Source organism: Lactuca sativa, chromosome 8, assembly GCF_002870075.4.
Source record: "Lactuca sativa cultivar Salinas chromosome 8, Lsat_Salinas_v11, whole genome shotgun sequence".
Taxonomy (NCBI): domain Eukaryota; kingdom Viridiplantae; phylum Streptophyta; class Magnoliopsida; order Asterales; family Asteraceae; genus Lactuca; species Lactuca sativa.
In genome coordinates this window covers 209,006,065-209,078,153 of record NC_056630.2, presented here as the reverse complement: position 1 = coordinate 209,078,153, position 72,089 = coordinate 209,006,065, and the positions used below count along the sequence as shown (strand labels likewise).

Below are 72,089 nucleotides of genomic sequence, written 5' to 3'. Positions count from 1 at the left end.
AAAGAGCCGACCTTGGTGCCTTAGACCCTGTTGATATAGTGAGGATAACTCACCTCGCAACGCTGATCTGATCTGATCTGAAAAAACGAACTCCCGAACCGCTATCTCACTGGAAATCCTGAACTATCACACAATAAATACCAATTCATTACACAACATAACAAACTTGGCAAAAAGGTTCCACTCAATCCATCATGTCCATTCCCTTTTATCGGGCCAAGGTCCAATTCCAAGTCCATAACCTTGATAGACCTTATGCAAGGCCCATTATTGGCCCAATTTACTAAATTGGGCCCAACTTCCTTATTGGGCTTAACTCCATGATCCTCTATCACTAAAACTGCCCCAACACTATCTACTCAGAAATTCTAGCAAGGCCCAAACCTTACTAGCCCAAAAGTAGCCCAAACCCAAGGCCCAAATCACCAAAAGTCCACAGAAGACGTACGATGGGCGTACCCCAAGGCTACGCGGGGCATACGCAAGTCTCGCCTTAACTGGGAAACGGGCAATTGACTTAGTACGCTAGGCGTACACAAGGTTTTCACCAAAACCTTAATAAGTGCTTCATGTCTTAAGCACTTAAGCCCAAACTCCAGATCCAGTGACCAAATGTGCCTAGGACTCATAAAGTCTCGAACTTTATCACTTTGGACATCCAAAAATCTCTTAATCCAAGGTCTTAATCCATTAAGACCCTTTTACATAATGTATGGAACGTCTTAAGCCATTGGGACCTCATTTTTATCACTTGAGACCTCTTCAAGGTCCAGAAAGGACAACTTATCTCGTCCAAAATGCATCATGCACCATATTGGGGTTTTTGGGACAATAAATGGTTCCATAATGCTAGAAAGGCTAGCTTTATGACCTACAAGCATAAAGTTTGAAGCTTTTTTTTTACCTCCTGGAGCTTCTAGGGCACAACACAACCTCAAATCTACAAGCCAATCTCCTTCTTCAACTATTTGTTGCAATGGCTTCACCTTTAAGAGCTCAAAATACCCACCAACTCACTCTCACACACAAGAACTAGGGTTTGGGGACGTTTCTGGAAGATGGAGGCTGAGAAGGAGGAGAGAAAATGAGCCATAAGGATGTTTATATAGCCCGCAACCCGAGATATTAGGGTTTTCATCCTTTATGAGTACGCCCAGCGCACTGGGGTGCGCCCTAGTACGCTCAGCGTACCCTTATGTACGCGCATCGTACTCCTCCTAGTCCCAAAATTACAATTTGGCCCTTAGGCTCTTCATGGCTTTACCCTTGCATCCCCAGGGACTTCAATGACAAAATTGGGATGTTACAACTCTCCCCCACTTAAATTCGATTTCGTCCTCGAAATCATTCCTTACCATCCTTGGAACCCGACACCCTGAAGGGCACCTCCGCAATCATAACCTCCGACGACTTTCGAAGGAGACTAAACCTACAGGGGGATCTTTCCATTCCAAAAAGAAAAAAAACGATTCTACAATCCCTTGCGGCACCCAATCCTTTACCACCTAAAACCTGCAATCTGGAAACCTGGATTCGGTCTGACCCCCTGGCCGACCACTCGAACTATCTATCGCTAGCTCTCTTTCCATAACTGCTAGCAGACTATGTCGCCCTAAGAACCTGAGGTCCCTACCCGAAATAGAACCATGGGTCACATTCTCCTGAATCCCTGCCCCTACGACTCACCGTTGGCCCGCACCGGGTATCTTGGCCTATTGCATAGAGCAAGACCGCCTCAGCCCGATCAAGCACAACATGCCATCTAATAGACCATCATAAAAGGATGTCTACTTAATACTTACGATAATTTACCATGCCAATCCTTGCCATCCACCACCTCCATAGAAAACAGCCCCGCAAGCGTTTACCACCAACAACATGCCTACCACTACCAGCCCACCAGTACGGTACTCATATCTATTCCATACCACCCTGCAGGTGGGAAGACCAATGCCGAGTCCAAAAGATCATAGGGCTCGGTCATCCTCGGGATGGAATACCCTAGATTGGAATACCAACATGTTGAATCGATTCAATCATCGAGTTGAAACTCTTAGGGTTTGTTGGCCTACCGCCTCAACCCTATCGCTCCTCTTGAGCCTCCGTGCCCACGACGTTCAGTTGGTTCGCACCAGGTATCTTGGCCTACTGCATAGAGCAGGACCGCCCCAACCCTATCCAAACGCCATAGATAATCATGAGAAATATCTAACCCGGTTCCCAAAACCTGAAAGACAAGACATTCTAATCCCAAGCCTTCCCAAAGCTGACAAATACCCATTCAGATCCACTTCTAGTCCCAAACTGGAGTATTATCCGATCCAAGAAGATTAATCCTTTGAGACACTCCGAACTAATGAGATCACCAAGATCCTTTCACTTCATCCGATCTCCAATAAGAACTTCTGATCAAATCAAAAATACACCGGAGTCTTCAGCCTACTCCAGCAACATGCTCAATACTTGGGGACAGACCTACTGAATACTATAGCATAACAACATACTCAATACCCACACATAGATCTACAACACATATAGAGTCTGCAGCATGACTGGACCGCCTCACCAGGCCTTCAACCTATCTGGACCACTCTCAGAACCTTCAACATGTCTGGACCGCCCCTCCGGGCCTTCAGCTTGTCTGGACCATTCTCTGAGCCTTCGGCCTGACTGGTATGCCTCACCATCCTTCAGTCTATCCGGACCGCTCTAAACTATTAAACATTTCCCTGGACCGCCTCTCCTGGTGGTCCTTCCCCTGTAGATTGTTCTCACCCAATTGGGGTTCCGAACTCCCGATCTATTTCATGGACTCTAACCCTGGCCTAACTCTAGGCCTCGTGTCGATCTTCCATCCTCTCGAAAATCCATGGTCTGTTCCCTGATTCGCGTGTCTACCACTTATGCTAAATAACCCGCATACTCGTGCTGAATGTACTGCCGATCCCAGACAGCTAACAAAGTCCTCAATGACTGATGCTCCATCTGAAAATTCCTATTCTCCCCCATTTGGGACACTAACCATTACCTACTAGTGGCGAAATCAAAACACTACTTAACTGTCCTAACCAAGCATTTCCACACTTCACCATAGAACTGTGAATATTGGAATGAATAATCTCCGCAAAACAAACCTCCTGGCATGGAGCAACCGAACTTTAGAAGGAACCCAAATCCCGGTGACACTTTTACATCTCCAGTTCATAGTTTCTGACCCTGGAACGTTGATCCTATTGTAGGATTATGAGCATTCTAACACTCCTAAGTGTACATGCAACCTTAAATACCTTGAATCTATGTTTTCTCTATTATACATGCAAATATGAATATTCCAAGGTATTATCTTAACTAGCATACAAAACATTGATTCATATGGAATAATATTAGCTAGAAGACATACCTTTTGGTGTAGCTTGATTCCATGGATCTTAAGAGCCTAGTGCCCCAAGTGTGACACCTCAAATGGTTCACACAACACCAAATACACTTGGAATAACTTAAAGAGAAATGAACCACTTCATGAAATCGACTAGCCCTCACAATTCATTCATAGTCGCCGATTTTTGGGAAGAATAAGATGCTTATAGTGTGTCACAATTAGGGTTACACCATGTAAACCCTAATTGTCATGGCCTTACATTTCCATGATCCATGGGTACAAAAACACCATGGAGCATCCTATGGGTTTTAGCCCAACTTGATAATCCATGGAGCATTAGCCCACTATACAAGTATGGATGATTTACACAAACAACCCATATATTTAATTACTCTCCTTTTAAAAACTTAATTAATTCTAAATTAATTATTGATCAATACTAATTAAATAATCTTATTAATATATTAGAACTTATAATATATTAATAAACCTTAAGTGTTATTTCTCTCATTTAGTCTATCCAAATGCATGATGCCATGCAACCCAAATGGACCATGCCAATCGGTTCAAGTACATACCAAATATAGTTATGGACTTAGACACTAATCCAACAGCCTCCCACTTGGAAAAGTCTAAAACTATTATTGTGTATGACTTCAAAACTCGATTAGCAATCGTAGCTCTTAAAAGTTGTTGCCGTCGAACTCTGAACAAATCAATGACGCGTCCATCAGATAAGGGATCATATATTCCTCCATTCTAGATATCATATGGACTGAGACATGGATTAAAATCATTCTCTCTGTCCATTTGTTGTTTCCCGATTTTCGATTTATGACAACTGACTAATTGAACAAATCACATTAGTCCTGGCTTGGCCAAGCACTTCGGAGTCTCATCACTAAATCATCGAGGGGCCCACAGATATCGCTTTTATCCCTTCAAGGGTAAAAGGAATGGATAAACTTCAACTCATATTCTTGTTCTACTACTTGTTGAATCATACATAAAGGCACGTTTTATAACATCGACTTACCAACGCGTTTTTGTACAATCAATGTATAACCAACTCACAGGCAACAACTCATATCTCTAGATTTGAAGAATATAAGATATTATCGTCTCATGATCACTCGTGATAAATTCCATGAAGCGAGTCAAATGAGTGTGGGTTGAATCTAATACTCAGAACGTATGAGCACTCATGAATGTTGCAGCAACTCTTGCTATGTCCACTACCTTGGACATCTACAATCCAGCTTCATGACAGTCATGATTCATATCTACTTCCAACATATGACCGACTGTGGATAGTTTGAATAACTTAGTCATTCAGGAAGAACGACCTAGTTATCCTGGAAGTCAAAATATGCAAAGTGAAACACAAGAATAATCAAATCCAATATGGTCTCAGAACTTATGATTATAAATAAAACACCTTTTATTTATCACCATATTGATTACCCATCATTCATTGTATAATGTTTCAAGTTATAAACTTTATACTTGAATTAAAAACAACAGTTGTCCATGCTCTAAGCATGTACACTATGTTTTTTCTAAACACTAGCCATGCCATACACCAAGTATGCACACTATGTTTTTCCAAACATTAGTTATGCCATACACCAACTATGCACACTAAGTTTGTCTATGATCTTTAATCTGTGAAATAGATCGATTGAATATAATTCCAATGATTCTCATTTCACAATCCCAAATCCTTACTGCAAATGCAAGATTTCCAATTCATGCCATTTACCGAAATATTGTTAGATTTTAAAATTATATGCATTGATCCTCTTGTAATGATTATGCACAAAGTCACAAAGACTTATCAACAGACATTACAGAGTATTCAAATGGAGATCAACTCCATGGAGACATCCTTCTTGCATTAATTTTTCTAATCTTACACAAATTTATTAACTTCCACCTATGGAAACATTTCCATATTCCCATTTTGACTATCACTTCTGAAAAAGAGTTGCCTCTTTTCAGAATATGTCAATATGTCCTTCCAAAATTAACATTATACTTCCAACTGTCCTGAGCAACCAATATTTGGTAAACCTTAGATTGTCCTCGACAATTGCTTAATCATTTTAGTCATATCCAATTCTAGACCTTTTCCCTTCTTAATGCCCCAGGCATTTGGAAAATTTTGGAAAGGATAAATATTATAGCACTTGCAATCGATCCTCTTTTCAGAATATGTCAATATGGCCCCGCCCACACTCAACTAACTAGGAGATATGGGCCCCGCCCACACTCCGCTGACTATGAGATACGTGCCCCGCCCACACTTAGCTAACTACGAGATACGGGCCCCGCCCACACTCAACTACTATGAGATACGGGCCCCGCCTACACTCAGCTACTAAACATACATACAAGTATCACACAGACAACAAGTATAACTAAATCTATCAAATCAGTCCTATATCCATACTCAAATAATGTTATGAGATACGGGCCTCGCCCACACTTAGCTATCTATGAGATATGGGCCCCGCTCACACTCAACTACTAATCAATACACGTAACATATATGGGCCAGCCTTGGTGCCTTCGACCCGTTCAAACCAGGAGGAAACTCACCTCACTATCGGATGATAGCTGAAACGTCTCTGCCCGGAATCAGCTCTACTCACTCCCTAAACCAAAACAACCCCTTAGGTACCATTCATACTCATAACCCTTAAGGTCAACTCTGGTGAAGTCAAAGTCAAATTCAAGTCAAAGTCAACGCTCCGAGTTGACTCAACTCGTCGAGTTTACCCTTAAACTCGCCAAGTTCTCATGAATCAAAGAATCGTGAAATCGCGATCTAACTCGTCGAGTTCCTCCTTCTCAACAAAAACGGGACTTCTTAGTACAACTCCTCAAGTTCCCTTGTGGACTCGCCGAGTTCCATGAACAGAATCGGGAATGTTCGACCAAACTCGCGGAGTTTCTCTATGAACTCGCCGAGTCCCTTGCATTTCTAGTCTATTAATCCCTTTCCTCATATCAAAGGTTCCAGAATACAGATCCATATTGTTTCCATAACCTATTTCTGTAAAGTTGACAACTTGATGGTTTACATGCCTCAAATGGACCCAAACTCGAGATATAGCAGCCTACTTCCATGGACATGGTCTTTTCTTGAACAAAAACGGGGTTAAGACCCTTTTTATGATTCTAAGGGTCAAATATCACGGGAAAATGGGAATCCTTAGCATATGATCTATGAAGGGTATCATGTTTCCCACAATGGGGTCAAAAAGACCCATAATGCAAAACTAAAAGAGTTCTAACCTATGAAACACCAAGTTAAAGATTTTTTACCTTAGGAAGCTGCCAAAGATGGACAAAATCCCAAATCTAATGCTTATCCTCAAGCTTGATGGCTTCTAGTTCTTCCAACTCCTTTTCCAAGCACAAAACACACATAAATCCACTCAAAACCCTGGAATAGGATGCAAAACATTGGAAATTAGGGTTTCATCCCAGTCAATCTACTCGTCGAGTTGAGGCCTCTCAACTCGTCTAGTAGATCACTTAAATCACGCGGTTTTGATAATCTCTACTCGACCAGTTTGGGGCTTCCAACACGTCGAGTTGCTCTATAAAAATGAATAATTTATAATTTAAATGTGTACCATGAATCAGGTGTTACAGAGGGATCCAGGTTCCGGTACCCGAAGTGTGCGGGAAGGATTGTTGGTGAGAAATAGGGATCTCTATTAGTTGTGTTGCAATAGTCTGTGGAGTTGTGGTTACGATTGCTACTTGCAGAGCTGGGTTAGCTGTTGGGAGCCATAGACTAGCTATGTAATTTGCCTCCATTTCAGCTGCAAAGCTAGACGGTGTCTCTGAGACTGGTGTGCGGTTTGAAGCGTGTTCTTCCTAAACGGAAGTTTTCCCTTCATCTAATGGCTAAATTGGATGCAACAGACTTCTCTCTGTTGTTCCTGATGCCACTGGGATTTCGCCTGTCATTGTTGCTCTTTGGGTTTGCTTCGTGGATGTATCGTTCTAGAGATACGTCTGGATGGCGCCAAATGTTGTGATATGTTGGATATGGTTGGATTAAGATAGATGATGGGTTCTGTGCAAGTTCCTTCTCCTGATATCACAATGCAAAAGAGAAAGATGATCGTTAGTCGACGTCCGGGAGGAATTCTTGAGACGAAGCTCCGACGATCAAGTTAGAATGAGGGATGAGAGAAGTAAGAGTAAATCACATGATAAAGAGTGTAACATCCGGATTCCCAGGTATTATTTTGTTCCTTTTATTTTTGGGTGTTGTAGGAGACTCGGCGAGTTGGGGTCTAAACTCGCCGAGTAGGATCGCGGATGTTCACGCGGGTTTGCGTCTGGACTCGGCGAGTCCATGCTGTTTAATGCAACCCTAATTTACAGGGTTTGGGACCTATTTAAAGGCCCTTATGGCCGTCATTTGCGGCCATCAACCCCCAGAGAGAAACCCTAAGAGATCTAGAGCATTTGTGAGGAAGGAAAGGCCATTCTCGATCATTTTGTGGGTGTTTTTGCAAGAAGGAAGTGGTCAAGGCAAGAGGAGGCTGAAGGAGGTGCAAAATTTTGGTGGTTTTGAGTTCATAGAGGCTGTATTGAGGTATTATTCTCGGACCTTCCTCAGTTTTGTTGTTGATTCCTTATGTTAGGGTTTTCTAACCCTTTTAGAGGTTGATTTAGTAGAGCATTTGGTCCCTCCTCGAGTTTGTGTTCTGGATCTGGACCCAAAGAGGTCCAGAGGCCTTAACCTTTGGAGCTTTATGAGTCACTTTGGGAGCCATGAACTTGGAATTTCATTTTTGGGGCTAAATCCCCATTTTGGACCATTTGCATGTTATGAGTGCCAAGGTCCAAACTTTACATGATTATCATGCTTGGGGAGGCCAGATCTATGATTATATGGAACAGATCTGACCTCAGGAGCTGTATAGAGTTTGTGCATGGCATGAACTCGCCGAGTCCGAAGAACAGACTCGGCGAGTAGTATGAAGATTGCCTGTTAATCACTCAGTGAGTGGACTTGCTGAGTTGGGGTATAACTCAGTGAGTCAGGGAGAGTCAGAGGGGACTGAGTTCAAGTGGAACTCACCGAGTTGTTCTTGAGACTCGGCGAGTTGAGTCGGGGTGGCCCCGCGATTCATGCCAGGTGGAGCTCGTCGAGTCAGTGGAAGAACTCGACGTGCCAAGAAAAGGATCAAGAGAGTCAGTGGACACGCGTGGACTCGCCGAGTCGCCCTAGCGCACTCGACGAGTCGGGCCAAAGTTTGACCGTTGACCTTGTTGGCTTTTAGGGTTGAGTACAGTTGTATTTATGAGAGTATTTACTTTGTGTGATTAGGCGGATGCTAGATCACATTTCTTCCGAGTCAGATACTTACCGAGACAGCGAGGTGAGTCTTCTCACTATACGTTACCTAGAGTGGTATATTTGTGTGGACCAGAGGGTCTTATGTGCTATGTATGAGATTATGTGCTATGTGTTATGTGTATGTTGTATGATGTTATAGACCAGACCGAAGGGTCCAACGATACAGACCGGGCCGGTGGGCCCAACGAGCTATGACCGGACCAGAGGGTCCAACGAGCTGGGGGACTGGAGGGTCCCGCTGAGACACATCGACCGAAGGGTCGTATTGTAGCCTCAAGTGGCGTATGTGTTGTATGCGGTATTTTGGGGAACTCACTAAGCATTTATGCTTACAGTTGTTGTGTGATGTGTTTCAGGTACTAGTGATGAGCGCGGGAAGGCGCCGACATGATTCGTACACACTTGAGGAGTTTATGTTTTGGATTCTCGGAAGATGTTTTTGTGATAATAACATTTGATACAATATGTTTGATGTTATTTCGTGAGTAAATGAATGTTTTAAAAATGAAAAATTGTTTTGAAAATTTACGTTGTTACAAAGAGTTCCGTCCCCTTCTTCGTGAGGAAGAAGGATCCTTTTGTACCTGTTTGAGAGGCGTGTGCCTCTCAACTGATTCTTTTGAGAATTCACTTGTGAGGTGTGACGTGGAGGACCTATATTGGAGGATCCTCCGTCATGTCTTTTTGCCTCATCTCCTCATTGGCTAGAGGGGAATCTTTTGATATTATGATGACAGTGGCTATCGTTAGATGGGCAAGTGGAACTCTCTAATTGGTCCCACGTTTGTCGGGGTGTTATTCCTTAGAGAAGAGGTTATGGCACGGTTCTGCATCTTTACTGCCATGCCAGTGATCTTTGCATAGGTGAAGGCTTGGCCTTGGCCTCAGACTGGGTTTAATCGGGCTCTGACTAGGCCAAGCTTGGTGTTAGTTAGACTTCTCCTTTTTTGACGTTCTCCCTGAGGAATACGTTAACACTTATCTACTACTATACTCAAATGATTATGTCTAACTTTGACCTGAAAAAGGATTTCAAGAAGACTGTTCCTAAGCCATGTACGATAATGGAAAGGATTGCAGGTTTTTATGATGGCGAAGCACTTCAAGCTCCTAAGTGAATTGTTTTCTTTGAAAAACAACAGAACAAAATGCAGAAGAACACATGTTCTATACTAATTTAAATGAGATATTTTTGACTTTGCAAATCAATAATGCTTTAATAAGAATATAGAATTGCATGACGAACACTGAGGATGTAAAGCAAGAGATACACTCTATACTTAGATGGTATCTAGAAGTTAGCAGAGCCCTTCTTGGAGTCATCAGTTCTTTATAGAAGAAGTGAAGATAGATGCATTCAACACAAATGGGGAGAATGTAAAGTTTATATTGTGTTAAATGTCGAAGACTTTGATGTGAGCTTACTTTATAAATCTTAGCGAAGTTTATAGTCTATATCGAAGGATACACTCCTTCGATATATCTATGTATTTCAATGTGGTGCTTATGTAGGTGCTCTTTGATGTTGAGGGCACATTGTATATTTTGTAGTCTGTGATAGCACTATAAATAGTGTTGTAATCTAGGGTATTTGGGACGCATTTTACCACATCTATTGAACTTGTACTCTTGACTACATCCAAACTGAATATGAGTTGAAAAAAGGTATTTACATCTTGTGTTCTTTCTTTTTATTGAATTCGATACTTGACTGAATCCTTAACTCATCACAGAGTTTTCTTTGTCTCAAAAGTCACAGTTGGAGATGTACTTAGATGAGCCAAGAAATGACATATGTAGGGATTTAGATGTTCATTCTTTTTAGAAAGCACATCTATACCGTTATCTGGAGCTTTCTTCTATAACTTGAGATATTTTAAGCATCACAATCTCCACTATAGCATCCAATCTGCCATTAGTAATGGTGGTCGTATTATTAATCAATATCAAAGTTATTTGAAACACGACATTGCTGAGGCTATAATCTGTACCAACGATTGGTTGCTTGGAATTAGAGGTATTTGTTTTTTTTACTTGCTGAAAATTTGAATTCAATGTATTAATTTTTTTTTATTAAGTTTACATTATGTTTTTTGTTTTGTAGGTGAAAAAGAGTTAAATTATCTTTACCAAAACTTACCAATGATATCATGAAATTGGATAACAATGATATACGCGAGTAGATGAACACATTTCTATTTTATCTTATAAATTTGAGGACATTCGGTACCATTTTATGTTTTTTGTCGGGTTTGTCGTTTTTAAACATTAATTAAGTTAAAATTTTGATGTTTTTTTTTGTTATTTTGTCGTGTCGTTATGTTTGTCATTTTTTAAGCATGAATTAATTAAACAAAAGAAAATTTTATGTTACTTTTGACGTGTATGACGTGTTTGTTAGTTTTTTATTTGGATCGTGTTCGTGCTAGAGAAAAAAACACGAAGTCGTGTCGTATTGTATTTGGGTTATTCAAAAATAATGTGTGTCCTATCGTGTTAGGCATATACACGAAATGACTATCCGAATTAACAAGCCTAGTGGATTATGGCCAAGGTTGGTGGTGGTGGTTGTAGTTAAGGTTTTTTTTTTTTTTTTTTTTTTTTTTTTTTTTTTTTTTTTTGAGAGAGAGAGAGAGAGAATGGTGGTGGATGGTATCCAAGGTTGGCTTATCATATAATGAGAACATAAGATGGATGTTGGATTGTCTACAAGATGGTTCGATTACATAAGATGAGAGCAGAGATCATGAGCAATAGTTGCGACACTATTTCTGACAACGAGAGTATTAGAGACGACAATTGCAAAACTTTAGCAACAATATGAAAAATATGGGGGGGGGGGGGGGGGGGGGGGGAATAATGCGGTCTTTTTTCATCGGCATTAGTAATGACACCAACATGGGCGACAATGACATTGTTGACGACATTCCCAGGTGTCGCCACTAATGCCTATGTTGTCCGTATTGGTATTGTCACTAATGTCCATATATTTATTGTAGTGATTTGAGAAATTTATATCTAGTTATTGATTTGTTGAAAACCCAGGTGAAAGTTTGTTGGAAACTAATATTTCATGAGAGTAGCGATCGTCTACAAAGTAACAATTATATTTTTGAAAAAATTATTGTTAAATCAACATGCATTATTCACACGAAAACTGTTCTACAATGTAAATTGTACACATTTTATTCAAATTGTTATATGTATGCATTAACTTCAATAATTTTATTTTGTTTTATGTGAATTATTATTTATAATATTGGTCATGCGTTTCATTTAAATTTAAGAAATTTGCTACCAAATAACCGACTAGTTTAATATATAACCAGTTAACCACCATATACTCCTAATTAGATAATCTCATAATTTTTATATATAAGAAAGTTCCATACACAGTAAACGTTCGCAAATAATTTATATGGTTGTTAAAAAAAACTAACAATAGATTTTTATTTCTTAATCGATGATTACTCATGTTAACGATTTGTCTCTAACATAGTTTTATTAAACTGATTATCAAACCAAGAGATAATTTTTTTTTTCGTAACGTAACATCTTCTTGGATGGGTGGGAATTGGGATTATCAAATGCCAAATGTTCTATTGGTTCCTAGGTTGGATTGGGTAATCTCTTAACACATGTCATCTAAGGATGTTAAAAAATTCTGTGGGACCCGTTTCTGTGGGGGCCCGTCTCGTTTGGGGGAATTTAAAAAAAAAATCATGGGTGGAGACGGGAGCGGAGGGAAGGTTAACCCCCATTTTAATTTTGGGGGTGGGGACAAGTGTAAGCAATCCTGTCCCGAAACCCCATGGGGACACCGTTAGTAAATTACATTTATTTACATATATTAATTATATTATATAAATATAATAAATTATAACATGATTTTGAGCTTTCAAAATTCATCACAAAACATGTTTTTAAATTGTTAGTATAATATTCTTAAAATGTTAGAACTTTTTTATTTTTAACATGTAAAATTCTACTATAAATAATTATTTGTTATCTAAAAAATAGTTTCGTTTGGCCTAAATAACAAATTTTTTAGCCCAAAATCAATCGGGGACGGGAGAACGAAGGCAAAGGCGGGGGTAATAAATGCGATTCGGGGGCGGGGACGAGGGTAGGAAAACTGAACATTTCGGGAGCGGGGGCGGGGCGGAAGATGCAAACTCCGTCCCGTTTGCCCCGGTTAACATCCATAATTATTGTCATCCTAGCTTCTAGATTGGACACCATGTAATAGACACAAATCTTCAATTTCGAACATGTTCCAGATTTTGAACATGTCACGATTTTCTAATAAGTTTGTGATTTTTATACATAAATATGTTCATGACTTTTTTTTTACCAACAATGTTGACTTTGAATCTCTAATGATCGGTTGGGTGGGGGTAAGAGTGTTAGTTATGGTTGTTCAAATTGAGAAAAGTAAAATAGTGAGACTCACATGAATATGAGTGACAATCATTGCTTTGAAAACCGGACCAGACCGGCCGGTTCAATCGTGAACCGGTGCTGGTTCCGGTTCTTAAGACTCTAAAAACCGGTAGCATATCAAACTGGAAAAAACCGTCAGTTTTCATTGAACCGTGGTTGAACCGGACCGGTTTAACCGGCTAAAAAACCAGTTTTTTTGAAAAAAATTGATTTTTTTTTTTTAATCCTTTAACAAACTCAAGGCGCGGCCCATTTGATAGCAATAATACTAGAACTGCACTCATTTGATTTTATAAAAACCGAGTTTGCTATCTAGATTGTACTTACCGTAAAATGTGGAAAATAATATCTTCGTTTTATGAATAAACTCTATAGTTTTTTATTTTTATAAACAAATTTTGTCAGCTCTACTTTTATGTATCCACCGATGTGGGATTAGTTTACATTGCTTTATATATATATATATATATATATATATATATATATATATATATATATATATGTGTATCCACCGATGTGGGATTAGTTTACATTGCTTTATATATATATATATATATATATATATATATATATATATATATATATATATATATATATATATATATATATATATACGTATATATATATATGAATAAACTCTATAGTTCTTTATTTTTATAAACAAATTTTGTCAGCTCTACTTTTATGTATCCACCGATGTGGGATTAGTTTACATTGCTTTTTATATATATATATATATATATATATATATATATATATATATATATATATATATATATATATATATATATATATATATATATATATATATAAACTCTATAGTTCTTTATTTTTATAAACAAATTTTGTCAGCTCTACTTTTATGTATCCACTGATGTGGGATTAGTTTACATTGCTTATATATATATATATATATATATATATATATATATATATATATATATATATATATATATATTCCGGTTCATCTGGTTTTTTGGGTCGGTCCAACCGGTCAGACCAGTTGAACCATCGAACCGATAAGATGACCGGTTCAATGTTCGGTTAAGTTTTCAAAACATTGGTGACAATCAGACATACGAAAGAAAACAGAAGTGGGAATGTAGATTTATCTAATAAATTTTGTTTTTTTAATATTTTTTTTGGTTAATTTTATTTTATGGCCAAAGGGTTATTACAATCAATAACTTAATACATCTTAGTTATCATAAGGCAAGACAATTAAATGGCTAGAGGGAATGTCGATTTATCTAATAAATGAAAATTCTGCTTGCAAAGTAAAATATTTTTTTTTTTGAAAAAAAAGCTCTTGGAAACTAATTATGATGTCAAACATAATCTTATAGTTAAACTAAATAATTGGCCTTTGTTAATTGTTCTTTGATTTTAAGGTAGAGCGCACGAATAAACATAAGCAAACGAAAACCACAACAAAATACAACTATGAGTGCCGCTAATAAGACATCAGACTCTTAGATACCCCATTAATTTTTTTATAAAAAGTCAACTTATAATTAACTACTTATAGTCGGTTTTTTTGAAAAATAATGCAATTTCAACTAATAAAAAAATTTCAAACTTAAATTAAGATGTTTATATAATAAAATTGGATGTTTTTTTTTAGTCCCTACAACTATACAAAAAGTAACTTAGCAATGATTATTTGACAAATGAAAAAAAATATCAGATAGGACAAAGCCTAAGGGTGTTTTTGTAAGATTTTCGTTAGGAAACGAACAAAAAAATATTCCCCTTATTTTTTTATTTAAACCAGAAACCCGGTGAACGGTGATTGATGCTAAAACATAATTAAACAAGCACCCCTATAGTTTTAAATAATTGAAAAACTATCCTCAAAATTTGAATAATTCGAAGGAACCCATATATGATAAACCTACACGTTCATGCTGTTTTGGTAGACATTGATGAAAATGAAAATAAAGAACTATATGATGAAAAAATTAAATACTAAAGTATTAAACAAACCATTTAAAAAAAATATCTTCACTTAAAGTCAGTTTCTAATAATTAGAATCGGAAAATAAGACAAATGATATCAAAACCAACATATACAATTACAACCATGTATGGATATTTAAACAACTTGGCTTTGCTATATAAATAAAATATATTAACCTATATATCGGATATAGTCTGAGAATTCCATATTATTATTTTTTTTATCTATCTCAAATAGAATAAAGTACCAAAACTCGTTTAGTCAGGTTAATCACCTATCGTTTGATGACTTGTCATAAGGAAAAAAAAAGTATCATATATATGCTATATTGCATTAATAAAATTATATGTTTCGAATAAGATATCATCCTACAATTTCTTCGTACCGTCCTCCTACCTATATCAAATATGTCATATTTAATTTTCCTTAATAATATTTTAATCCACTTGTCACCATTTAACATAAATAGGAATATTAATAGGAGAAAATTGTAGAAGGATATTTAATTTCTCTTCGAATAATATAATCATTTGTCCGTATTGCATTTATTTATACAAATTCTTTTAATTTTTTTTTGTTTTGTGATCTCATCTATATTTCTTCTCACATTATAGAAATGAGACTTACTTTCATTTTTCTATTGTCATTCATTATTTATAAATTCTGTCTTTAGTTTGGTAATTCAAATATGTTATTAGTATTTGTTTCTTCTAGAAACGAATAAATAAAACCCATAAAATCAAAACAATTAGAATATTCATAGATAATTTAGGCCTTAGTCTAATAAAGACGATAATATGGATATAAACACGTTTAAAGCCTCAAAAACGTGTTTGTCTATTATAATTTTTTTTGGACAACTTTATTTTTTTTGATTTAGATAATAAATTGAAGATCTTATGATAATCTACTATGAACCCTAGAGTTATGGAAAGAAACTTATCTTTTCCTCTTTATACATATTTTGTTTTCATTGTTAGAAAGTTTTTTCAAGACAAAACTTCAAAAATGGTCCATGTGGTTTTCGAAAATATCAAGTTTAGTCCCTAAGTTTAAAAAATCTCACAGATCGTCCCTGTGGTTTCAAAACTTTTAACATTTGGTCATTCCGACTCACTCCATTACCATTTAGCCGTTAAGTCAGGGGCATTTTTATCATTTCATTACCCAGAGACCATTTATGAGGTTTTCTATTACTTTTTTTTTTAAATAAATAAATAGATTTAATATGCAAGGGTCCTACCTCTCTCTCTCTCTCTCTCTCTCTCTCTCGTTTAATCAATCAACTACTGTTTGGATCTTGACCATCTATATATTGTTCCCCAGATGTACCATAAGCTTGGACCTCTATACATTGTTCTCCACTGTCTTTTTCGATACTAGAAAGAGGCAAGAACATTTGAAACACGAACATAAAGAAGATGCACACAGCCACAACACAAATCCATTGCAAGTAATCCAGCTTCTTGAAAACCATAAATCTTGCAAAATTCGATCTGGGTCTCTGCGCAAATGAATTGTTTCTCTTTCTCGTTTCTAGATGAAGATTTGAGTAATTGATCCCTCTTTAATGGCAACACTCCATTTTCAAGAGAACCCGTTTACATTACCACCAATCGAATTCCAACAGATCACATACCTAATCCAAATCAACAGACAAAAGGGGGCTACTTTTTTTTTGCTTTTGGCTAAGATGGGATTTAATCATCACGGAGAACCTAATAACGAAAAAGCTTTACATATTGTAATCAAGATTTCTGGAAAAGGGTAAAGACAAAACGGGATGTTTTTTTGTTTTGTTCTTGAGGTGTTTTGGTTGAAAGCTGCGACCTGCTGTGGTGGTTGGAGGTTACTCCGGCAGCCTTCAGCCCCATTTTTGGTTGGGTTCTGGTCGAAATCAACAGAGAAAACGAATGAGAATGGTGTTTGGTGGTGATTTTCAGTCGAGAGGAAGGGGTATAAGGTGGTGGTCGGAAAACTCACATCTGCAGCAAATATGATGTCAGCGGATGGCAGAGTTGCGAGTGGCGGTGATGGGTGGCGTGCTGTGGCAGCTCCGCTGCCTCTCCATTGCGTTCTGTTGGCGTTAACTCAGAGAGAGTGGGGAAAGGAAGATGGCAGGTGGTGATGAAGGTTTCTCAGTGGTGTTGGAGGTTTGGGTTGTCCTCGGGAGGGAAGAAGTTAGAGGGAGGGAGAGTGGTGGTGGTGTTGTTTATGCTCGAGTTGGTACCACCGAGATGAAGAAGAGAAGGCTTGGCCTTTGGCTGGTCAACAAGTAAAAGGGTGAAGGCACATGAAGGTGTTGGGTTTTTTTTGTTCCATTAGAGGTGGGACCCTTGCATATTAAATTTATTTATTTATTTTAAAAAAAGTAATAGAAAACCTCATAAATGGTCCCTGGGTAATGAAATGACAAAAATGCCCCTGACTTAACGGCTAAATGGTAACGGAGTGAGCCGGAAGGACCAAATGTTAAAAGTTTTGAAACCACATGGACGATCTGTGAGGTTTTTTGAACTTAGGGACTTTCGAAAACCACAGAGACCATTTTTGACGTTTTGTCTTTTTTCAATTATAAAAATAATCTAATTTTAAAATTTTCTTTGTTTTTTTGTGTGCTTGGTTGTATTTTACCATTTAATCCGATTGTTTGGACAATAGTTGAACTTAAATGGTCATGAAGATCAATCTTACTCGACATCGCTAACGAAAAGTCGAATTGAGCTCAACTCAAACTCAAAGGTGTTAGATTAAATTCAAATTCAAATACACAAATTAAAAGGGCGGAAATGGAAATATTTAAACTAAAAGGGTAGTTTATGTAATTAACCCTACTTTTTGAATGTGAAACGAGAACCTAAATGGGGTACAGAATGAGCTGGACCTCATCTACCTTCTTCTGTAGCTGGCAATGGCGTTGTAACCATATGGGTCCACTCGAAAAATTGACCCGAATATCCTCTCTCCTCAATCGGACCCACATTCGGAGACTACATACTCACCTACGGAACCTCTCCAATAATCAATCAAATTCGTTTTGCGTCAGATCCCTCTTTCTAGATTTTGAACCCATTTGGTTCGAATTTTGGCTTGTCGTATTAGGTTTCCCGATTTTGATTGGCGGGAAATCTGTTCTTACTTGTAGGCGATTTTTTTTTATTCAATTTGAGGAGAGAATTTGAGTAGCAGATCAGAGAATTCTAGTGGTTTTTGTTGAATAAAGAGATGGGTGTTTCGGATAATTCGACAGGGTTGCTACTGGCGGTTTTATCTAGTGGATTTATCGGAACAAGTTTCATATTGAAGAAGAAAGGTCTTAAGCGTGCTGCTGCTTCCACTGGTTTTGGTGCAGGTACGTAGGTGTTGGGATCTTGTAAAACTGAATTCATAGTTGTTAGAGCTTCATATAGTGATTTTGATAATTTGGCATTGCTTTTAGGGTTTGGATTATATTTGGGTATTTGTTTACTTTGGTCAGTTTGCAATCTGAATATCTGATAAGGTTAGTGTTGTAGAGGCTCTTTGAAGGTATGAATTTGAGATGGAGTTTGCATAAATCTGTGGACTTATTGTTTGTAACCCAAATGTAGGTTCTTTTTCCATATCTTTTGAGTGTGTTTCTGGATATGTTATTTACAAGTGATTATGCGGTATTAAAGATTTAGAATAAGATAATAGTTGTAATATATAGTGAGGGGAGATAGAGTTTAGAAACTAATTAAATGATACTGAATAATCTGAATCAGATAATCGTGGTTTAGGAGATAGGAGATGATGATGGTGTTTGGATTTGCTTTTGCTTCCTGAAACTGTAATAATCACTTAAAACTTTTGATGATGTTAAGTGTTTGACAAGATTTTATTATTTAAGGAACTTTATATAAAGGTACTTTACTAACATTACAACGATTTCTTTAAACTCTTTATGTTTAAATTTTTTCCAAGTTGCTATCAGTATATTTATTTAATAAGTCCAACTTTAATATTTCTAAACATTTTAAAACAATTACTTTTTATGTTTCACATGAAAAATGAACTACATGTTTCGAAGTTTCAACTACAAGCTTGTAACCACACGAAATCATTGTGGGCAACAATTTTCCACATTTTCTAATTTATGCAACTTTTCATTCTACAACCAAAATATGCAACATTTTTACCAATTGCTATTTCTTTCATTTTAATCTTTATCTCCACAATATTTTAGGACATGGAGGCTACACTTACCTACAAGAACCACTATGGTGGGCTGGAATGATTACAAGTAAGTTTTCAATAAACAAAAGAACATGATCTAATTCATAATATGGAATATATTTGATTGAATTTGGTTTTTGAATATTTGATTGAATTTGGGTTTTGAATAACATATAGTGATTGTTGGAGAGGCTGCAAATTTTGTTGCTTATGCTTATGCTCCAGCTGTTCTTGTAACCCCACTTGGTGCATTGAGTATAATTGTTAGGTAATAAATAGCAATGTACTTTCATTAATTTATTTATTGTATCTCATTTTATCATTTTACAAACCAATTATCCTTTTAAATAAATGAAAGTATGTTGCTATTTTTTTTATAAACTCTTGAAATATAATCTGTTTTAATCTTAAACAGTGCGGTTTTGGCACATTTCTTGTTGAAAGAAAGGTTGAAGAGATTGGGTGTTCTTGGATGTGTTTCATGCATAGTGGGGTCCATTGTAATTGTCATTCATGCACCCTCTGAACACACCCCAAATTCTGTTCAAGAAATATGGAATCTAGCAATTGAACCAGGTTTTTTTTTTCTTTTTTTTTTATATATAAATTTTCCCATCTGTTAAATCATGTTTATAAAGCATTGAGAAAATAATAAACAAGGGTGGTTTCCTTGACTTTGTGTGTTAAGTCGTTCTTTTTGTATTAAGTCATAAACACACAGACACATAAACAACAAATTAGTAATTTATTTTTTATTTTTATTTACAGCATTCCTGATATATGTAGCAGCTACATTGTCATTAGTAGCAGCTCTTGTGATGCATTTTGAGCCACGTCATGGGCAAACAAATATATTGATATATTTGGGGATATGTTCTTTAATGGGTTCACTAACGGTATTTTCATTGATTATTATTTATTTATATTTATATTTCCTCTCAAAAAGAAAAAACAATTTTTTTTTCTTAAGGCAAAATATAGAAAAAGCACAACCTACTTTGACTACTTTATCTATATAGATATAGGTATAGCTATTGAGCTATTATTATAATAAGAGTTCAGTGGCTAAATCAAGTGTCCTTTTTTTGATTTTGACTAAAGTACCCCTGTGTCATTTTGTAGGTTGTAAGCATAAAGGCTATTGGTATTGCAGTAAAGCTTACTCTAGAGGGAATCAGTCAGATTTCATATCCTCAAACTTGGGTGTTTGTTACTGTTGCTGTGTTATGTGTGATTACACAGTTGAATTATCTTAACAAGGTAATATTCATGTTCTTTTTTATTATTTTTCAAATAGTCAAATCTGTATAAAAGGGTATTATCGTAATTTAGAAACCTTTGAAGTTGCAAAGTGATGTGGGGCCACCTCTATTTGCAGGCTTTGGATACATTCAATACAGCAATTGTTTCCCCAATATATTATGTGATGTTCACTTCACTAACAATCATAGCAAGTGTAATAATGTTCAAGGTATCTCTTAATTAAACTGTTATTTTTTTTAATAGATTCAGCCCCTGATGTAAAATTATTATAATCATTAAAAAAAACAAAAAACAAATGCAGGATTGGAAAGATCAGAAGGCTAGTGACATAGTATCTGAAATATGTGGATTCATAACTGTTCTTTCGGGGACAATTATTCTCCATTCAACAAGAGAACAAGAACCTTCTTCACCACCAGGTATGCTTCATTCATCTTAAGCTTTTGGATTATTTTCTCATTAACAAAAGGGTATTTTAGTCATTTGACAAAAAAACGATACTTTCCTTGCTCGAAAACTATGTGTAAAGTGAAGCATTACCATTTTCGAGGTTTTGGATTCGCGTAATGGTGTTTCTAGTAATCAATCATCCTATCTCTTAAAAAGATTGATTGATATTGGATAAAGGGTACTTTAGTCATTTGACAAAAAAGAAAAAAATATACTTTTGAAAACCACCCACCAAGTTAAAAACTTCAAACTTAGCATACGGGCATATTAGGGTATTTTAGACATTTGACAAAGATTCACATTCAAGTTGTTGGACTGGGGCTGAGACTGATATAAATGATTGTGATTTTTATAGGAAATGTAACATGGTATGATCAAAATCCTATAAAATCCGTTGAGGAGGATGAACATTTAATCACAGTTCATAATTCGGATTATTTCGACTAGAAATCTCATTTCAAGATTTTAATTCATAATTTCTTGGAGATGCATTGAAATTGCAATTTTGGGGTTGGATCAACGCAAACGTTGCAAGGGTTTTATTGGCCAAAAAAGGTTTTTAAAGATTGTATCATATTTGATACAAAGTCTCCAACAAATTATCATTCGATTGGCTCAAATTGTTTGAATTCTCATCAAGATTTGTACATATATTCTTTTTTGTTTTTCTATTTGTTCTTATGATTTTAGTTTGGTGTGTTTGTTTTTTTTTTTTTAGTTTGTAAAGAACAATTATTCATCTTTTAATACACATATTAGTTTATACTTTATACATCGACGGTGAAAGATATTCAAAAATAGAAATTATGAATGGTGAAAATGAACTCTAATTAATAGTCACTATGCTAGCATGTACTAAATTACATTACTACCCTTGAGGTGGATTTAAAAAAAATTGAAAATTCAGTTATTTTCTAAAGCATGTTGGTATTACGAGCAATGGATACTAAGTATGTTGGTATTACAACCAATGGATTATAAGCATGTTGTAATTATGAGTAAAAATGTAAAATTATTTTGCATGTCAAAGGTCTAAGTATGTATGAAGAGATAAAATCACATAAGTTGTCTTTGTAGTAGGTAGAAAATACTATTGGAAGTCTTTGAAATTTTTTTAACATGGTTGATCATTTTTAGGATTAAAACGCATATAATTTGTTATTTTCTGCTAACCACAAGGACACATCATGTGCATTTTAAAAATATAATAATGACCAACCGGGTTATTCAAAATGATCCATTCTGTGTGGGTTTTAAACCTGAAAATAATCAATCATATTAAATTAAAAAAAAATACTTGTGTTATTTTCTGCCTACCACAATTACCATTTGTGTAATTGTCTGATGGAATGTATCTCTATTTTGTTATTATAAGTTAAAAAATGTTTATAAAAATCTAAATATTACAAAAAAGTTGATAGATTGTTATATCATCCAACAAAGTAGTTTTTTTAGAACTGACAAATATATTATAAAAGACCACTGTCTAGCAAGTAGCTAGACAGGGCAAGAAGAAAAACATGTAAAATAGATTACATCATAGTTTTTTGATTTCTATAGACATCTAGTTGGAGCAATACGAATGTTTTTAAAAACCACGTCACATCTTGATTTCCATATCAGCTAGATAGCACCATCGCATACACTTATAAAAAATGAGTTCTCAAATGTTGTCAAATTGTGGGGTAGGAATGTCACACCATTTAAAGATCCACTCCCATACTATTACCGCCTGTGGACATCGAATTAGAATATGCCCGACATCATCTTCCATATACTTGAGCATCATAGTTAGGTGTCGTTCACAAGTTCCATGTCTGTTGGGACATTTGTATCCGCTCATTAACTTTGCAAGATTTATGTTTCTAAAGTTGGTACAAATCTGGGAATTTGTTTTTGAGAGGCTCATTACACCACCATGTATCAATCCAAAATAGAGTGTCATCTCTTTCACATACTTGTTTTTTGAATGTCTTGAAACTCAATTCTAACCTTTTGTAATTCAGTTTTCGCCCCAACCACATTGTTCCATACCCCATAAATGGACATTTTAGACAATGAATCAGAAGGTTTGTTACTTAAATTGTGGATGCCCATTATTACCCTTGAGGTTGAGGCTTCAAGTCTTGTCTGTGACATATGTAGATTTAAAAGTAGTTTAGGAATATATTGTATTTGCCGTTAAAAAAAACAAAATAAAAACCCACTACCATTTAACGATCAAAGAGAAATTGAAGGCTCGGAGTGAACCCAATCCCAATCCTCCTTTTTCCATTTGTGCTACAACCTTTTCCCAAACAACCCAACTTATTTTTGGCTTATTGTCGCCTCGGCCCACAAAAATTGTCTTTTAATTTTTTCCATTGTATTGATAACTCCCACCAAAGTAGCTAGGTTTCATATTTGCACTTTAAATGCACGCTTTGATTGGTTAGAATAACAATAAATGTTTTGGAGACAAATGTCAAGAAGTTCACTATTTTCTTCACCAAAGTTACGTCAGAAGTTAATGTTTATGGTCAAAAGTTATATTAAATTATAATTCTACCACCAAACATTTTGGTTCAAAAACCATTTATTTTCAAATCTCACCGAAGATCTTACTACTATCTTTAATGAGACATCGAAATACTACTACCACGTTTATAGATCCGAAGTTCATAATTTGTGCATTCAATCGTTATGGATGCTACACTTAATTTACAAAAGTACAAAAAAAATATCATTTTAGTAACTAAGGCACAAATTGTTGAACATCACATAACCGCAACGATTAAATGGTATTGAATCGGTATCAATGTATTACATATGTTTTATATATTTGAAAATATATGTTTTTTTTATCAGATCTTTAAACATTGGCGGATTATAAAATATTATTGGGTTTGTATTATCGTAAAGGTTTATCTTTTATACATTTTCGTCACAAATCCCACAAAACAAGTTGATAGATTCCGTTCAAGTTTTGGCAAAAAATAGTTTTTATTTCATTTCTTTGAGCAGAAAAATATCGTTTTTCTTGTATTTTGTATACTGAAAATTACATATATTAATCCCTATCTACGGCTTCTTGTAAAGAAAGAAGGTAACCTCTCAATTCTAATTATTTCATTATTTTCTTAGTGCGTATATAAATTAACTCAAACTGGTATATACAATTTACATAACATAGTTTAGCGGTTAGACATTATCTTAGTTTTGAATGGTTTTGGAATGGAAAAGGAGTTAATATTTCATTGTTTTCAGTTATATATAAAGAAAAATTACATATTTTGTACTAATTCTCACTTTAGATGTATTTGATGCATTACATTTAACTGATAAATTAACTTATTTATCAAGTTTTTTAAAGTTGTCATATTTGTCAACGAATTTGAAAGATTTAAGAAGCTTTTACAAATAAAAAACTCTTGAATTTGTTTGAGGATACAAATTTAAAGCTTTTAGTTTGCAATAAAAAAAACTCTTAAATAAGTAGTTAATGAGAGAACCATAGTAGCTTTTACATCTAACTTTTCTGTTAATATAATTTTATATTTTTAAAACCTTCAAATCTATTTTTACAAACACTTGTGCACAAATAAATCTCTTGTTACCAACCATTTTAGGAAAAATACCTAAATGTAAAAATACGAAGTTAAGAACATATTTTGTATTGATTATACTTTAGGCATTGTATTTTCTTTGCGTCCACATTACATAATTGACCATACTTTATTTAACAATAAAATTTAAAGTACATTGTTATATAGCAGAAAATAACTTATATTACCTTAGAATATTGACAGAAATTATAGTATATTATTATTCTACATAAGAAAAACAAATTGCCCAAAATGCTAATATATATGGTTCCTAATTTGGCCGATTGCTATGGCCAAATAGGGTTTAATACTTCACGACTTTTTAAGGTTTCATAGAATTATACACTATTGTACTCTATGCAATAAAAAAGTTATACATTTTTATGATCCGACCATTTGTGCATGTGAAAAAGGATCAAGATTACATGGATTTTTCAAGATTTCATTAAATGTTAGGCAGTTGAGAAGTGTATTACTTCATTTATTAACTCCCTTCTACCCTCAAACTTCATATCCAGTATTCACAATTCTTTCTCTCTCTGATCTCTCTCCTTCCAAAGTGGGTTCATGGCTCGAAGAACCATGGATGTGGGCATGGGTCTGGTCACAACCATTTTGATTGTGGGTGCAGCCATTGGTGGAGCCAATGGAGATGCCATGGTCAGTGGCTCAGTCTTCTGTGACCAATGCAAAGATGGCCAAGTTTCCCTTTTTATGGATTACCCTCTCACTGGTCAGTTTTTACAAAGACTAAAAAATGTTTTTGCATATTGTATTTCAGTTGTTTTTTTGATTTAATCTAATTTAATTGATCAAAAACAAATTCTATCCAAAGGAGTAAAAGTAGCAATGGCTTGCCCGGGGCAGGGCGGGCAGCTCAAGGTGATTAGTGAAGAAACCACAAATTTTCTAGGGAGCTACGTAATGCGGTTTGATGGGGCACCGGATATGAGTGGCTGCCGGGCACAGGTTTCCGGCGACGGGCAAGGGTGTCGGGCAGTTGCCGGTCCTGCCCAGAGCTTGAATCTCGTGTTTCAAATGTTTGACACTTCGATTTATACCGTTGGTCATTTGATTTCCCAACCTGCCCAGCCAATGCCCAACTGCCCGCGGTCATCTTCCCCTGTGCCCACGCCGGTAACGCCAACATTGCCTCCTCCGGCCAAGTCTCCGCCTGTTCTTCAACCACCGCCACTACCACGGTTGCCGCCCATGCCGCCGGTGCCGTTCTTGGAAGCTTCAGCTTGCCCATACCGGTAAGTGTGATCATGAACCATTCAAACTTCTGTCCATGCAGTATTGACTTGTACTTTGTGCATATGAAATTCCTGCTATTATTCTCCGTTGACTGTACTTTATGAATCTGAAAACTGAAATGCACCATGCTACATTCACTTGTACATTATGCATATAAAAGTATCATGATATACTAACTTGTGTACATCTTAGAAAAAAAATTATAGGAAAAAAAACTATACTAATCAATTTTTTTAAAGGAAAAATTATATAGCGATCACTGTGACCTTGCTAGACTAACACAAATTCTCATTATCCTACATGACAATGGTATGTATTTCCTAAAATAATATCTAATTTTTTGAAATTGTATCTTACATAACTACAAAATGAGAAGAGAAGTTATTTCATGTCTTGAAGGTTAATAATGTCTTTTCACCATCTTTATTTTTAGCATGTGGACAATGCCGGAGCACGAGTGTTATTGGAGGGTGTTAGCCCCGGACCTAAAAGTGTCATTTGTATTCGGACCACTGGCAGCAAGGAAATACGGGAATGATATTACACTGCGTGGAAGCATGACTGGTCGTGGGGACCCATACAAAACCCTTTTAAGAGAAGCTACAACCGCACTTTTAAACTCTTACAATAGTATCGAATTCCCCTATCATCCACTCGATGTTGTTCAACACTTAAATATGGCCTTGATTGGAGGATCCACACGTCAAGTTCTCATCACTGCCCTTCAATTCCTTAGGGCAAATTCGGGTCGACCCGGAAATGTTACGTGCAAGTTCACAACTTGCAAGTAAAATGGATGTTTTCGTGTCAAAACTTGTTCTTATGTTTAAACGAGTATATTTTGACTGATTACTATTTTTATAATATATGATATATGTGAGGTATCACTAAAATCCTAATGTTGTTGTATTCGATAGTGTACGTAATCCAGTATTATTCTTTATTTCAATTAAAGATGTTGTTGATCGTTGCTATATAGTTTCTATATATGTAGGCTAAATAAACTTGTAATGATCTATGTAGATATTAGTTCAAATTATTTCGTACTTACTCATAAGAAATTAACCACCTCATAAAAGTTCTTAGGCTCATATTTCTTACCAATAATAATTATGTGTAACAAATAAGTTGTTATTATTAGTAAAAATATATGACGACGATGTTGATATTATAAATAAGACATATGGTTATTGTATATACTACTTTGGGTAAAAAATGTAATCCGTATATGGTTTGCAATGAGCATATGTTGGTACAAGATGCGGTTTTTGGTAGCGACATAATGCGATGTTGGGTTATATGGTACAAGTGTTTAATACGTTGCAAGACGTTTTTCAATTATACGGTACAACTATTTAATGCGTTGTAAGACTTTTTCGTCTCCTAAAAACGGCAAATTAAGTAGGATTGGCCTGCAAATTTATTTAATTTTTTCTTTTGACATTTAGCTGTTTGTAATTATGGATGAATTCTGTAATTTTAGCTTTATAAACCCATCCAAGATCCAAATAAGTTATTAATGAACTCTGTTTTCGACTCACTACCTGTGGTCAAGAGTCTTTTTTAGATAATAATTAGTTTTGTGGTTATCTTGTATGGTGTATATCCGATAGTTAGTTTTGAAGGTAGATAATTATCCTGTATTGTATACCCTATATATGTACTTATTGGTTATGTGAATAATAAGTAAAAAAAAAGCCCTTCATACGTATTCTGAGTCTATATGGTATCAGAGCATACCGTTTGAAACCCACATCAAAAACAAATCGAAGCACGAATAACCTCGAATCGCAATGACTGATAAGGATACCACCGCTCCTCAAGAACCTCGTCTCATCGTCCAAGATGCTCCTTTTCCGACGGGGATCATTCTGGACGAAACCAATTATCAGTTGTGGTCCCAACTGATGGAGATGAGGATTGGCGCTCGAAACAAACTTGGGTTCTTGACGGGAACCTCCAAGAAACCTGAATCCGGCGAGAAACAGATCGAAACCTGGCTAATGGATAATAATCGAGTCAAGAGTTGGCTCATCGATTCCATGAGTCCAACCTTGATCTCGACGTTTATCCGGTTGAAGACGGCAAAAGAAATCTGGGACGCCGTGGCGAAAACCTTCTACGATGGAACGGATGAAACGCAGTTGTTCGAGTTAAATCGGAGATCGTTCAGCACGAAGCAAAATGGACGGCCACTCGCAGCATACTATAACGAATTGGTTGGAATTTTTCAGGAGATTGATACCCGACTAATGGGTCATGAAGATGAAGTTGATAAGATCGTATCCTTGAAAAAAATCTTGGGACGACTCCGAGTGCACATCTTCCTCGCGGGATTGGACGCTGAATTCAATCAAGCGAGGGGAGAGATCTTGCGTAAGGACCCTCCAATGGACCTAGAAGCTTGCTATGCTTTCGTTCGCAAAGATCAGCAACAACGATCTACAATGGAGGACGTGAAACGCGAGACCGACAGTGTCGTGAACTTGGCTACTCGGAGTCGCACCGTGAAGGAGAAAGAAAAGGAGAAGAGTTCCAACAATAAGAAGAATAATTTTGTGTGTACCCACTGTGGTGAAGAGGGACACTCAAAACAAAGGTGCTATGAACTAGTTGGGTACCCCGAATGGTGGGACTTCTCAAAGAGGCCACGAAGGAAGGTGGGACAGACATCCATGGCTACAACAAAAGGTGATGATGGGACTCCGGTTGCGGCACATACCGAGTCATTTAGTGATCACGGTAAGCCTACTATATCCCGATTTTTTAGTCATGAATGGGTCATTGATTCCGGCGCTACGGATCACATGACAAACGATCCTTCTATATTGGAAATTAAAACCCAACCAACACAAAGTTTAATTAAAACGGCAAACGGAGGATCGGCTGACGTAATTTCCGAAGGTTCAGCAAAAATTTCGGAATCAATGAATCTTGAATCAATCCTTGTTGTCCCATCCTTATCTTCAAGTTTGTTATCTGTTAGCCAAGTTATTGACCAACTCAATTGTTATGTCTCGTTTTGGCCGAATAAATGTTTCTTTCAGGATATCGCGACAGATCAGATTCTTGGCTATGGTACTAGGAGGGGCAGGTTGTACTATCTCGAAGAAGAAAGATTAGCGGAGGCGTATAACGTAGAAGGAAGAAACGAGTTAGCGTGGTTATGGCACCGTAGATTAGGACATTTGTCGTTTGGGTATTTAAAAAGATTAAAACCTGAATTATTTTTGAATAATAAAACATTTGATTCTAGTTGTGATATTTGTGAATTGGCTAAGCATCATAGAGTCTCATATCTTCCCAGTGAAAACAAAACAACAATTCCATTCATGAAGATCCACTCGGATGTTTGGGGTCCGGCTAAAATTGCAACCCCAAGTGGGTATCGTTATTTTGTAACTTTTATCGATGAATTCTCACGTATGATTTGGGTGTCGTTATTGAAAAACAAGAGTGAAGTACCGCATGTGTTCAAGGAACTATATCAGATAATTAAATCTCAATTTAAATGTGAGATCAAAGTGCTCCAATCCGATAATGGAGGTGAGTATGTTAATCAGGAAATGGAGGCATTTTGTAAGGCAAACTCCATTCGACATCAAACATCATGCGCCAATACTCCTCAACAAAATGGGCTCGCGGAAAGACGGAATAAACAAATACTCGAGATTGTAAGAGCATCTCTTTTCGACATGAAGGTACCCCGTCAATATTGGGGAGAAGCTGTGCGGAGTGCGGCATACCTAATGAATCGGACTCCTTCCAGAGTCCTCAATTTCAAAACACCTTTACAAGTAGTACACGAAAAACTGGAATTAATCATCGGACCCAATCTCGAACCAAGAGTATTCGGGTGTTCGGCCTATGTGCATAGTAATGATGGAAAATTGGAACCACGGGCCAAAAAATGCATGTTCATTGGATATGCTGATTACAAGAAGGGGTACAGATGTGTTGATCCGAAAAGTGGGAAGGTTTATGTTACTCGTGATGTTAGCTTCCATGAAAAAATTCCATATTTTACACCTGAATATTTCCCTCAGGGGGAGAAATCTAATGAGGGAAATATACAGCCCAATGAGTTGGGTCCATCCGGAAATGCGATTTATGAAGATGGACTAAGCGAGAATGGGCCGAACGACATAAGTAATGGCGGATCCGATTCAGGGGGAGATGGGCAAAACGGTAGTGAAGCCCAAACAGATAGTACACCAACAGATAGTACAACGAGCCCGATACCAAGCGAGTCTGATCCAAGCGAGCCTGTTAACGAGCCTCATCCAAGCGAGTCTGATCCAAACACGTCGCAAGGTATGTTTTTTAATGAGAACTCTAACGTGTATGGTGAAGTTGTGGGTGAACAGGAGCATGAGACACCTGCGTCTAGGTATCCAGTTAGACGTAATAGAGGGGTACCACGTAAACAATATCAACCGGATCTAACATCGAAGTCTCGATATCCGATCAATAACTTTGTCTCGACGGCCAAGCTAGCCGACACTCAACGTTGCATGGTGGAAGAGTTATCATCCGTGGTGATTCCGAAAAACATACAAGACGCAATGAAACACCCTGAATGGAGAAAAGCGGTGTCTGAAGAGGTTGACGCTCTCAAAAGAAATCAAACGTGGGAAGAGGTGTTACTCCCAACTGGAAAGAAAACCGTAGGGTGTAGATGGGTGTTCACTGTGAAGCTCGATTCAAATGGAAAGGTGGCTCGGTACAAAGCAAGGTTAGTTGCAAAGGGTTACACGCAAAAGTTCGGTATTGATTATGAAGATACCTTTGCACCAGTGGCTAAAATTAATACTATTAGAGTCCTTGTGTCAATTGCGGCAAATCAAGACTGGCCACTTAAGCAGTTCGACGTGAAAAATGCTTTCCTCAATGGTTATCTAGAAGAGGAAGTGTTTATGGATCCTCCTCCTGGAATGAATTATGGCGGCAAGGTGTGTAAATTGAACAAAGCACTATATGGGCTGAAGCAATCCCCTAGGGCGTGGTTCGGAAGATTTTCAAAGTTCATGAGAAAGATCGGGTATAAACAATCAGACGCAGATCACACTTTGTTTGTGAAGAGTTACGGTGATAAGGTCACAGCCCTAATCGTGTATGTGGATGATATGGTTGTTACGGGCAACGATCCAGACGAGATTAACACACTACAAGGTTTGTTGAGTCGCGAGTTTGAATTGAAGGATCTCGGGGACTTACGGTATTTCTTGGGAATTGAAGTTGCTAGATCTAAGCATGGGATAGTAATGTGTCAACGAAAGTATGTTTTAGACCTTCTTGCAGAAACGGGAATGTTGGAGTGTCAACCGATTGATACTCCTATAGAAGTGAATCATAAGCTTACAGAATCGACAGGTCAAGTTCCAACCAATAGAGAGAGGTATCAAAAATTGGTCGGAAAATTAATCTATCTTGCACATACACGACCGGATATTGCATATGCGGTTAGCATTGTAAGCCGTTTTATGCATGCTCCTAGTGAGAGTCACATGAAGGCTGTTTTCCGGATTCTACGTTATTTGAAGTCGTCGCCGGGTAAGGGTTTGTTCTTTGGCAGAAATGGAAGCGTAGAAGTTAAAGGGTATACGGATTCTGATTGGGCAGGAGACAAGTCTGACGGTAAGTCCACGTCAGGTTATTTTGTATTTGTTGGTGGTAATCTTGTAACGTGGCGTAGTAAGAAACAGAAGTTTGTGTCGCGCTCGAGTGCGGAGGCAGAGTTTCGAGGTATGGTTCACGGTGTATGCGAGTTACTTTGGGTCAAACGGGTGTTAAAAGATCTGGGCATAAATGTGAAGGGTACTATGGAGTTATTTTGTGATAATCAAGCGGCTGTGAAGATAGCGAGTAATCCAGTTCAACACGATCGGACTAAACATGTTGAATTGGACCGGCATTTCATTAAAGATCATCTTGAGAAAAAGACGATTAGTTTACCGTATGTGAATTCGAATGAGCAGTTAGCTGACATGTTAACCAAGGCTGTGTGTGTGCGAATATTCAACGACTCTTTGGACAAGCTTCGAATGATCGATATACATTCATCAGCTTGAGGGGGAGTGTGGTCAAGAGTCTTTTTTAGATAATAATTAGTTTTGTGGTTATCTTGTATGGTGTATATCCGATAGTTAGTTTTGAAGGTAGATAATTATCCTGTATTGTATACCCTATATATGTACTTATTGGTTATGTGAATAATAAGTAAAAAAAAAGCCCTTCATACGTATTCTGAGTCTATACTACCGAGTTGACTAAGCCATGACCCCACCCATGCTCTTCCTAGTTCTTCTAGCATTGCTCTCGTTATCTACTTGCCATGCTCATAAAGAAGCCACGATTCGCGAACTCAGAATCGCATTTAACCAAAACCGACTCAACTCAAGGCAACTGGTCGAGTTCTATCTTGGTGAGATCAAGAAACTCAACCCGATTCTTAAAGGGGTCCTTGAAGTGAACCCTGATGCCCTATATGAAGCAGATAGAGCCGACCGAGAGCGGGGAGCTAACGTGCCTCGGTCCCTGGTCGACTTGCATGGCATTCCTGTCCTTCTCAAGGACAGTATTGCCACAAAAGATAAACTTAACACAACAAGTGGTTCCTTTGCACTGCTCGGGTCCATCGTGCCCCGAGATGCAGGGATTGTTTCAAAATTGCGGAAATCCGGAGCGATTATATTGGGGAAGGCTACCTTGAGCGAGTGGTCTAATTTTAGATCTCTGAGTACACCTAGTGGTTGGAGCCCGAGAGGTGGACAAGGAAAGGTCAGTATTAAAAATTATAGTGTCTAGAGTTTTAGTTCAAACTTGCAACTTACATGAATTGCTCAACTAAAGAATCAAGAAGCTCTTACAACACACGTTATGGTATTTGGTAAGTTGCAAAAATTAACAACTTACTTTACCACTCGTTATCACTATAAGTAACTATTTGCCATTATTGCAACATAGTTACATTTTTTCCTCGTATATCAACATATTTTCTTTTTTATCTATACGGATCGTGTTAATATGAAAAACGTAATAAATAAATTGTGCTTTATTAATTACCTATAGTAGCAATGTACTTAACTTTATTTATCCATAATTACAACCTACTTATATTTCTTTACCCATTATAGCAATATACTTTATTATTCTTTACAGAAAAATAGAATAATGTAATCTAACATCTTTAAGCATTTTACATATTTAGATCATATATACCTATTCTTTGTTACATATTGTGTTGTTACTGGTAAAGTGATGAAAATCCATTTTTATTATGGATAATGAAATGTAAATGTGTTGCTATTATGAGTAAAAGATAATTACATTGTATATATCGGTAGCGAAAGTACGTTCATTGCTATTTTCTGCAATATGTCGTATTGTTTATGAACAAAATGAACATCATCTAAATTTTTTTAATGCATCTTTGTAGAATCCTTACGTCCTATCAGCAACTCCATGTGGCTCGAGTAGCGGACCAGCAATATCAGTGGCGGCTAATATGGCGGCAGTGTCAATAGGAACCGAGACAGACGGGTCTATCTTATGTCCTGCTAGCTTCAATTCAGTGGTTGGCATCAAACCTACTGTTGGTCTCACTAGCCGAGCCGGGGTCATCCCGGTTTCTCCGTCACTAGACACCATCGGGTAAACTTTTTTTCACAATCGACTTTTTTTTTTTTGTTTTTTTTGTATTATTTTGTATGATATAATGTTTTTTGGTCCTTTATCAGGCCGATATGTAGGACCGTGTCAGATGCGGTTTATGTTCTTGAGACCATCGTGGGATTCGACTACAATGATCGCGACGCTACTAAAAAAGCGTCGCAATACATCCCGTATGGTGGATACACTCAGTTCCTAAAGGCTGATGGGCTCAAGGGGAAGCGAATCGGTGTTGTTAGAAACCCGTTTTTCGTGTTCTCTAATGGATCAAACTTACATCAAGTATTTGAAAATCATTTGCAAACGCTAAGGTATCTTTAATGGATTATACCGTTTAAATTACAAAAATATAATTAGAAAACAAGAACATAAGGTTTCACTTATTATATATTCTGAGTAGACATAACATAATCTGTTATTTTATGTTTGACATGCATTTAATTAAGGGTGTGTTTGGATTAGCTTATTACCTTATTGCTTATAGCTTATTTGTGGTGGGAATAAGCAATAAACAATAAGCTGGATTTTATCAAAACACTCAAAATTAGCTTATTATGGGAATAAGCAATAAACACCTTTTTTTTTCTTATCCAAACACCCCCTAAGACCCTAACCGATGTCAATGTTACACAAATACAACAATCTGTTTCAATGTGTATGTGCATATTTGTGTGCAACACATTGAATGTGAGAGGTTCAAAACAAAACCAAAAAGTATAAAGTCTAAAAAAACCACAACAAAACCAAAAAGTATAAAGTCTACAAAACCACAGAACCGTATAACTAAAAAATCAATGGCCAAAATTAAATATGGTTAGTAAACCTTATAGTTTAAAGTTACCAATCATGGCGTTATGAATTTCAATAACAACCAATACTGAGTTCGATGGTTATGTTTTGACTCATTCACTACCTTATGAATGTCTTTTTATTCTCATCATTATATAACGATTGCATTCTTTTACTACTTGATAAACTTTTTAGGCACGAAGGTGCGATCTTGATTGATAATTTGGAGATTAAGGGAATCACCACAATATCTAATGCCACTGCTAGTGGTGAAGCAGCAGTTGCAATAGCCGAATTTAAGATCGCGATAAACGCTTACTTGAAATCACTTGTAGGGTCTTCGGTTCGCTCGTTAACGGATATAATCGCATTCAATAACAAATTTTCCGATTTGGTAACAACCCGATTCATAAAAACTTTAAACACTCTTGTTTTCCAAGTTTTTAGTTCAAAAAGTTATGGTTGATTGCAGGAAAAGATTAAGAATTTTGGGCAAGATATATTTTTGGCAGCAGAAGGGACAAATGGGATCGGAGATTTGGAGAAGGCAGCAATTGCAAACATGGCGAGGCTTACGAGAGAGGGATACGAGAAGATGATGGTGGAGAACCGCCTAGACGCGGTGGTGAGTCCACGTGCTGATATTTCTCCGGTGTTGGCTATAGGTGGTTTTCCGGCGATCAGTGTTCCAGCTGCGTATGACAACAAGGGTGTTCCTGTAGGTATTTGTTTCAGTGGATTGAAGGGGTCTGAACCTACATTGATTGAAATCAGTTATGGATTCGAACAAGCAACAAATGTCAGAAAGATTCCGACGTTTTTGCCTTGATCAAGAATCTTTGTCGATACTTGTATGGATCTCGAAATTAGTTTACCTGTTTGCTTTTAGAACATGGAAAGGTGTTTCAGCCATTAATTTGCGAGGGGATTAGTAGTGCCGTAGTGCGTTGTTGTTTAGATGGATTTTCCTTGGGCCACTATTGGCCATTTATATAAGCAACGCCGTTCAAATGATCAATATGATCTTGTGAGATAAATATATAAGTTTTCTATACCATTTTATATAAAAAATTCCACAAATTCTATATATATATATATTAAATCCCGTGGGATGTATGAACAGTAATGTTTTAAACTTTTCATTTTTGCCACATGATTTTTAAATTGGTCATTTGTTTCATTTGTTTTTTAATTTTGCCACGTAAGTTTAATAATAGATTGTCAAATTTCACAATCATGTTTTCAACTTCTCATTTTTGCCACATGTTTTTTAAATTGGTCCCTTTGTTTCATTTGTTTTTTAATTTTGCCACATAAGTTTAATAATAGATTGTCAAATTTCTTCCATTGACCGGGTCAATATTGTTTCATGTGTGAAGCGGTCCATCACCGACTCAAATTCCTATAGAAGCTTTGCATAAAATTCCACCGTCTCTACGTTCCAATCACCACCTCCACCACCATTTCATTTATGTTCTATCGGTGGTTGGAGAATGTGTTCTACATCGTCTTCGTTCTGCACCATGAATTTTTTTTTTGGACTTGCCTTGCTTTTAAAGCCGACCGCCGTTTGTACAATTTGTAGCCCTAATTCCAGTCCCTTGCAGAGGCTGCCCCGGTGAGGTCGAAGCCTCCAACAAAAAGCATTTCCGACCCATGCGGAGCATGGGTCATTTTCCTAGTTAAAAAAAAGCGTGCAACTATAGTCCAACAAAAGTCTTATCATCTTTTCATTGTTACCATTTAGGGCTTTTACTTCTAGTCCAACAAAAGTCCTTGGGCCTTGGGCCTCGGTCCTTCTCCTTAAACGCTATATCCGCCTAGGCATGGGAAAAAAATCGTTTGTGAACCGAATCGGTCAATGAACCGAAAACCGGTTTATCCCCGAACCGGTTCACATATGAACCGAACCGCCGGACCATACCAATTCGACTTGTTTTTTGTTGGGACCAGTTTCAAATCGGTTTATTATGAACCGGTTTATAGAACCGGTTTTCGACCGGTTTTGAACCTCTAATTTTTCTGCCCGTTTTTTTGTCCTATACTAATGGCTATATAGCCGTTTAAGGCTGTTACACACTCGATTTTGGGTCCCTTTTGACCATATTCACCAATACTTGATAGTATAAATAGCTGTTAGTTGTTTTGGCTTAACCAAACCTCCAAAAGCCTCTCTTAGTTCAAAAAACGCTCGTAATTCAAACAATGGATTCGACTTCCGTTGGTGTTGGAGATTCATCAGAAAATCTTACCATTGTTAGCATCAAAGAAACAAGTAGAAACCCGACTATTTGGTGCAATTTCGATTTGTGTGTAATGTCGAGCGGTCCAAGAAAAGCGCGATGCAAGACATGTGGTGCTTTTTTCAATGAAGATGGGAATTCGACATTGAAAACTTATATGACCAAGAGATGCCCCGCGGTGAAATTTGGGCCGGGACATAATCAAACAACAATGACAAATGATACAACATTGTGGAGTTACGATTTGGCTAAAGTTCGGGATAAGATGACAAAGTTCGTGATTCAAGAATGCTTGCCTTTTGACCACTTCGACAACATACGATTGACTTCACTAATCCAAGATACTCTCCAACCATGATATTGCCATGTGAGTCGTACTTCTATTAGATGTGATTGTATTGAAATGTGGAAACTTGAAAAAAATGAATTGATTTTAGGATTTCAATCTTTAGAAACCAGTGTGAATTTAACTTGTGATGTTTGGACGGCCCCTCACGGTTCACCGGATGCGTACCTTTGTGTTACCGTTCATTGGATTAATCCAACTAATTGGGTAATGATGAAGCGTACGATTACGTTTGAATTGTTTGAGTATCCGCACACCGGTAGAATTTTATTTAAAATTTTAGATTGTGTGATCAAAACTTATAAACTTGAAGGAAAGATATTTTCTATATCTTTTGATAATGCTTCAAACAACACCGTCGCGGTTGGACAACTAAAACTAAAATATAAACCAATTTGCGATGATATTTTTTTCATAGTCAATGTGTTGCACATATCATTAATTTAGTTGTGCAAGATGGACTAACTAAACCACTTGGGTTGTGGTGACTTGGTAAGACATGTGGAAGATATGGTGGATAACCTATTGACCCATGTTCAAATCCTGACACCACTTAGCCCTTGTGGCCATGGAGGTTCGCCTGCAGTGACTCCAGGGCATGAGGCAAAGCTTTATGTTTGCAGCGGGGGATTAGTCGGTGCGCGAAAGCTGGCCCGGAAACCCTCGTTAGGGAAGTTCCCTTTCAAAAAAAAAAGATGGACTAACTAGAATTGAAACTATATAAGATGGTTTCAAAGACATGCTAAAAGATGTTTTTAGTTCTAGTAATGCTCGATATCATAATTATATGCAAATTTGTGCCGATGCGAATGCCCTTTTTTTAGGTCCGGATTGGGAAAATAATACCCGATGTGTCTTACATCAAAAAGATAGTTTAAAAATGTTTTATGACAACCTTGCAGACCGTAATAAGGTTACGGCTTATCCGGAATCAAGTTGAGATACTATCAAACTTGTTACCGACATGCTTGATGTTTTTTTAAAAAAGCAACTACTTTTTTATCAGGGGATTATTATCCTACAAGTTGTTTAGTTTTAAACCAATTTTTTTTTAATGTGTGCGAAAATAATGCGTCGAACCGGTTTTTTGCAAATCGGTTTCGATAAAACCGAACCTTTTTACATATATTCGGCTTTTTTTTTGTGGTGAACCGGTTTGGAACCGAACCGATTTCTGGGTGAATTGGTTTTGACTTGTTTGACTAGAACCGAACCGGTTTTCTGAACCGGTCCGGTTCAAAAAAAGAAACCGGTTTGTGCATGCCTATATCCGCCCTAAGACTCAATACTTCACAAAAGATGTGTTTTGTTGTAGTTGTCCTTGCTTTTATTTGTCTCTTCTGAAATACTACACTCTTTGGTTCGAAGAAGCCGAGAAAAGATGAGTTAATAGAAAATATTATTTCTCAATCGTACTTTTGTACTTTTGATTGTATAATAGAGGTGTTAAACTTAAAGAAAACTTGATTGGGTGGTTGCAAAACCCAACGATGCCAATTTCTTATTTGTAATGCTTTTTAGCTGGTTTTTAATAATAATTCAGATGTTTAATAAAATAAATTTATGACATCTGATGACAGGTCACAAAGAAAGGCAAAGAACTTGAGTTATTCGAGTTGAACAAATTCATTTTTTATTACTTCTTCATTGTTTATATGTCACCATAGCATGTTTGTCGATCAAATCTTATTGGTTTTCAATCATGCACATGACATATGATGTCATCGATGTTTATATAAAGATTATAACGGTACGAAAGTCATATATTAAAACTGTAGGAGAACAATGTTTGAAAAAAAAGATTCTTTTAGTTGGTTATTATGAATATAATTAGGGGAGTTGGTAACCAAACAACAAACCACGGTTTCCTTTTGAATGTTGAATTTTAGCGACAGGTTTTGGTTGACCCACTTTAATCATGTATTTGACTTTGAAGCAAAGGGGGTGTTTTCGGAAATATTATTGGTTAAACTCGAATAATTTGTTGATTCTGTTGTCTTTATAATAAGCGATGACGTGCATAAAAGAAACTTACAAGTTATATCATTATTTTGAATGGTTTACATTTACGAATAAAATGACACGATACAATTATTATCATAAAATCAAGGACCAATTTCTATGTAATTTATTTTTAAATACATTTGATTGATTTATTCTGATTTAGGAACGTCATTTTACACAATATTCTAGAAAGATAAGGGCTCAAGTGTCATGAACTCAAAAAATACAAGGACCAATTTCAAATGGGTTCCAAGTTGGTTCTATGACTCACTACAAGATTTCTTTATTGTAGCTGAACCACCATCCCCAAACCCCACCACCCCACCCCAACCCAACCAACACCCTAGCTGGAACACTATAAAAACTAAAAAGAAGACTAGTGGAATAGATCCAAAAAGCACACACATACACACAAGTACAATGGTCGAGTCCATGGTCACCTTTTTCCTCATCTTCCTCTTAGCCATAGGAACCCAAGGTCAAACCTCGGATGATGTGAGTTGGGCCAAACGTGTAGACACAGGTTCACAAGTAGTCACAACCATGCAATTCTACTTCCATGACACTTTAAGTGGAAGCAATCCAAGTGCAATCCAAGTGGCTCAACCGCAGTCAGGCAGCAACTCACTCGGAGGGTTTGGTAACCTAATGATGGTGGATGACCCGTTGACCGAAGGACCTGACAAGAACTCCAAGCTCATTGGACATGCTCGTGGGATGTATGGTCAAGCTGCCCGAAATGAGCTTGGGCTGATTATGGTTTTAAATTATGGTTTTACTGATGGGATATATAAAGATAGTACGTTCAGTCTTTTGAGTTTAAACCCTGCTATGCAGACAGTTCGTGAGATGACGATAGTTGGTGGTACTGGACTTTTTCGACTGGCGCGTGGGTATGCGTTGGCTCAAACGTACTCGATTAATTCTAGTGGTGATGCTGTTGTAGGGTACAATGTCACGATATCTACTTATATTTAAGTTGTAACCTTTTTGTTAATGTTTGTTTTTAGTGTCCAATGTATTTGAGATTCTTATTTAGATGTATGTTGTTCATTACATTATCAAATATTTAATAAATCGGTAATATATTAGAAAGTACAATGGTGGCCACTTAAATCTTTTGTATGCGAAAATTTTAAGATGGATATTGATTTTGTTTTGTTGGAAATGTTTGGGATATCGTTAATTATTTGATTTTAAGAAAAGAAAATATTAAGAACGACCATACTATTATTTCAAGACTCGCTTTATAGATGTTTATAGATAATAATTACATGTTGTACACAATTTTCTTCTAATGGAACTTTTAATCGTTATTTTTTGTTTTAAACAGAATTATAGAATGATGCAAATAATAAAAACTTTAAGTCGGCCACTACTATTATACGATTGTCTTGAACCAGAATCTAAAGTCGACGTCCATGATTATTATTATCAATGATGTCTCATATTATCAATTACAGACTTATTTATCTCATCTCGTCGACTCATATAAACATGTTTTAATTTTCATTAAAAATTGCATCTAAAATGCACATAATCTAAGATAATCTAAGAAACTGAAGCAATCGTAAGCAACATACCGGCATACAATCATATATGAATATAGAAACTAATCATCATGAGACCATGGGGTATGACGCTCTTTTTTATGCGTAAAGGGTGATGTGGCACACATTTTTACGCGTGAACACCGCCCCATCACCCGTAGTATAGTGTGGATTGATGCCTGTTACGCCTCCTTATGACCAATAGAATTTGATATATAGAAACGGTCAAAAATTGACCCTTTAACATTGTAAAGAAAATCTTTTCTTAAACTTTAAACTAAACCTTATAAATACCAATATTTTTACCATTTCACACCACAAAACCATTCAAATATCTTTCTATTCTCTCATTATTTTTTCTCAAAGTATGGAGCAAAATCAAAATTTCCCAACCACTTCAAACAACCCAAAATACTCCAAATGATCAATATCAAGGTTACATGCAAATGTTAACATCCACAATCCAATAACAATCTCTATTTACCAATATTCCATATCAGCCAAACTACTTCCCACAACAAAGACCACAACAATTCAATCAACCCCATTTCCAAGCTTTTCAACAATTTCAACCTCAACAATTCCAAACACAACCATCTCAACAATTCCAAATACAACCATCTCAAGTCCCTTATCTCAATCCCCATCTATAAACTTGGACAATGACGATGACGACGGGGTCGAAGAAACACAACCATCTATAAGAAGGTAACCAAAAGGAAAAACTACAAAAAATGAGGAACAACTTGAAACGAAGATGAGGAGGAAGCTTTAGCTAAAGCTTGGATTTTTATTTCATGTGACTCGAGGATGGACAATACGCAAACGGAAAACAGTTTTTGGCTTCGTGTTTTAGATCACTTTCGCTCGTTTTTGGGAAGGCAAATGGGTCGAACGTATGACACGGTCAATGAAAAATGACGTGAACTACAAGCGGCTTGCACCAAGTTTAACTACATATTTAAAAATTTGAAAAATATGCATAAAAGTGGTAGCAAAGATTTCAATATTTTATCAACCGCTTGCAAACAATACAAGGTCACCAACGACAGTAAAACATTCGACCACCAAAAAAACGTGGGAAATTTGTTGTAAGGGTCCAAAATGGGTCCTTAAACCGGAGACTTCGCATTTGGAATCGACTATCGATTCCAGCAAAATGCCAAGAACGTCCGAGTCGGATGTGGGTTTTGGTGTTGACCTCAATGAAGACTTCAACGACACCGTAGGGGAGGGTCCACCGGAAGTCCAACTTCGTCGACCACAGGGAAGGGACAAATGGAAAAAGGTGGCGTCTTCAAGCGGAAAAACGAGTAATGAAGACGTACTTGCGGAAATAATTGACAAAACTCTATGTTTTTTACAAAAAATATGACTCAAAGAAGGAAGCTCGTCGTCGAAACTAGCACTTCAAATTTTAAACACAAAGCCGCAACCGGATTTCGACCGGAAAATCTAGCCGCATTTCTGAAAATCCAACAACAAGTTCGTGACAGTTATGGAATTTAGGTTTTTAACGTTTTAATTTTTATGTTTAATTATCTATGGTTTTTAAGTCATTTAGGTTTAAATTTCTACGTTTTTTTAGTAATTTAGGTTTGAAATTTATGTTTTTATGTTTTTTTAGTAATTTAAGTTATGTAATGTGAAATATTTATTTATGTTTATTATTTAATCTAAATATAAAAAAAATGATAAACAATGTGGAGTGATAAACATTTCATAGGGCTAACGAACATGTAGTGGAAATGATGTGGCGCATAAATGACATCACTTTTCTAGTCAACATGTAGTGACCACACCTTTAGCATGAATAGTGTTAACTTAGGGTAAACTTTAGTTGGAGACTTGGAGCCTGGCTACCCCTAAAATTTAGGTTTGCTACTCTAGCATTTTGTTCTGGTCTTCTATTGATGTAAACCTTTATGATTTTTATTTTGAATGTCAAAATTAGGGCCAACATGGAATGATTGAAACTTTTAAAGACTAAAATGTCCTAATTTCTCAAATTTGGCGGTTTTAGAACTACAAAACTTATCTTGTCCTTTATGTAAACTCTCTTGAGTTCTATTAGTACTAGTGTCATACCCATCTAGTAGACATGTTGATAAATGTATAGACAATACATTGATTTTACTTTGTTTTATAGCATATTTCTTTCATTTATTCCGATACTAGCAATGTACATGACAAATTTACCCAATTATCTTTTATGTCCTAAAATAATATCTATAATTGTGTTGCATACATAACATAAAAAGAAAGAAAACAGTTAATTTAAAACTCTAAAACTTAAATATTATTCAATGTAGAGCTAGAAGACAACATTAACTTATCAATTTAGATAAAAGCACCCATAAAGACAAACTTAGTAAGATCCTTTGGCTTATGGTACCCAAACAATAATGTGTTTCCCCATAAGAACAAAAAAATGAATGTACTATGTGATTCCATAAATTTAATATACTCGAACCATAAATATGTCTAAAAACACTTATGAAGTGCTTAATTTAGTTTATACTTTCAAATAACATATACAAACAACATACGGGTACGATGACATGAAAACTGAAAATTGGAAAAGAAATGCAAACTACAAAACAATGTCAGAAAACATTTTAACACTAATTTAAAGTCAACAAATGATCTCATCTTCCGAAGACTCCTCAGACAATTATGGAAGTTGACGCTTCATTGGTGTTATTGAGGATCAGATATACGATTTTTTTGAAGAATGAACTTTAACAACAACACAAGCTTCCGAATTGTAAAAATTAAAAACCAATAATAAGAATCATAACATATAAAATAATATAACAAAATAGATGACAATAACCATTGAATTTGTTTTTTTTCCATATCATAAGAAAAATAGAAACTTTAGACAATGCATGGTAACTTATCTTGTTTTCTTCACCATCTTGTAAACCAGATGTAGAGATAGGTGTGTTAAAATATCATCTTCAACGGTAGCATAACCAACCTAATTGAATAAATCAATGATAACAATAAGAAAAATAAAAAAGTAACAAAATATAGAACAACATTAAAAATAAATAATTTAAATCATATATTGTCACGACCGGCACTATCTTCCACATCTTTTTCCTCACATACACATTTTTCAACACCATCATTTTTCTTATTTTTTATAGGGTTTAAGTCATTTTTGGTCACTTAGCTTTTGACTTTGTGTTTATTTGGTCACTTAACTTATTTTAAGTTTTAAAATGTTATCGAACTTTTGACTTTGTGCTCATTTAGTTACTTAACTTTTGGTTTGGTCACTTAACTTTTAGATTTGTGCTTATTTAGTCACCTAACTTTTAAAAGTATACTCATTTAGTCACTAAACTTCTAAAATATTTTAAAAGTTTAGTGACTAAATAAACACAATTTTAAAAGTTAGGTGATTAAATGAGCACAAATCCAAAATTTAAGTGATCAAACCAAAAGTTAAGTGACTAAATGAGCACAAAACCAAAAGTTTGATGATTTTTTAAAACTTAAAAAGAGTTAAGTGACCAAATGAGCACAATACCAAAAATTAAGTGAACAAAATTGATCCAAACCCTTTTCTATATAACAATTAATTTGATAAAACATTCCCTAAAATAGAAAAACTATCTTCTATACCTACTACATCAACCTATAGAAGAAATATACTTTTTATATTTTCTTATTAACATTAAAAGGATAGAAAATAAACATTGAAATTTAAAATTGAAATTATTATTGATTAAAAAATTGAGATTTCTAATAAAATAATATATAGTTAATCAAACAAATCAATAAAATGAAGATGTTAACATCTCCTAAACTTGGCGGCCAATGTCTTACGAAAATTAAAAAAATTTATATAAAAAGGTTTATATCATTGAACCGATATTTCCTTTTCAGCACCAAAATTTTCATGAATAACAATTTTTTTACCTCAAATTTTCATATTTGGGTGAATGGAAATAGTAATGAATCAAACGTATATAATTATTGTTAAATCATATAGGTCAATAACGAAAACATTTACAGAAGAATACTCAAAACTAATTATTGTTATCTAACAATTCATAAGATGCTATCTAGTTCCAAGATACAACAAAAATTAATCGTTATTCTCATTTGCTCGCCATTCAATCAACAATTTCTATATAACATCAATGAATTATTCCATAAAGCATAGAGAGACCATCAACATCCTAACAAAAAAGAAGATAAACTGGAAGTTGTAAATGTTGTTTTGAATTTTTGGAAGCTACAAGCGGATCATTAGTCTAGGTTGTCAAAGCATTCCTTGAGGTAGCACCTTCGGCAACAATTAGCTTGGCTACTAAATCAAGATGGTTACAAAAGCAGTATCTCGGTAACAGAAATAAAAGATTGCGAAAGCAACATATTTTTCTTAGTAGGAATCTTATAGCTACTTTATTTGATTTGTGTTGTTGATGTGGCATAATGGTTGAAATTGAAGTAGTCACCTACACAAACTTCTATTTTTCCTCATTACCATCTAATTTGAATTCGAGTAATTACATAATAAAATTAGGAATTAATATCAGTCATCATTATGTCACCAAACACAAGACTCCCAACTTCCACACAAGCTTTACTGAAAAAATAACATAAATCATTAAATACCATCTTTGTTAAGATACAATTTTTTTAAAAGTAAGTAATAAGAAATGAGTAATATACAACAGGTGATGACATTGTAAGCCGTATGATTAGGGTATAAAATTCATAATTTGGTCTAGGTGAAATTTGGGAAACGTATTCAGGAAGAGGTAGAAAATGTAAGCTAACTCTCTGATAAGCAATACATCCTGTTAGAAAAAGGGCAAAAAGGTCTCAACTTTTTATACCTAATAAACAAAAATAAACATTTTTTGGTTATAATCTAATCCAACTATACAACTATAACCAAGCATATTTGATAATATAACAGAAGTGTAATCAAACCACTATCAACATCTTCTACCAAACAGAAAGTGTAAATCTTCCCATATAATATCCAAAGTTGAAGTTTATCACTATTGTAAAATGAATATAAAGAATATCAGGTTCAGGGATACAAAACACAAATAATTTAAGCTCAATAAAAATGCACGTAGGGTTTTGACATAAAGAATGTCAAACATGAAAAGGGAAACCCAACACAAATAATATTAAACATGAACCTAAAAAAAATTATGGGGACAATGTGAAAGGGCAACCTTGTCTTTTACCAACATAGAGAATTTAGTGCTTATAAAGTTTGATAGCTTAATATTTGCTTGTTAACAAAACAATAAAACTCAAGAAAGAACTACAAAAGGAATTTAACACATTACTACTAGTTTCAATTTTATTTTCTTTAAAACCTTTCTAATTAGCCTCCGAATTAATAGTACGTTCAAGCATATATATAATATAGAAAACTGAAACCCCACCCAAAATAGCCCGTAGAATTACTTTACCTTCTTTGACCCCGCCACCTTGGCGCCCAGTTGCTTTCTTACCGCATTAAACCTTAAAATCAAAAGCATCAGGACAAAAAAAGTCAAGCATTATAAAAATAAAAAAGATTAGATAAGATTAAGTAAACCACCAGAAATCAAGAACTTGAAATAGGGTACATTCTCCCGGATGTTGTTCATGGATTTCATTAGCTACAAAACCTAAAAGTTAGTAACTTTTCTTACACATGACTGCAATTGTGACAATTAAGTGATACTGACGGTTTTGAATTTGAGGTCCATCTTGTGGAGGAGGATAGGGGACAAGATTATTTGGTATGTCAGTATAATCATGGAAAGGTGAATTCACTTGTGTTTCTTTGTCCCCATCAATGTCAAACCTGCACATAAGAATGTTAAGTGTAATTTACCCTTTAAGGTATGCCTATTTTTCTAAGTAGAAAGTTCACTTAGTAACCTACCTCTCAAAAAAATTGAAGTGACCTGCTTTAGTGCTTTAGTCTGGTGTGAATCAAATTTGTCACAGATTATGATAACATCTTTGGCAATTAAAGAATCCTGAAAGAAGAAATAAAACTTTACATGCTTATTTATTTGAAAAAAAACATAAAATTTTTACTTCTTTAGAAATCACCCTCTCCAACTGGGATTTGTAGGGCCTGAAGTCGATTATTTCAGCACTCTCAGAATCAGAATGACATAGCTACTTGGATACATATGATTGTAGATTGACTTTTCCCTCAAAATATTCACATTTATTCTTGAATATAATAGAGTACACAATCAAGTACATATGAAATCGATTATACAAACATAAATGAACATTAAAGTTGATTATACAAGGAAATTAAAGATGCAATGAAGTGCGAATGGAAGTCAGATGGTAAAAACCTAGAGTAAATTACACGAATGGTCCATATGGTTTGGGGTAATTTGCACGTTTGGGCCCTAACTTATTTTTTTAACTCAGAAAGTCCTTACTATTTCTTTTTGTTACACGCTTGATCCCCACTATTTGTTTTTGTTACGCGCTTGGTCCTTGTATTACCTAAAAAGACTATTATTTAAATAGGAAAAAATGATGGGGTAGATAAGGTAAGGTAAGGGGATAGGGTTGGGGGTGTGTTTATTTTAATAAATTTAAAAAATCAATCGCAAAATAGTCTTTTTAGGTAAGACAGAGACCATGCTCATAACAAAAAGAAACAATCGGGACCTTCCGAGTTAAAAAAATAAGTTAGAGACCAAACGTGCAAATTACCCTAAACCATAAGGACCATTCATGTAATTTACTCAAAGCCTACAAATGTAAAACACAAAAATTAACTAATTGTAAAGATTTTACCTTAGTTGAAGTATTGACGAAATTGTTCACAAAAGGAATCAACTGAAGAAACTAAATCAATATAGCAACAATTTACTCAATTGATGAGAGAGAGAGAGAGAGAGAGAGAGAGAGAGAGAGAGAGAGAGAGAGAGAGAGAGAGAGAGAGAGAGAAGATGTGAATAGGAAGATACCAATTCTATCTTTGAAAATCTTGTTATCTAAACAATGGAGAAACGCACCTGAATATAAGTTAGGATGGAGATTTCATATTGAGGTTGAGGAGGAAACCGATTACAGAGATGAGATATCGGGGAGAGGAGGTTGTGCGTTATTTTGGTTGAAGGAGAATTACCATGTCTTGGAAGGAACTGAAAACCGATTGAACGTGGGTGAAGAAACGATCGACTGTAAGGAAACGTGGGGGAGGAACTGAAAACGGTTGACAGATTAACCATAATTTCTGAGTTATTACGGCTGAGATCGAAAGATGGGAGGGTTTAAAGGGTTGATATTTGTTTGATGGTTAAATGAGTAATATGCAAGCTTCTAATGCAAATGTTAGAGCATCTCCAACCCACTCTCATTCTCTATTTTTCCCCCATTTTTTCCCTCATTCCTCTCCAACCATACCCTATTTATTCCCCATTTTGGAAGAAATGAATAATATAACCCCATATTTGGTGTTATACTATTCATTTCTCCCAAAATGAGGATAAATTTTGAGTTGTCGGATTAGTCACTCGTTTTATATATTTATACATTTCTGGTTTTTTTTTATCTACTAATTATTATTTAAATGTAATATTTAATACTTATAATATTGTGTTATGTATTAAATTGTATTAATTAATTATAAATATAAAGTTTGTTTTTTGTTTATCAAATTCATATTAAAATTTAAATACATATTGAAAATTTAAAACACAAAAACGTATTTTACAAAAGCTTATAATTACGTAATATAAATTTTAAAACACAATAACGTATTTTACAAAAGCTTATAATTACGTATTATAAATATAATCTTATTTATTTAATATTATTATAATGAAAAAATATAGATTATATATTTGTTAAAACCAAATTAATAGAATGGGTGTACTTGACAATTTATATAAGTTATAAGAATAAAATATACTTTTTGGGGGTAAAAATAGGGTAAAAAATGGAGTATGGTTGGAGATGGTTAAAGCTCCTAAATACTTGTTTTTGTGGTCAAGTCGAAATTTTTTTAATTTCATTTGTATAATTTAACCATTTAAACTTTCTTAAAAATTAGAGTTGCCAATTTGACAAGATTGTGTCATTGTCTATACTGAATATATGGAATGGAAGAATCGATGAAAGTAAAAGATCATTTTGATTACATTTATCTAGTTTTGCCAATTGGCCTTTTACTTACATTTCCTAATCCTACAAAAACAATTGTCTTGAAGATTGAAAGAATGTACTTCAGAAATTTACAAAAAATTACATGTAATGAAAAATAAAAACAATCACCTTCATCATTTACAATTTTTTTTTTTACTTAAAAAGAGTAATTTTCAAATGTTTAAATATATAAAAAACTTGATTATACAAAAGATCTCTCTCACACACATACACACACAAAAGAAAGAAAGGGAAGAGGAAATTGGGTGAATTTGGTCATCTCATGCGACTCAAATGGACTTAAAAAGGGAAATGGCTCAGCTTCATTATATGGGGTCAATCTTGATATTTTATTTCATTTTCTTGTAAATAAGCATAAGCCTCGTAGATACGTATATATAGACACGCACTAGTAAAATGCCCCGGTGCAATTAGTTTTATTTTGACAAATAATTTTCGTTTGTTGATTAAGTATGTTGTTGTTTTGGTTAAACAAGATATAATTACATTGTTGCCTTGTAAAAGGAAATGAATATTTTATATATAATAGTTTTAAAGTTATTCCTGGTGATGTGATTGCACAAAACAAAGAGTGTATACAAGGAGAATGAGGCAAAATACTTCAAGGACATACGACATGCAAAAGACTTTGATATACGATTGTGTGTTGTATACTTGCATTTTTACAGCAGCGGCAATTGGTTTTATTTCGACGAATAATTTTCATTTGATTATCAACTTTGTTGTTGTTTATGTTAAAAAGTATAAGTAAAGTGTTGTTTTGGTTTAAATAATTTTCATTTGATTATCAACTTTGTTGTTGTTTATGTTAAAAAGTATAAGTAAAGTGTTGTTTTGGTTTAAAGGAACAGCCCCCCCCCCCCCCCCCCCCCCCCCCCCCCCCCCCAATTTAATATAAAATGATGACGAATTAATTGCTTTGATAAATTTAACAACATGACGGAATTAATAAAGATTAAGAGAAGATTATACCTGAATGATGCAGAAGGTTATACCTGAATGATGCGTTGGATTAGTTTGATGATGGATTGTGTTGAATGATTAGATGATTATATGAATATGTTTGGATAGGACTCTGCTATTCAGAAATAGAACAATTATTTCAATAGAGAAGACAATTGAGATCAACTCAAGTCTTAAACACTCAAACTTGGCTTGTTTATTTCATTTGGGCAAAGGCCCTATTTATAGGCTCAAGAGAGCCGGTTACAATTATTGTTGCAATCGTTCGATTGCAATATAACATACATATTTACATTATAGCCCCCTAGACTATTGAGGGTTACACACTTTATGTTACATCACGAATAATACAATCGACACTTACCGACACTTTACATAATGATAAATATAATAATCCCTTTCTTCAATAATGTCTTCAATTATGGATTTTTTCGTCCCCCTTGATTTTTTTGTTACATATAGTCCCGCTACTTTAATTTTGTACATATTAGGCCCAAAAATATAAAATTTTGGCCATGGCCCCCCTATTCACGGATTTTTATACATATTATACTTTCGTCCCCCCCAAATAAAATGTTGAAGCTCCACCCCTGTAAAGAAAATAAATATGTTATATTGAATGGTGGTGTTGTTCTTCCTGCCAGTGTTGTACAAGTTTAGGTAGGCATTCCTAGGTATTGCAACTTTTCCCATTCAATCCCTTAACATATTTACGTGATTTATGATGGAATAAACTTGTTTTTTCCGGGTCTATTTAGTCATTTTTAAAGAAATGAAGGGGTAAGCCGGTACATTCTTTTCCACCTCATTAAAGTTCTTTGCCACTTCATTTAAGTAGTCGACGTGTAATTGCTGAATGATTTTGTTAGGGTTTTTAATGAGACATGCTGACAACACTTTCTTCGTCTACTGCATCCATTTCCTTCCTCCATTTTCTTTCTTCAACCATGGCTACCTGCATCATTGTCTATGTGTAATTCTAAGGTAGCTTTTCCAAGTACCCCATTCGATACACCAAAGAAATTAATCAAAGGTTGTAGAACATTGATTTCGTATGCATAGACAAGGACTAGTGTTATGCATTCATGAAGATTCACATGAAAAAAATGTAAGAAACTCTATTATGGTCTTCTTGATATTGATTTTCCAAAAGGTTTGAGGTTAATTAGGAATAAACTTGATTATTCTGAATTTTAGCCGTTATGTATAAATGTGGCGTTGATCTCCCAATGTATATAGACCATTTTGGTACTGCTAACATCCAGGAGTGGTTGGATTAGAAAAAAAGAGGAAGTAGTTGATAATATCCAGGAATAAATAGTTGATATCCAGGTTGATGCTGAAATAGATGAGACAAGGCATAGAGATGATAATGCCAACCCTTATTTTTTCAAAAAGAATGTAGGTCAAGTTGAACCTGTTGAAGATAACATGGCTGAGAATAAGGCTGAAGAGGTTGATGTTGTTAACGAGTTGCCAAATATTTTCAATGGAGAACAACCACGGAAGGAGCAGCAACATGTATTAGGTATGAGGTTTGAGAATCCTAAACAACTCAAATACATGATATGTAATTATGCAGTTGCAAGTGGTTATTAACTATGTTTTATAAAAAATGATAGTAGAAGGCTATTAGTTAAATGTTGTGATGGAAAATATATTTTTAAGCTATAGGGGTCATGGATGAGTGATGATAAGTCTTCCCAGATCAAGTCTCTTATAAGAGAGCATAATAGTGCTAGGAATTTCAAATTTGGCTCAGTTGTCACTTGCATATGGATAAGAAGCCATTTCATACATGAATTTGTAAACAATTAGAAGATGAGTGTTAGGATGCTTAGAGAGGAGGTGAAAAATAAATTTAGCATTGTACTGAGTATGAGTCAGTGTAGGAGAGCAAAAATATTCTTTCACTCTAGTTGAAGGCATAAGTGTAGACAATTATGCCAAGTTATGGTCATATGGTGAGGAAATTAAAAGATCAAATCCAAGTTCATCTGTAAAACTTTATGTTGATGCAATTCCTGATGGTAAAAAAAATACTTCAGTAGGATTTACATATGTTTTCATGGAGTGAAAGAGGGTTGGAAGTTAGGGTGTAGAAGCGTAATAAGCTTGATGGTTGTTTCCTGAAAAGTTATTGCCAAGGTGAGTTACTTTGTGCTGAAGTTAGAGATGCTAACAATGGAATCTTCCCAATTTCTTGGGCAGTTGTATGTGTTGAGAACAAAGATAACTGGAAATGGTTTATTGAGAATCTTATAGAAGATTTGAATTGTGCACATCAATGACTTGGTCTTGTTCTAATGTCTGATCAACACAAGGTATGGTTCATTTTGTTATTGTATTACAATAGATGTCCTATCATTCTAAGTTCATCATATGATTCTATATATGTAGGGATTGGTTGAGGCAGTGAATGAGGTCTTACCAACAACTAAACACTGGCAGTTTGCAAGGTATATCTATGTTAACTTGAGAAAGAAATTTCCTAGAGCACAATTTGAGAATATTTTGTGGAGGGGAAGTAAAGCAACTACTAAAGAACATTTCAGTGAAACCATGAAGGAGTTTAAACAAATAAACCATGATGCGTTTGTTCATCTTATGGAGAAGGATCTTTCAACTTGGTCTTTGGCCTTCTTCAGAGTTCACCATGCTTCTTGTGAATCAGTGGATAATGGATACTAAGAAAGCTCCAATATTTTATAATGGATTCTAGGAAGAAACCCATTATTAATATGTTATAGGATATATGTATTTATGTGATGAAAAGGATGGTCAAGATGCAAGTTAATGGACAAGGATGCAATCGTTACCATGTATGTCCAGACATAAGAGACAAGTTGAATCAATTAAAAACTAAGCAAAGGTATGTAAATATACTACTTAATGAATAGCTGAAAAGTTTAAGCACTAATGAATTATATTGACTAAATTTAAGTCATGGAAAGTAATTTCTTGTGGGGTGATGAAGTTTGAAAAAAGAAACATGGATTTGTCTTATGTTGTTGATGTGTAGAAGAATGAATGCACATACAGGCTATGGCAATTAAATGGGTATGAGTATGTGCATTCAGTTGCAACATTATCATTCTTAAACTCTAAGCATGATGCACCATATGTAAACCCAATATACTTGGAAGCCTTCTACCATAATTCTTACAAACACCCCATACGTGGGATGAATGGAAGCAATGTGTGGTCTCCTATAGAACTCAATTGTCTTTTAAAGAAGGATGTTTACATGCGAACCATGAATAAAAGAAGAGATGCCTCTAAAAGGACTAGAAGAAACACTGTATCAAAGGTTGGAAAACTTATATCTTGTGGTATATGCAAACAAATAGGACACACAATACTACTTGTAGTCAAGTTGAAAGGCCACCTAAAACTAGTGTTAGGAAAAGAAAAGTTGTAAGACAAATACACCAGGCAGTAAACATGGAAGGGGCTAGGCAAGATGCTATTATGGGTGATGAAGCTGCTCAAGATGTTAGGGTTAATAGAGATGAAAGTGGAGGTTAGTAATGTAGAACAACTAAGGAAAAGGAAAAAGTATGAAAGAATCCTTAAAATGAATCTAACAAAAAGAGTTTAAAGTGAAGGTAGCAGTGCAACAAAAGCTACATAGTTAGATTAGTTTGAGGCAGGGGTATTTCTGTAATTTTTACTTCTGGTGTGTTTGTTAACATTGAGAATGATGTATGTTTTTTCTGTTTCGTTTGCGCTAATTTCTCCCGAGTGTAGTTTCATTTAATGGTTGTATTTAACTTGTTTATTTGGAATATTGGTATAAATTGTACAAGCTGGTACACTGCATGTACTAGCCCTAGAGCGTGTACGTTAATCGTACGAGTTGAGTACACCCAACGTACTCATTAGCGGGATTCAAAATTTTGGACTTTTCGGTATTCGACCCATGTTGGACCTTAGGAATCTAGGGCTTTGTTGGGCCATGAAAATTCTATTTTTTAGGTTGATGATTAGACTCCTTTGGTTGAAGGCTCATGAAGGGATTTGGGCCCAATTTGAATAAATGGGCCATATTTGGGCCTTGGGTGATCATTTCGGAATTTAGGCCTTTTGGATAGTTGGCTTGGGCCAAGTTAGGTAAATGGTAAAATGGTCTTTTACCCTAGTTTGTACTCTTAGTGTGAGTCGCGATCCAATTATTAATTGGATGTTATTTTATGTTGATAGCGTGGGGATTTTAGTAGACCAACAGCTAGAGGTTTATCTGTGAGATTCAACAGTCTGAGGTGAGTTTTCTGACTGGGTTTAGCGGGTCGAAGGCACCAATGCCAACACATGATTATTATGTTAGGATGTTAGATGTCTACGTGATTCTTACATGTGTTATGTGCTGATATGTATACCAAGCGGGGCTCGATGCCAGGCGAGGCCCGATGACTGTATTGTATGCTACTGACTTTGTGATTATCGTATGTGTTAGCATGATTATATGTTTATATGTTTATACGTGTACCGCGCGGGGCCCGATGTCAGGCGAGACCTAATGAATGACAGATTTGTAACCCGAGCGGAGCTCGATGTCGGGCAGGGCCCGAGGCCAAACGGGAATCAATGTCGGGCAAGGCCCGGTGTGCGGCGGGGGCCTAGTATGTGTTTATTGTGTATGATATTTAGTAGTTTGGGAAACTCACTAAGCTTTGAGCTTATGGTATTCAATTTATGTTTTAGGTACTTCTAGTTCGAAATGGAAGACCTTGGGATGATTGCAGAGCACACACCACTCTATTTTGCATTTTGAGATGTACTATGATATTTTGTGTTATAGTGATACCTTTAGTCTTTTTGGTTAATATTTTGGTTTACCGTTTTATGAAGTTAAAAAAAATGAAATTTTTGGGTCATATTTTGGGATGTTACATATCCCTAAAAACCAACCATTTACCCATAAAATTCAAAACCCAAACAAAGAAAACTAACATACTACTGTGTCAACAATAGTAGTTGTATCATGTCATCACCACACTCACAACAACTAGCACCCCAAATAAACATGTAAATGAACTCATCTTCTTCTTCATAATCGTTAGATCAGTCGTTACCTTCACATAAGCAGGTTACAGGGAGAAAAAGTGCTCCTATGATCATCATGCATGTGTGACACATCTAGAAAGCCTACCCTAGCATCATCGACTTCACTATTTAGCACATTCATCTCCCTACACAAACTGCCCCTTAGCTCACTTAAGTCATCATTGATTTCCTACCTGATAAAAGAAACTTCTAGTTGCAGTTGGAGGAGTGTTATGTGGATGTCCTGTGGTCGGGCTCTATTTGAGCCATTCTCGTCGATGTGACGACGATCTTGAAACGATCAGCTACGACACAGAGAATTAAAAGAAGGCATTTTGACGTAGTCAGGGTAGGAAATATTGTGCGTAATTAAGGAAACAAGCTTTGTGGGATTGATCCTTTTAGGGCACAAAGAGTTTACTTAAAGGTACTAGGGTAATGAACATTCAGAAGCTTGGAGGTTAAGACTGCATACTCAAAACAACATCGTTTACTCCACATCAAAGCTGATGAGGCTTAATTTGCTAACTTGTCGCTATTAATTGGCTAAAGGAGATTCGGGTGACTAAAAGGACATGTCACTAACAAGTTTATTCCCTCAAAAAGCATGAAAGTAAGTTAAGAGATTGAATGGGAAAATTAGAAATATATTGTTGGGGTATCGTGTCAGTTTCCCTAAAAGTATCATAAGTTTATAAAAATCTACAAAAAATAGATGAATATTAATAACAATTATAATATTTTATAAATCTCGAGTTTTTCTGAGTTTCACCGAGTTTTTTCAAGTTGGCCGAGTTCGACCGATTTTCTCTGAGTTTGACAAATTCCAAGTTTAATTGATGGATTCTTAGATAACTACCTCGATATATATCCGATTTTGAGTACTCGACCAAGTTTTACAATACTGCTTCCTGCCGATGTGGTTACATAAAACAAGGAGTGTATAAAAAGAGAAACAAGCCAAATGATTCTAGGAATTACGACGCATGAAATGTTAGATATCTAACCAAATTTTGTTGTTATAAATTGTATTTAAAGCCTAAAGATATGATATTTAGCAAAAGATATTTCATAGATTCATAAACTTCATATTTTCCAAAAGAAAATATACTTAAAGATAACAAAACAATGAACATCTTCTTTCCTTCATGAGTATCATCCGATACATATTTCTTTCTTTCATCCTTTCGTCGATAAGATCGAGAATATCTAGTAAACATATAAATATATGTTATTTGATGTTGTTAGGGAAGTCCTTAAGCTATATGGTTAGGTCCATATTTTTATTGAATCTATTGCTAACTTTATTCCATACGTTTAGAACTTTCCTTTACAAATGAAAATCCAAGTACATGTCACGCCTTACTTGTTTGATCAAATCATCTATGGATAGGATGGTGGTTACCATATTTTTTGCTAAAAATGTTTTTTAGTTTGGTGATATGCTTGCAATATGACAATATCATTGCCACAATGGTAACAATGACAAAACAAAGCGCTCTAGCATTAATAAAATAAAGTTGAAAATAAATTAATCATGTACCTTGTGAAATTTAATTCCAAATATCAGTTGTAATGTAAGGGCACATATACAACTTTAAGGACTTATGTAAACGACGTAAATATGTTTAACCGGTCGAATATAGATCAAGCGATTATCAGCCATGCCCTTAGGAGAAGATGCACTAGGATTAGGATCCTGAATCATTTTATTTTGAGATACTTTTAATACTTTATTCAAAATCTATAACATCCATAAAATTTAAACTTTTTTTAAACAACCCAAAATCACCATTGTTTACAAAATTGTTTCCGAAACATGTATAATATCAGAGTTTGCCCAAAATCATAAAACAAATACAAAGAGGCACACGATCATGCCTTTGCCTTTTCGCGATCCTCTGAGGTACCTGAAACATAATCCAAAACTGTAAGCCTAAAGCTTAGTGAGGCGCACGATCATGCTTTGGGTCAGTCAACCATCGGGTTGGAATACACTGGGCCCCTCAACCATCGGGTTGGATTGCCAACATATTATGGGTCTACTCATTATCATCGGGATGGAATACCCTCGGGCCCATTCAACCATCGGGTTGGAATGCCCTGGCCTATTGTCTTATGCACAAAGCAGTGAAACCTCGGACACCGACCAAACATGTTCACATATAACAGATAATCATATAAAAGTCTATAGCTAGTCAAACAGATCTATAGATCACTAAGCATATCATTATCCTATACACCAGGATACCAATCTAACATATCACTACAGAACAATAACATACTATCACATAACAAGGTGTCCAATCCAAAGGGCGGACCTTGGTGCCGTCGACCCGTAATACAGTTAGGAAAACTCACCTCACATAATTGAATCCCACTGAAAGTATCTGACTGCTGGCTCGCTAAAATCCTCGCATTATCACAACATAATAATCATCACATTAATACTTGGATTACATTCTAAGCTAACAGTACATTATTAGGGTAAATGACCACTTTACCCTTTGCTTATTTGGGCTAAAACCAAGCCCAAATCTTGATCTAAAAGGCACAATCACTAAATAGCCATCTAAGGCCCATAATTGGCCCAATTTTCCAAAATGGGCCAAATTCTACTTGGACCTTACCCTAAAGTCCAATCCTTCACTTGGACAAAAACATCAATACTCAGATGGTCCAATAAGGACCCAAGCATTTAAGCCCAAAAAGGTGGCCCAAACTTGAAGCCCAAAATCGCAAAGCCCACAGACTGAGTACTAAGCTTGCTCGCATTGAGGCTTGTACATTGCGCGTACTGGCTTGTTCGCCCAACGTACTCCCCTGTTAAGCCATTATTCCCATTAAGCTCTTAATACTTTAAGATAAAGCCCCAAAACGTATATCTGACTTCCTTGAGCTGGAATAACACGTAAAGTTGCTAACTTTACATTCATGCATGGCTAAATGAAGCTATTAAGCTTAGAATTGACTTAATAAATGGCTTAATGAATGCATGATGACTAATACCCCATAAAGTTGGCACCTTTATGCCTAGGAAGCCTCTAACAAGTTCAAATCTAATGAAACGATCCCTTCAAATCATTCCAAACCATCAATCCATACAAAAGGGACCAAAAGTGTGCCACATCAACCCATAAAGAAAACTAGACATTGACAAGTCAAGGTTTGAACTTGATACCTTAGGAAACTTACAATGTGATGAAGGGTTCTGGATCTCAAGTCTCCTACCAAGCTATGAACTTCACTCACTTCTAGGTTCTTCAAAGATGGACTAAAACAACACAAATTTCTCTTCAAGAGCTCAAAAATGCAAAAATGGAGGCTAAGGGGACATTAAGGGTTTTTTGGAGGTTTAGGGACAAGAAATGAGGCCAACACTAAAGATTAATGATGAATATATAGGGTGTAACACCCTATTTTAGGGTTTCTAGAAGTCACGCGTACGCCCAACGTACATAAGCGTACACCCAATGTACGCACCCGGTGTCCTGATCCGTCTCAAGCTAGTACGCTAAGCGTACCAGCTTCAAGGGCTAAAAATGAAACTTTGAATTAATGAAGGGCAAAAGTGAACATACCAAGATTGGAGCGTTACAAAATCGATAAGCTTTCCTCCACAAGTTAAGAGGGGAATTTTGAAGGATTAATAGTTATCTAATGCTTTTTGAGTGGCTTAAAGGGATTTCGACCCCTCCCTTTGCCGACTGTATTTGGGACATCAGCCAAGCCATCAAAGCCCCTGAGATCAAATTCAGTTTCATGTTCCAACAAAGTATCTAAGACGCTAGTACTCATAAATTCATAAGTCGATCCCTCATCGTAAGTAACTACACCATAAATACATCCCCTCCTCAACAAAGTCAACAGTTTAACACGTTTTCCTGGACATTCCCTCCTCAACAAAGTTAGCAGTTTAAAATGTTTTTCATCAACAAGACACAACTATCGTTTCCCCTTAAACTTCCAACATAGACTCAAACCAACCATGCCTATTTATGTCTCGCTTGGGTTAGACAATTTAATGACATTAGCAGCAAGAAGAGTAGCGTAGTTATCATGCTCCTTAGAAAGGGCGATGACCGAAGTAGTAACACAACCTTTAGTAAGACCAAATTTAACCTCCACATGAAAGGCCCTATTCATGACAAAGAAAAAACTCATCTTTACAATGTTTGATCGACTCTTGGGTTCCACATCAAAGCTCTTGTCGTCCTAGACGACTATAGAAAGCAACCCAATCACCTCTAGACATGGTGCAATAAAAGTAACGAAAGAGAGTAAGGTCAGACTGAATACCTAGAGCGTTACACAACATTGCAAAGCGGACAATCTTACGAAACCAAAATTTCGGAAATATGAAGTTGATAACATCGGACAACATTGCCCAAAGATCGGAAAGTGGGAAATCATAGTCTACCAAGCATAAAATGGCAATACACGCCAACTTGGAGCGAGATGATTGACTTCATCACCAACATCAAAATTTATGGCAAAATTCACGCACTACATTAGAAGAAAACTAGAAATATATCATAAATCATAAACTTTTAATATACTAAAGGATGTTAAGTAAAAATAAGTTGGCACCAATCTCAAAGCCAAATTTTATGTTGAGTCAGTAATAAAAAATATTAAATTTTATATTGTAGACGGAAATCAACGTAGTTTCTAGATTGATTCCATCAAAAGAAGACAACAGAGTTACTAATGTTTCTCGATGAAGCAAACAATAAATAAATTATTTATATGTTTCTTTTTTATAACTGATCTCAAACATGCTTAAATCTCTAATAAACTTAAACTTCATTATTCAACAACGCAACAAGAAAAGGAAAAAAAAAAGCAAACAATATTAATTTGATCAATCTAAATATAAGCCTTCAATCCATGATCAAAAATACTAACAAAAGCCTCCATCTCAGTAGCCGAAAGACAGACGCCGATCTCCAGATCTTCGTTGGATTCTTTGCAAGCATTCACAGATATAGATCCACTATAATCTATGGAAATGGTTTCGTGCTTCTTGGGCTTCCCCCATCCGAAATCCAAATCATAAAACTTGAGCTTTGGTGTTCCAGCAACCCCCATAGCTGTTGTTGGCTTCAGCTCAGCAAACAAAGTATCCAACGGCACATAATCTTTCACGATTCCATCCTTATCAGTCAAAGTCTGATGTAGGCTTTCTCCAAGCAATTTGGTAGCAGTCACGAATCCTTCTTTTCCTGTTAAAACCTTTGCTTTCTCCATAGCCAAACAATACGTGACACAGTTTCCAAAGTAAGCCGCAGGAATCAGTGGATCCAAACGTGCTCTGCAATCAATGGTGAAACCAAATACTTCCAGTTCATCGTTTCGTGATTCTGCGACACAACTCCAGATATAACCACATGCAACAGTAAAAGATGATACATATGCTAACGTCGGAAGTTGTTTTGAAACCAATTCCTTCAACCGATTGACGACACTTCGCTTAAAGATAAACGTAGCTCGAACTTTATCAGTTGGCCCAGAAAGACTTGCAGGTTGATACTCATTGTCAAAAGTTTCAACCTTTTTGTTCTTCAGATAGTTTTCATCTAGTTTCGGGTATTTGACGACTCTCTCATAAACCGGCAAAGTTCCATTAGCTAGAAAGAACTCATCTGTGCCAGATTGAGCTATGGATGTCCACGCCTTCAAGAAACAAAACCGGGTGCTGGCATCACCAAGGCTATGGTGATTCGTCATTCCAATAGAGAATCCGGAGTTGGGAAAAAGTGTGACTTGAACGGAGAAGACTGGGATTGATATGAATTCGGAAACTTCAGCAGTGCGTCGGAGAAGAGGTATAAGATGATAAAACTTGTCACATTCTCGAGGTTGATTTCCTGTAAGATCGTTGAAATCAAGGTTACATTCTGCAAACGTAACCTCCACAGAATCGCCTTCAACATATCGGATTTCTGGGTTTTGAGCACGAGAAGGATATATGATCAAGTTACCAATGAAAGGAAAGAAATGTTGAAGGGTGATTGATAGCGAACTTTTCAGATTGGGAATGATTGTTTCAGTGAAGAGTGTTTTGGTGATTGAGAGCTCGTAGAAGAAGAGAGTGTTAATCGGAGGGGTGGTTAGCCATAAGAAGTCGAAGAAAGTTAGAGGTAGTGATCTGTTGGCTACGGTGGCTGGTGGTGGCGATACTTTGGACTCTTCAAGAATAGTCAAGATTGGAAGGGAATCCATTTCATTCAACTCCCTCCGATGATTCATTGACACAAAATTTGTGGGGATATATTCGATCTGACACAGATCTCATTTTACATTCAAGATAATAAAAAATCTATATTAAATTTAGACAAAACTTCATATAGGGTCCTTATAGTTTTATTAGAATCTTAGATATAACCCATAAAAAGGTCTCGGTGTTTTTAATTTCACTGGTGGTTCCATATTCCATCTAAAAAGACTTTTATACTTTTTTTAAATTATATTTTACTTGTTAAACAAAATTATTTAAACATGAAAAAGAAAGGAAAATATATAATCATGCTCTCTCTCTCTCTCTCTCTCTCTCTCTCTCTCTCTATATATATATATATATATATATATATATATATATATATATATATATATATATATATATATATATATATATATATATATATATATATATATAGTAAAAGTCCCAATATTTTCATCAATTTGACAAGAAAAGTCTTAAACTTTATTTTTTTGACAGTAAAGTCCAAATTACCAACAGTTTTTGACGCTTGTACTTTTTTTCCTGGTTAGCCGGTAATTAGGACTTTTTTGTCAAAAAAATAAAGTTTAGGATTTTCTTGTCAAATCGTCAATTAGGACTTTACTGTCAAAAAAAGAAAAAGTTTAAGACTTTTTTTGTCAAATCGTTGAAAATATTGGGACTTTAGTGTATATATAATTTTTTTTTTGGTTAGAAATTTAATGATATGATATTTTTTAACCATAAGAGTTATTGAAACATTCTCTAATCTGCTAGATCCTATTGAAATCCTTAACATTTGCTTCTTGTTAAATCGTTTTTTTAATCTCAACAAACCAACATTGAAAAAAATTGAGATAATCAAGAAAGAAAGAAAGAAAGAACCAGAGTTGTGTTGGCTTTTTACAGCCCCAAAAAAATGGAGAAATAAGAAACCGAAAAAAACGAAATTGCCCTACTTTCCCTTCTCCACATTTACACCCTTTTGACTTGGCATGTGTTGTTTGTGTTTGTATAAAGTTAGGGCAATTTCGTTTTTTAGGTTTCTAATTTATCCATTTTTGAGACTGTAAAAAGCCAACACAACCCTAGTTATTTCTTTCTTTTTTGATTATCTCAATTTTTTTCAATGTCGGTTTGTTGAGATTAAAAAAACGATTTAACAAGAAGCATACGTGAAGGATTTCAATAGGATCTAGCTGATTAGAGAAGGTTTCAATAACTCTTATGCTTAAAGAGTATCATACCATTAAATTTCTAACCAAAAAAATTATACATACACTAAAGTCCCAATATTTTCAACGATCTGACAAAAAAAGTCTTAAACTTCATTTTTTTGACAGTAAATTCCTAATTGACGATTTGACAAGAAAGTCCTAAACTTTATTTTGTTGACAAAAAAAGTCTTAATTATCGGCTAACCAGGAAAAAAGGGTAAAAGTGTCAAAAACTGCCGGTAATTTGGACTTTACTGTCAAAAAAATAAAGTTTAAGACTTTCTTGTCAAATCGATGAAAATATTGGGACTTTACTGTATATATCCCTATATATAAAGAGGCTACATATCACCCTCCTTTTATCTCTCTCTCATATAAAAACACACGTATAATCCTTTTTTCGCATTTTTTCTCTATCGTTCTCTATCACACTCTTGAATTTGATGTTTGCTTCCTATAAATTATATATCAAAACTGAGGAAAACAAGAAAACAAACTTTTAAATCCTCATCATGTGTGTTCATTAAGATATCTTTACATAATGGCAGCATGAGTTGCAACTCCAACATGAAGCACATCTTCATAAATCAGGAAATATAATGTCTCATTTATTTTCCTGATATAGAAGAATGTTGTAGGGACTGACTTAGAGTTGAAATTCACCTCCGACATCGCAAATGTTATCCCCTGGTTCATTCACATTCGTCGTCTACAACCATGATAGTCAAAACTGTCATCACTTAATTCCTCATCTCTCACATGCATAAACACAAACATGTAAAGTACGATATGGTTTTTCGTACATCGGTACATATGTTTGGTTTCAAGAAAACACAAGAACAAATATTCATCTCTACCTTTGGTTGTTTTCAAAACATAATGCAACCATAATATCCCCGGTTTTCAAAACTGCAACTCCAGAAAATACATAAGAATGGGCTTCGCTTTGAATCAGAACACATGCAAAGAAAGGGGCACAAGAATAAGGGGAAACTAGGTCTCGATTTTCAAAAGGATAAGGGGTGTAAACATATATATTTTTCTTTATATGTACTTGTGTTCAATTAAAAATGGGGAAAAGTAACGCATGTTGAAATTATAGATATAATCACAAGATCAGTTCAACATAAACTTGGTAAACCTCAAAAATAAGGAAGAACACTTACATGGAGAAGATGATATCCCCTTGGTCTTGAAGATGACGATTTCATGATTCTCTTCAGTTTTCGTAATGGTGTCTTATTGATGAATCTGATGGATGGATAACACGTATGCAATTATGGTGTTTATATAGTGAGAAAGAATTTATGTTAAGATGTAAGATACAGATTCTTGGAGGTACTTTAATTTATTATATTTTGGATTTTGGGCAGTACCACGTCATGGTGAAGGCATCCCATGACGTGGCTATGGTCATTGTTACTCGGGTTTTAAGTGGACGCCACGACGTGGCAGTCGTTTAATGAGAAACCTTAATATCCGGGGTTTGCATCGTATTTAAGGGAACAATATGGATAGGGTTGCTCAGCCTCAGCCTCCATCATACTCTTTCAGGCTCCAAGCAAACCCTAGCCTCTATTTTTGCTCTCTAAGCTTTTTGTGTTGATTTTGGGGATTAAAGAAGAAGGAGGTGACTTCTAGGCTTGGATTCAACAAGCCACTCTTCTTACCATCTTATTATGCATCTTTTGGGCTCTTGTAAGTCTCCAAGTTCCAAGATTTTTTGTTCATTGTGCATAGATCTAGATTTCTTTGCCTTGATCTTCACGTCCTTGATTATTGGGTGGTGAGATCTCATAAATTTGCAAACTTTATGAATCTCCAGGTCATTTTGGACCTTAGATTCTTCGGATCTGGAATAGTATTGAGCTTTAGCATCATGCATGGAAGATTTGGCCAAAAACCCTCATCTTGACCTAATATAGTCCACGACATGCATTGGACATTCATGTTTAGAAAGTAAGGATTTTTGTGTAGTTATTTCATGCTAGAAACTTTCTGGAAATAGGGATCTAGTTATCTTCAAGAGGAAGTGATTAATGGGCTAAGCCAAGTTATGTTCTTGCTCTTTTTAGGTCTAGAAATGGGATCCCTATCCCTTAGATAGCCTAAAGGGACAAAGTTGGAAACTTTATCCACTTAGAACTCAGATTGGACCAGGTATGGGCTTTGGAGCCCTAAAGATCAAGAAAATCGACTTAGTCCATTAAGTCATTGGGAAGTTCAGCGCCCACTTTGTGGCCAAGGTCCCCACGGCAGGGCGGCTAGGATGAGACTTGACTGTCTGTCATTTGGTGACCACAACATGGCCAAGGCGTGGTGACCTGCTCTAGTTGACTTTGACTTTGGCCGTTGACTTTAGCCGAGTTTGGCATATAGGTATTTTTGGCATTTTGAGTTGTAATTCAGAATTGGTCACTATTTGTTGGATAGTTGACTGACAGATCCGATATTTAGAGTCGTATCCTGTTCAGCGATCATTTCAGACTGAGATGTGATTCTTCCTCATTGTACTTGTCGGTCGAAGGCACCAAGGTCGGCCCATTAGATTTGATATCCATATATATATATATATATATATATATATATATATATATATATATATATATATATTGATTGATTGATGATATGTTGAGTATGTGGTAGATTTGTATGATTATATGATGGCTGCTAATATGCCTTAGATTGGTAGATCTGTACGACTGCCTGTGATTACTATTTGTATGATTGTATGTATGTTGAATATGTTTGTTATCTGTTATATTTTGACATGTTATGTTGGGGTTGAGACTACGAATTTGTGTTTTCAGTCAACAGACTGAGGCTATCCAACCGGGAGGTTGTGGGCCAAGGCAATCCAACCGGGAGGTTGTGGTGCTAGTACGTTATATGCAGGGCAATCCAACCGGGAGGTTGTGGGCCAGGGACGTTATATGCAGGGCAATCCAACCGGGAGGTTGTGGGCCAGGGTAAGCCAACCGGGAGGTTATGGACCTAGCATATAGAATTTAATATGATATTTGTTTGTTTGGTGGTACTTTCGGGGAACTCACTAAGCTTTTGTTGGATTAGTGTCTATGTCCATAACTATATTTGGTATGTACTTGACCCGAGAGTAGCATGGTCCATTTGGGTTGCATATCACTAGGACAATTTGATAGGATGGACTTTTGAGAAGAGGTTATTTATGATTTTTTTAAATATATTATAAGTTCTAATATATTAATATGAAATCATATTACTTAATTAGTATTGATCAAGAATTAGTTTGGAATTAATTTTGTGATCAAAAGAGACTAATAAAATAAATGGGGATTGATTTGGTAAATCATTCATTCTTATAAAGTGGGCTTATGATCCATAGTTCTTTATGTTGGGCTAAACCCATGTGGTGACCCATGGATACTCCATGGAGGTTAAAACCCATGGAGCCTAAGGAATGTGGAAAGCCATGCACATTAGGGTTTGCATGGTGTAACCCTAATTAAGCAACACTATATAAGAAGCCCCTTAGCCTCCAAAATTAGGCACTAGTTCTTGAAAGATCATTGAGCCGATTTTGGTGTGAGGATATTCTCTCAAAAGTCATCCTTTGTCCAAAGGTGTGTTGTGATTCCACTTGAGGCATTCATATTATTGGTGCTAAGTTCTTAAAGGCCAAAACTACAAGCTACAACAAAAGGTATTTCATCTAACTAGAATTTTGTAGTATAGATACTCCATTGTATGCTAGTTAGGGTGATGCTTTGGAATATTGAAAGTTTGCATGTATATTAGAGAAAACATAGATCCAAAGCATCTAGGGTTGCATGTACACCATAGGAGTGTCAGAATGCTCAAAAGCCTTCAGTGGTATCAGAGCCTATGGTTGTTTTCCAATATAATTGATGCTACTTTCTTTCAAAAGCTTAAAAAATCGATTTTTCTGCTTTCTGGACAGTGGTCTCGCCGAGTCCACTGGGGAACTCGTCGAGTCCCCTCACAAATCTGACCGACTCGCCGAGTCAGTTCATGCACTCGACGATTCGGTGCTCCAGAATGCAGGATTTTGAGGTTTTTGGCTGAAATTGGACTAGGATCATTACCTTAAACTGTTTTTGAACTTATAAACCTGTTTTTGATGTGGTAATGATAATGCTTAACCAATTTAAAAGATAATTGTCAAAGTTTCATGATTTGTATTAATGATTAGGCTAATTTCTTGTAACTTGTTTGATGTGAATTATCTTAACTTATGAGTTTAATTAGATCCTAGGCAAATTGTTTGATTTTCTTGTTAGAATTTTTTTTATCTAATTGTTTTTGATGAAATCCATAACTTTTCCTCAAGTTATGGAAAGTGAAGAGTATCATTTTTAAATGTCATCTTAAATGGTTTTATGTCTTCCATAACTTTTCCTCAAGTTATGGAACATGAAGAGTTTTTTTCATAAATGTTTTTATGAACTCCGTAATTTGTCCTCAAGTTATGAAATGTCAAGAGTTTTTTCATAAAACCTATATTAAACTCATAAGTTATGGATACCAAAAGTTTTGAATAGTTCAAAAATTGCCATCATGTTTTGGAATTTGTAAATACATAGTCTCACTTTGAAACATTTAGTTCCAAACCCTAGAGTTTTAAATGTTTAAAATTCAACCCTTATACTATTATAATATTATAGGTTTAATATATATATATATATATATATATATATATATATATATATATATATATATATATATATAAGAAAAGGTAAGTCTTACCATTAGTAGACCTCATTCACGAAGCCAGTTTATAAGGGGGTATAAGGTTACCGCCTATAAAATGGCAGTTTAATTGGTGTCCACTCTCACCCACCGCTTCTTTGACTGGTGGAGGGTCGTTAGCCGAACGGGTAGGATAGGACTCTAATTCTCCATTCATTAAAAGTATAATGATAAATATAAAGTAAATAAACTTTTATTAAATTCCCAATCTTAGTTACCTTATGAAAAATGTGAATATGGTGCTATTCTATTAAATTGCAATTTGCACCTTGTTAAGTCGTTAGTGGAGTGTGTGTGGTTAACCGACACACTAATCTGGACTAATAGTGCGTGGTAAAGGGTAGCTTGATGTTAATCATATATCAATGGAGCATGTGTGGTTAACTGACACATTGATTAGGTGGTTGTAACATTGGGTGTACCAAGCTAAGTTGCATGGTTATTCACACCTTGTTTGTGATCCTCGGCATAGCATTCACAAACTTGAAGGGCACAATCGAGATTTAAGCATACCATTAAAAATTTCAATGAATCTCAAAGGATCTAGGAATTTCAGACCAATTAAAACTTAATAATCAATTTCGTTTTCATGGTGGAAATTGGTAAATCGTCATTGACCTACCTTCAAATATTTTACAATTGGATTACGACATCCCTCTTCCGTATTGTAAAATATTGTGTTGGGTCCTAGCCTTAATATTTCATTTGGGTGTTATATTAAGGACTTAAATCAACTAACTTGAATTTCTCCCATGTAGATGTCTAGTTCAGATAACTATGGGTTTCCCCAATATTTTGGAACAAGATTTCCACATGAAGATGATATTCCACAATATCATGCTTCACTTCCTCCACCTCCTCCAATTATTCTCCCTAACCCACAAGTTCGAAGACTTGAAAGGTTCAAGATCAATTGTCACACCCCAAAACCAAGAACAGCGGAAACGTTCTGGGGCGGAGGATGTCATGTACAGTATCATAACACAGAATAATAGTAAACAAGTAAACAACATCATCAATTGCATTAATAATATAACTTTAATACAAGTGTGTTTTGTGGTTTGTAAGACACCAAAATATGAATCAAAATAAAAGATGAGTCTTGTATGTGCTCTATCTTTTCAAAAGCTGGCCTCGGTACTTGTCTACTGATGACCTGAGAATACAAGTTATTTTGAAAGAGTTTATCAGCATTAAAGCTGGTGAGTTCATATGTATTTAGTGTCATAATTTTTATGAAATGTTTGTAAGTGTTTGTATGTAAGAGTTTGTAAAATGTTTGTATCACTTAGAGAATCCTATATTTTCTATTAGTATAAAAGCAACCTTCTACCAAGGCATCAAGTGTACTGTATGTATGTTCTTTGTAAAAGTGTGTATCTTTCCCAAATGTGACTATTATTAGTAAAATATAGTTTTTACATTACTCTTTATGTGAGGAGATCACAAAGTAGATGTAAAAGGGGAAAATAATGAAGTACTGTAGTATTATGATATTATAACTACTATTGTACTAACTACCTTAAGCCAATTGTTAATTAAGGTATAATGTGATGTAATTGAAGCCATACTTGATCGACCTAGTGGAACACAACGTTCGAAGACGTCGCCAAGTTATGGCATTCATCACCCGAAGACTTGCAGGTCCCACTGTAGCTAGCAGCAAGGTGTAGGACGGTCAGTCCAGTATAGATCTATACACGAATTCACACTCTCCCTTCAAGAGACTCTGGATACAAGATGAGCCATGACCGAGATGCCATGCCCCGAGGTAGTGCCTCACATTTTTTGCATAGTGTGTATGTAGTGTATGTAATAATGTAATGTATGTCTTTCCCAATCCTCATCATAGTGAGTTCTCTAGTATAGTGTATAATGTGTATGAATAGTATTTATTTAGTGTATGTTCTCTCTGACTCTCATTATAGTATGTTCACTTGTATAGTGTAGTGTATGTAGTAGTGTAGTGTATGCATTGTTTACAGTATGTATTGACTCATGTATGAACTGACTCTTTGTATGTTATATTGTACTAGAAGTAGTAAGTAGTATCACTAAACTATACCTATTATAGTTTACTAGAAAGATTGTTTGTATAACTGAGTGTATTGAGATAAGACAGAAAGCTTTTATGTCTATACATATACACACGATGTATAACTAAGGATTAAACGACACTCGGACAAACAACAGGGGACTCTAAGTCCACAACCAAACAAGGAATAGGAAATAGAGCGTATTATCAGTCCTAAGTCCTTCAAACCTTACTTATATAACTATATATGTATTGGACATGATTTGACAGTATATAAGTTTAAGGAGTTTTTAAAGTAAAGATTTGGAAATAAGAGTTTAACATGTAAAAGTGTTCGAAAATCATTTTGAAGTAGTTTTGTTGACAAGGCAGTTTAAAGCATAGTAAATCCATTTGTGTACTAGTTATTAATCACATGTGATTGATATAATTAGTATGATTTAACTTGTATTCCCCCCCCCCCCCCCCTAAAAGCATTTAAATGATTAATTAAGGGGTATGAACTCACCTGTAGTGAGTGGATTGTACGGAAGTGTTGGACAAGGTGCTAGGTGTCAAGTGAAGACTTGAACACACACAATGATCATAAATGTGACAACCCAAAGTTCATTCCGTTACATTACCCCGTTTCCGTTGACGGAATATTCCACTGTATAAAAGTTCCGTTAATAAGAGGTTGTCAAATAAATAAATATTTTATTTATTTATATTCTATGTGTCACACCCCAAAACCGATAACGGTAGAATACGTTTCGGGGTGGAGGACGTCATGTACAGTATCATCACAATTGCATAATAGTAAAAACAAGAAACATACAACCATTGCATTACATAGTGAGTTTAATTACAAGTGTGTTTTGTAATGTTTAGCAAACACCAAAAATAATACAAAAATAAGAGATGGATCTTGTCTGCTCCACCTTCTCCAAATGCTGCACCTGTACCTGTCTATCTTTGACCTGAGGATACAAATTATTTTGAAAACGAATATCAGCATAACGCTGGTGAGTTCATAAGAGTTTAGTGTGAGTTTTTGTATAAAAGCATTAGAACCGATGGTATGAAAAGCTGCAACTTTACAATCATAAGTAGCAGAAAATCCTATATTTTCCAGAAATACGTTATAAGTGAAAACTTTTAAGAAACATGTCATTTTCATCTTTGAAAACCATTTATTGTAAAAGTATAATAGTAAATTTCCAATAAGTAATGCAATACGGTAGATTATGCCTGAAGTCAATAATAGTGGTGTAAACTTTCTTTAGTGTTAAATACTTGTTTACTTCGGGATGTTAACTTCGTCTTTAGTTTAGTGTTTGAGTGTGGTTATAGTGTAGTCCTTGCATGATACCAATAGCGTGTATAATAGCGGACCCCATGACCTTCCCGGTCATGCACAGTGTAGTGACGTAGCGGCATCCCTGGGCCTGTGCGGCTTGGACTGAAGTTAACAGTCGGGATGTAATAGCGTCTGCCCCGTATAGATCTATACATATAGCGTCGTCTTCCTGTCAGAAGACTCTGGGCGTAGTGCGTAGCGAATAGAGTATCTCATAGTGGGTTAGTGTGTTATCTCTTGATTAGTGCTTTCTCTTGTATCATAATGTAGTAGTCTTTTGTATAACCCGTAGTGTGTTCTCTTATTAGTGTATAGTATCGTAATAGAGTGTATTATAGTGTGTAGATTAGTAGCTATAGCAAGTAATAGTGGCCTTAACTATACCTATTATAGTTAACTTAGTGTGTATGATTCTTGTCAGTTTAGTGGCTTAAACATCGAATGAAATGAAAATACTCGTATCCAGCACTAATATATATGATATATAACTAAGAAATCAATGACAGTCGGACGGATAACAACTACCCTAAGCCCACAATCAAATAAGAACAGGAAATAAGGCGAGCTACCGGTCCTAAGTCCTTCAAGTCTTACTTATATAAATATATTGGTGTGGTTACATTTTATAAGGAATTTGTTTAATAAAAATCTTGTCAAAAGGGAACATTTAGAAAATTGTTTATTTATCCAAAGTAGTTTTGAAAACAAAATCATTTTTATAAAACATAGTGGTAAATCACATGTGATTTGAACTACGGATAGTGAATCACATGTGATTAATTTCTGTAACATGAATAATTGACTTGTATAAATTTCCATAAACATGTATAGTTGACTTGTATCCCCCCTTAAAACATATAAAACATTTGAAAGGTTCATTAAAGGGGTATGAACTCACCTGAAATCGCGTAAATCAGGTGAATCGGGTAAATCGGGTGAAAGTGTCGGTTGAGCGTTTTGTACCAAATAAAGACTTGTGCACCTTTTAAGACCCTAATGTCATATGAAATATGTATTTTACAAGAAATTAGTCATTTTATGCCTTTCATTAAAGTATTTAGGCATTCTAGCATTGATTCGGGGTCTTAGGGCTTAGAAGGGGTTCCCGGGAGTAGTACAAGGCCAAGAGGGGTTTACGGGGGAGTCCAAGAGTTTAATCCCTTGGTGTTTATGGACCAAAGGCCACTCCTTGGGAGTTTACGTCTGTAAGCCCCTAGGCTTGGCCGTAAACTCATGTCCTCCTCCAAAAGTGCAAGTTAAGGCCTCAAATCAACTCCATATATTTCTAGTAAATGCCTAGGACTAATTTGGAGGGTTAAAACCTTCATTTGGTGTCACTTGGGGGAGTTTACGGTCCAGGCTTGTGCTTGGGCCGTAAACTCCATTTTGTCCCTCAAAATGGATTGTTAAATGGTCCAAACCACTCCCTTAAATCTTAGTTAAATTCTAGAAGGCCTTAGGTGGGTTTTTGGGACCTTTTGGCATGGAACTTGGGTAGTTTATGGCCCAAGCATAGTCTTGGCCGTAAACTCCCCTTTTTGGCTCTCAAATGTGTTGCTTAATGGCCTTAAGCATTTCCTAGGGTCATAACTTAATTCCCACATGCCTTAGATGAGTTTTTGGGGCAAAATAGCATGGAAATTTGGTGTTTACGGCCTAAGCACAAGCTTGGGCCGTAAACTCCCTTTTAGGTCCTAAAAACTTTTGTTTTCATGTCCAAACTCATCTAGGCTATTTCCTTAATTAATATCCAATCTTAAAGGAAAGGAAAATGGGACATTTGGCCAAGTTTTGGGTGTTTACGGCCTAAGAGGCTTCCT

General features: G+C 35.7%; 6 protein-coding genes across 6 annotated transcripts; 5 read left to right on the top strand and 1 right to left on the bottom strand.

Moving 5' to 3' along the window:
• Positions 1-18,045: 18,045 nt before the first annotated feature.
• LOC111879220 (probable magnesium transporter NIPA6) lies at positions 18,046-21,853 on the top strand. The gene is made up of 9 exons (XM_023875691.2): positions 18,046-18,523; positions 19,379-19,435; positions 19,546-19,636; positions 19,784-19,944; positions 20,137-20,264; positions 20,491-20,628; positions 20,747-20,839; positions 20,933-21,050; positions 21,437-21,853. The coding sequence occupies exons 1-9, from the start codon at positions 18,397-18,399 to the stop codon at positions 21,526-21,528; spliced, it is 1,005 nt and encodes a 334-aa protein (XP_023731459.1). The 5' UTR covers positions 18,046-18,396; the 3' UTR covers positions 21,529-21,853.
• A 3,315-nt stretch (positions 21,854-25,168) lies between these two features.
• LOC111879227 (uncharacterized) lies at positions 25,169-26,896 on the top strand. Its single transcript, XM_023875699.3, has 3 exons — positions 25,169-25,398; positions 25,501-25,921; positions 26,356-26,896. Exons 1-3 carry the CDS (start codon positions 25,233-25,235, stop codon positions 26,711-26,713), a joined length of 945 nt encoding a protein of 314 aa, XP_023731467.1. The 5' UTR covers positions 25,169-25,232; the 3' UTR covers positions 26,714-26,896.
• Positions 26,897-27,427: 531 nt separating this feature from the next.
• Positions 27,428-29,732, top strand: LOC128128179 (uncharacterized). The gene is made up of 2 exons (XM_052767066.1): positions 27,428-28,664; positions 28,970-29,732. The coding sequence occupies exons 1-2, from the start codon at positions 27,716-27,718 to the stop codon at positions 29,005-29,007; spliced, it is 987 nt and encodes a 328-aa protein (XP_052623026.1). The 5' UTR covers positions 27,428-27,715; the 3' UTR covers positions 29,008-29,732.
• Positions 29,733-32,184: 2,452 nt separating this feature from the next.
• Positions 32,185-35,345, top strand: LOC111879205 (probable amidase At4g34880). Its single transcript, XM_023875678.3, has 5 exons — positions 32,185-32,702; positions 33,361-33,575; positions 33,662-33,904; positions 34,578-34,776; positions 34,855-35,345. Exons 1-5 carry the CDS (start codon positions 32,199-32,201, stop codon positions 35,209-35,211), a joined length of 1,518 nt encoding a protein of 505 aa, XP_023731446.1. The 5' UTR covers positions 32,185-32,198; the 3' UTR covers positions 35,212-35,345.
• A 4,004-nt stretch (positions 35,346-39,349) lies between these two features.
• Positions 39,350-40,076, top strand: LOC111879221 (dirigent protein 23). Its single transcript, XM_023875692.3, has one exon. It carries the CDS (start codon positions 39,396-39,398, stop codon positions 39,951-39,953), a length of 558 nt encoding a protein of 185 aa, XP_023731460.1. The 5' UTR covers positions 39,350-39,395; the 3' UTR covers positions 39,954-40,076.
• A 19,354-nt stretch (positions 40,077-59,430) lies between these two features.
• LOC111879200 (malonyl-coenzyme A:anthocyanin 3-O-glucoside-6''-O-malonyltransferase) lies at positions 59,431-61,034 on the bottom strand. The gene has a single exon (XM_023875672.3). The coding sequence runs from the start codon at positions 60,956-60,958 to the stop codon at positions 59,576-59,578; it is 1,383 nt and encodes a 460-aa protein (XP_023731440.1). The 5' UTR covers positions 60,959-61,034; the 3' UTR covers positions 59,431-59,575.
• Between the last annotated feature and the right edge of the window lie 11,055 nt (positions 61,035-72,089).

Coding starts and splice junctions, on each gene's coding strand:
- LOC111879221 (XM_023875692.3), top strand. CDS start 39,396: ATGGTCGAGTCCATGGTCACCTTTTTCCTCATCTTCCTCTTAGCCATA.
- LOC111879220 (XM_023875691.2), top strand. CDS start 18,397: ATGGGTGTTTCGGATAATTCGACAGGGTTGCTACTGGCGGTTTTATCT. Junction 18,524..19,378: donor TTCCACTGGTTTTGGTGCAG/GTACGTAGGTGT, acceptor ACAATATTTTAG/GACATGGAGGCTACACTTAC. Junction 21,051..21,436: donor AGAACCTTCTTCACCACCAG/GTATGCTTCATT, acceptor TGATTTTTATAG/GAAATGTAACATGGTATGAT.
- LOC128128179 (XM_052767066.1), top strand. CDS start 27,716: ATGACTGATAAGGATACCACCGCTCCTCAAGAACCTCGTCTCATCGTC. Junction 28,665..28,969: donor CGAGTCATTTAGTGATCACG/GTAAGCCTACTA, acceptor TGTTTCTTTCAG/GATATCGCGACAGATCAGAT.
- LOC111879205 (XM_023875678.3), top strand. CDS start 32,199: ATGACCCCACCCATGCTCTTCCTAGTTCTTCTAGCATTGCTCTCGTTA. Junction 33,905..34,577: donor AATCATTTGCAAACGCTAAG/GTATCTTTAATG, acceptor TAAACTTTTTAG/GCACGAAGGTGCGATCTTGA. Junction 34,777..34,854: donor ATAACAAATTTTCCGATTTG/GTAACAACCCGA, acceptor GGTTGATTGCAG/GAAAAGATTAAGAATTTTGG.
- LOC111879227 (XM_023875699.3), top strand. CDS start 25,233: ATGGCTCGAAGAACCATGGATGTGGGCATGGGTCTGGTCACAACCATT. Junction 25,399..25,500: donor TATGGATTACCCTCTCACTG/GTCAGTTTTTAC, acceptor TTCTATCCAAAG/GAGTAAAAGTAGCAATGGCT. Junction 25,922..26,355: donor GCTTCAGCTTGCCCATACCG/GTAAGTGTGATC, acceptor CTTTATTTTTAG/CATGTGGACAATGCCGGAGC.
- LOC111879200 (XM_023875672.3), bottom strand. CDS start 60,958: ATGAATCATCGGAGGGAGTTGAATGAAATGGATTCCCTTCCAATCTTG.